This window comes from Callospermophilus lateralis, chromosome 16 (genome assembly GCF_048772815.1).
Source record: "Callospermophilus lateralis isolate mCalLat2 chromosome 16, mCalLat2.hap1, whole genome shotgun sequence".
Lineage (NCBI taxonomy): Eukaryota > Metazoa > Chordata > Mammalia > Rodentia > Sciuridae > Callospermophilus > Callospermophilus lateralis.
The window spans coordinates 33,004,949-33,077,037 of NC_135320.1; the positions used below are offsets into that span (position 1 = coordinate 33,004,949).

The 72,089-nt window shown below is 38.6% G+C and overlaps 1 protein-coding gene across 1 annotated transcript; it reads right to left on the reverse strand.

The window, feature by feature from the left end:
• Positions 1-31,581: 31,581 nt before the first annotated feature.
• Positions 31,582-34,068, reverse strand: Msc (musculin). The gene is made up of 2 exons (XM_076836119.1): positions 33,535-34,068; positions 31,582-32,618 (listed from the first exon to the last, which is right to left on the reverse strand). Exons 1-2 carry the CDS (start codon positions 34,066-34,068, stop codon positions 32,532-32,534), a joined length of 621 nt encoding a protein of 206 aa, XP_076692234.1. The 3' UTR covers positions 31,582-32,531.
• Positions 34,069-72,089: the final 38,021 nt, after the last annotated feature.

Genomic DNA, 72,089 nt, shown 5'->3' on the forward strand with positions numbered 1-72,089 from the left:
GTTTGCTGAAAGTTTCCAAGTTCTCCAAAATTAATAAATAATGAGAACAGTTTAGTTATTTCTGTGAGTTGCTTATGTTAGAAATCCTTCTCCAGCATTTAGTCTTCCAAGCATTCCTCTACATCGCAGATGGCTGTTGATACAAATCCTCATTTTCTGAATGTTCCGCTGGGATACAGAGTCATATTAAACATGGGCTTAAGAAAGCATTTGGTCTCTCATTATGACTTCAGGCCACTCTGACTTCTTTATCTGTGCTCATTTACCAGGCAGACAACTTGCTCCTGGGACTACTCTTTTAATTCTTGAAATTTTAGCAGATTGGAATCTTGTCTGCTACCTGGTGCTTTCAAAAAGGGCTACCTTAGGTCCTCTGGTGGCCACAGCAATCTTACTTGACACACCAAGTAGTTCATTTATGACCCTAGGTAAAATTGGAACTCAGAATCTGATTTATTGACCAGTTTATTTAAGAGTCAGTCTTTTTTGTTTCTCTTTGTTAATAGATTATCTTTGATTAGGCTGATATATTTTGTACTACCTACTGTTCCTTTTACCCTTATAATAAAATCTGAAAATTTCATCTCAACATTTTCTCCCATCATTGAATACTATCTCTCACGAGATCAGGAAATGTTGACAGTATTTCAGATGTCACACCTTTTTCTCTGTCACCTAAAGAAGGGAGACTGAATATTTAAGAATCGTATTTCTAATAGCTTGAATAATCATAGATGTTATAAGAAAGGAATTGAAAATGCAAATCATCTCCCAGGTCTTCTGGAAAAGCCCGAATCATGGCTGGTGTGTTGTTCCCTGACAGGTCTCACTAAGGCTAGAGCCAAGACAAGACAAACTCAAGCTGGGATGGGAGATCACAAAACAGCCACTAATAAGCCCCCAGAAGGAGACTTGATTGTGGAATAATTCTTTTTTTTTTTTTTTTTTTTTTTAGTTAGCCCCAAGACACAGTGCTAGATGGCACAAATGAAGTGATGAAAACCCCAGTCTAGGGTCATGTCTTGTGTTATTCCATGTTTAAATATCCAGTTAAGAGGCCAGAGTGTCTATAGGGAAACTCCACTCAAAGAAGAACACAGATGCCCAGCCGCACCATCTTTGAGCTCCTGTGTACTGGCAAAGCCAGGTCCTTGTGCTTAGCCTGATTTGTATGTCAGTCTCCTTTTATTTTATGGGGGGTCACAGATTCTGTTTTGTTTTCCATGCTTTTTTTCCTGAGAGCGTGCCACAGCGTTACTGTACCTTTCCCCAAAGTGAGTCAGATGTGCTGACCGTTGGAATACCAGAGTGGTGGTTCCCATAGCAGCCAGAACCACATGGAAGCAAACAATAAAATACCAACGCTGTTCTCAAACCCAGAGGAGAGCTACGGTCACTAGAGTGAATTGAGGGTGGATTCAAAACGCTGTGCCTTTCTGAAGTTGACATTTTCTTTTCCAAACTGCAAGCAACATTGTACCTCCTTCTCTGAAGGAGTCTTCGCTAAAGCGAATATTAAGCCACTCAGACTTCCCATGAAAGGACTCCTTAAATTTCCTCTCACACGTACAGCTAGGGCTAGGATGACGTTATGTGGTGGACTCACATACAAGACCCTTTTGTGGACTTTCAAAGTAAAGCCAGATGTGAGCTGCTGCTTCCACAGAGACTAAATGAGGTTTCAGGTAAATCAGATATACGCATGATTATAAAATTGCATGGTCCATTTCATTGAAATCTGCACTGGTGCAGAACATGATCGCCACGGTACAGCCTTAAAATGTTGAGCTGAGGATTTACCTGAAAATATTTTCAACTTACATAGAATCACATTTGGGTGAAATAATTACAGGGACTCACCAGTTTTAGAATATTTTCCTTTGGAATATGGCAACAGAAGAAACACATCTTTTAAGAAATATAACCAGAAAATATTTTATGGGTTCAGTGTAAATAAGACCCAAAAGACATTAACATCATACTATGAAATAAAAAGGAATGTGTCTGAACTGATACATTTGCACAAAAGAGAGACAGTATAGCTTAGGGGTTAAGAGCACTGTTTTGTGTTGCCTGTTTTGTGTTGCTATAACAAAATATCTGGTGCTATTAATTTATAAAGAAATTTATTTGGCTCACAGTTCTGGAAGCTATATTGGGTAGCTACTTCTAGCATGAGCCTCGTGCTGTGTGATAACAGGGCGGCTGGCATCACAATGGTAGAAACTGGTGTAAGGGCAGTAAGTGATATATGCAGAAGAGATATTCAGGGGACGTTCCAGGCCAACTCTATAGCAACCCATTCTTAAGGTAACCAATCTAGTCCTGGGTAATTGAGAACTTACTCCCAAGAGAAAGAGCATAAATCCCCCTTAAAAACCCTAACACCTTGACACAGGGACATTAGGAACCAAGGCTCAACATAATTTTTGTTGGACATATTTGAATCCTAGGAAGTGTACACCCTGGAGTTAGCAGGTCTGATTCTGTCTGAGCTGCCACTTCAACAAGCTTGTGACTTTAATGTCTCCAAGCTTTTCTTTTAGGAGAGACACTGCAGAAATAATAATTATTTCCAAGTTGTTGACCATTTGCTGCATGACAGGGACTATATGAAATATTTATAATCATTATCTAATTTAATCTTCAAAACTGCTTTAAGACATCAGCATTATTATTATCCAAGAATAATTTTAAGAAACTTTGCTAGGGACGGTTTAAGAAAATTGCCCACATACCTCATAGGATTGACCTGTGTATGGAGTGGTTACTAATTAAGTGTATATTTGCACTTAATTAATGATACCGGTGATAGGACTGGATATTTTGTACAATGTGTGTCATTTTAAAACTGTCTTTTATTTTTTTTATGATGGAGTTTCAAAATTTTTTCTTCTCATTTTCAAACTTGAAATGTTAAGTCCCAGGTCCTGATCTCCTCCAAACCATAAGAAATAATTTATAAATCCTAAATAAATAAATAAGTTTTCTTATGCTAATTTTCTCCACCAAGAGTTATCATTGAATGGCAAGAGGCCGTTTCATTCTTTGGAAAGTTGTTTTTATACTACTGTGAAATCGGTCCTCTAGCCTCTCAGCTTTTGATACCTTTTTTTCTATGTTTTTGAAAAGGCATTTTACCATTGGTTTATAAAATTTGCTCTTTAACTTTTGGGAAAGTATACAGCAAAATTTCTCTAGGGAGAATTTCTTCCATGAAAAGAAAAGCCTAAAAATAAATCTGAGCAATCCAAACATCCGTGAATATTTTAAAAGAAAATATTAGCATCGTTACATTTATACACACAAAGATATACATATTTTCTGAAGGTTGGACAAGAGCCTCAATTCTGACAGGTTGTGCAAAATGAGAAAACAAAACAAAAACGAGTGCACACAGAGCTATGATACAGTGAAAACTCTCCTAAGCCTTCTTGTTTCATAGCCAGATAAAATAAAGATGATTGGGAAAGAATTCCTTATAATGCAGCATCATCAAGAAGTAAGTTAAAAGATCTGGTAGTGAAATGAGGGCCAAAACAGATAATCACAGACTTAGTACATAAATAATCATCTGTCCATAGTGTGGTTGTGGCCCATGAACCTTGATGCATTCTTCTGGCAATGGGATGAAGGTGCACTGACCGCTCTCACTATCTTCCCTGGACCACCTCATGATGAGTGCCAGGAATTTGCAGATGATGTATGGGGACTGAGCACAATCCAGAACATAAATTGAGGGCACATTGTGCTGCTCCAAATTATATCTGGTGGTAGGGACACAGCTTTCTAATGAAATGAGTTGCCTCGGGAAACTAGCAGTTCCACACAGCCTTATTTCCAGAGTTCCAAAGGCTATTGCATTTCCCTTTATTGATCTCTTGGGGCTCTTGTTCAAAAGAGTTGCCATGGGACACCAGCATGTCTTCTGAAATGATGTCTGTGCCTTACAGGTTAGTAAATATTTTTAATTTTACTAAAAGTTATTGACCACTATAAAAACTTGATAGTTCAACAGAACTATCAGAATTCCAAAAGTATATTATAATTTTGAAAGGTCAATGCAAAATCAGACATGCAGAATTTACTGTCTAAAATTGTCTTTGCTCAGTTCACTTAGATATGAGATTTCATTTTTGTTTGTTTGTCTTATAGATGAATTTCCAGAGTTTCCATTGACTGTTAGTAAATGATTCTTAGATAAGGGTACAAGCTTCTGCTATCAAAAGAATTATTTAAATACACCTTCTATGACTCTGGGGTCTGCCTACTGAAACCAGTCACCAAGTCTTGGGAGAATCCGGACTTCCAAACACTTTTGAAGTACACATATAGACATCATAGTTCTGGAACAACTTCCAATATATTTGCCAAATGTGTTCTCCTCTCATAATATTTGAACATATTTAAAGGAAATCGAATCCATATGTTTCTGACTCATTTACATTTGAATCACTAATATATTATTTTCTAAGAGCCATCTAATGTCCAACAGCTTTTTGTCACTTAATATATATATATATATATTTAGAACTTTTCACCTTGAAAACAGACCAATCAACTTTAAATGAACTTATAAGGCCAGTACAATTCGAATGTTCAAAGTTCCTCATTTTGAGAGCATCCTAAATCTGGCAATGTTCCCCACTTGTTATGTTAACTGTGAAGCAAGCCAATTTTTCATTCTTTTACTATATAATTATTAACTTCTCTGTCATTGTGGTTCCTGTTAATTCATTCCACACGTTGGGTATCCTCTGGAGACTTTTATTTTTCAAGTATCTTTAAGCTTAGGTCATTTGGGGCTTAAGGAGTCAAAGAAGTATGGTGGAGGGACAATTTTGCTTTTTTTGGAATGTGAATTAATTTTCAGCAAATAATTTCTCAGCAAGTATATACACTGTGTGATCCACATCCAGCCCTGAATTCTTTGAGTTCATTTTAAAAACAAATAAATAAAATACCAGACAGCACAATCATTCTAGGAAAATCCTTCACGGACATTAACGCAGACCTTGAATTTAAGGTGATTTGAATAGAAATCCTCTCTTTCCAATGCTCATGTATAAAGAGGATTGAAAGACTGCAACCTCCAAAACTCTACATTACTGTGCAACAGCCAAAAGCTTTTATTATTTTAGCAAATATTATTTTTTCACTTTCTCCAAAAAGTTCATCTTGTTTAATGCATTTCAGCAATCGCCATAGATATGTTTCTATTCCTCACTGAAAATCGTTCTATTAATTGCTTCCATGTGTTAGAATCCATGGTGATGTAAAGTTGTCTTTGCTGTAAAGCACCCACGTATTTACTTGTGACATGACATTTTAAGTATCCTACCTTTTTCCCTACATTTACTTAATGACTTCATATACTTCATAGAGTACAATTGCTGTCAGATTTGTAGATTTATCTTGGGAAATAAAAAGGAGCTCAAGAATCTTCAGAAGAAAAATTACTTTGGGTCCCATGAGATATTTCATGTGTCTGTATATTATCTGGCAATCTCTCTTCCAGTGCATATCTAACACAGGGTATAATTAACACGTGGCAAGAATATCCTGGCTCTGCTAAGCTGTTTAACTCAACATTTTTTGAAATAATTTTTTCATTAAGAAAGAGCTTATAAGCATTCACAATATCCATGAGGGCTATTTTGATTAGGAAGTAAAGCAGAGGTTATTAGAGGGTAAAGTAAAATAGCTGAGACTATGTCTACATGATAGACTCATTATAGTTTTATAACGTGTGGGTCTGTAGCAACTCACGGTGGACAAAATGAATGGCATGATCAAAGAAATAGATGGTGTGGGTGGCCTTGCCTCTGCAGCCAAATAGTTTGTTGGTCCCACCCCAGGAGCCATTTCATCAGCCTGTGCACTTGACTGATGGCCCCTCCGGACTTTGTACCCTCCCTGAGCTTGATTCTGCCCCTCCCACTTTCTTGCACGTTAGTTCCAGAGTCATCTCTCCTCCTCCCTGAAACATTTAAGACATCTTACTCCCTTCCAGAGCTCCCACCAACATACACAAAAACACTGGCCTGAGATGTATCTTTGTTCTCATGGAAAGTCAGCCAATATTTTAAAAGAACTCACAGCAATTGAGAAGGAATTTGCTATCATTTTCCAAGACAGATCCATGTTGGAGAACATAGGAAACTTTCAGCAATCAATAAAATTCTAGGATCATAATACGTTCCTTAAGTGTATTTTGGACAATCAGCTGCTTGGTGCTATTTTGTACTATAGAATTCACCTCTATGTGCTGATTGATTCAAGCAGACACACACGAAGAGCTTTATCTGCCTTTAGTAGCTGCTCCAAGCTCAAATGTAAAGGGCAGATCAAAGGAACACATGCTACCATGAGCAGTGTCAGTAACTGCCTATTCTATAATTAAATCCATGCTTTAGATCCATACTCCTATCTTAGAAATGAAAATCGCTACTTTGATTCTTACTTCAAGCCAGAGAAATACAACATACATTTTGGCAGTACTGAACAGTGTGGAGAAAATTCCCAGTTGGAAGCCAACTAACCTCCTTTTAGTTGACATTCCCAGTGCTTCTTTACTAGGGACCCATGAACTAATGTTCAGAGGGATTTTGTTCTGGAATCCTGACTCTGCCCTTGGCTTGGTATATAATTGTGGGCATGCCACTTGTAGACCAAAGGATCTGATCCACATAGTATTAATAAAGGATAAAATTTAGACGAAGAGTCCTTTAACACACATCTGAGGAGAAATGAAAACAAAAAGAATGTGAAAGTAAATTGAATGTGTTTGCAAAAAGAGGCATTTGCACTCTTTGGTAATATTTTTCAAACGTAAGAAAAGTCTTAGAAATGACACCCCCCCGAAACAAAAACAGATGAGCTAATTAATTTCTGATCGTGGGAATCTATCTATTAATGTACACTTCTCCCACACAAAATGAATTTTGGATGAGAAATTGCTGGATACTGGCCAAGAGTCAAATCTCATGAAGTGGGAAGTTCAGTGACCACAAGTTCATCCTAGGGGAGCCCAGTTCTCTAGGATAGCTCACATCACCCCACATGGGGGGCACACACCTGCCTTACAACACAAGTACATGATTTGTTTAACATGTCTACTTAAAGTTTCTGAGATTGTTCTAATGCACTTAACAAGCCAGTCTCCCTGGTATGCTTTGAATACAGTAACAAATGGAGGTAGAGTTCTGGGAACACAGTGGACCTGAGAGTAGAGCGAAGGAATTGGAGGGAAGAGGGATCTAGAGGTGAAAACTCAAGGTTGCTCTTTATTGCACAATTTGGATTATTTATTGCAATTCACTGAGCGTTGGTTTCATTAATTTTAAAATAGGAATGATGTTATTGCCTGTGAGAGAATTTAAGTCCTCCGTATGTTAAGAAAGCTCCATACCATTGCCAAACATTATTTATTTTTTTATTTGACAAATATTGAGTGAGATTCATTATAAACGGTCCAAAGCATTATTAAAATGCTCTTAGCAATGAGTAAGATATGAAGGTTCCCACATTCAAAGAACACAAAGTCTGGTGGGAAATATAAGTGAGTAAATTCTTGATAGAATAGAACATTGAAGATGCAAAATATACTAACAGATGGGCATTGGGCTGGAACTGCCTTTATTTAGGAGAAATACCTTAAAAGTGAGGACCGAAAAGGGGTATGAGTTATCAAGAGCCTATTTATTTAGTAAGTATTTATTGAGAACCTACTATGTTTTAGGCTCTCCTGCCGCTTAATACCCAACCATGCACAAAACCCCGGATCCTTGTCCCCACAGAGATTGCAGTCTATTTGACCACAGACAACTATTTATAGGACAGGAGTATGGGCATGCACATGCATGTGTGTGTGTGTGTGTATGCTTATTATCAGTGGGCTGGGTAGGCCTTACTGAGAAGGAGCCACTGGGGAAAAGACCTGAAGGAAGTGAGGAAATTAGCTATGGGTCATTCCAGGAAGAGGCCCCAGTTAGCCCTGCAAGTGAAGATAGGAGAAAGTCAGCCCCTTCTGAGGAGAGCAAGAGGCAGAGTCAGAGGAGTGGGAGAAATGATGCAGAGAGGGGAGTGAGGGCTGAGAGGTAAGGGTACCAATTCTTACTGACCTACAAGTATTCTCCTTTCGTACTCAAGTGTCCACGTTGAGTTTTAAGGAGATGGAATCATGACTTCCATTTGTGAAGAATCACTCTGGCTGGAAATTCCTCCTTTTAAAAGACAAGAATGGAAGAAGCTGGGATTTCTGGGGGGAAGGAGGGCAATGAGGAGAGGGCAGGGTAAGGGAAAAGCAAGCAGGCCTCGTGGCAGGAGGCTGGACCTGCTGGGAGTAGAGAGAAACTTCTAGCAGCGGGTGGGGACGAAAGGACCCTGGTCCACTCATGTTCAATAGTCAGTTCTATAAGTCATTTCTGTTGATGTGATATATACAATTTTAACACTTCTCCAAACCCTCAGTAAGTTCAGATGATTCCCATGCATCCTTACATAGTGGTTTAGTGGGGAATAAAGAATCCACCCCTCCCCTAGGACCCAGGCCTGGGAGATGGGTCCAGTCATAAGGAGGAGGAGTACAGGGTCGCATGGGATGGTGAGCAGAGAAATCAGAGTAGAACAAAGACATCTATAGAGGGAGGTGGCCTGAGAATGAGGACAAGTAGGCCTCTGGCAGATATTACTATAACTACAACTGCCCAAGAGTTGCAGGATGCCAGGGAGTTTCTACTGCAGTCAAGAAAGATATCTGCTCATCGTGACCATAACTAAAGACCTGAGGATAGGTAGGCTGGAAGTTGGGCTTGAGACCATGGGCTCTGGGGTCCAGGTGGAAGGGCCAGCATGGCCCAGGACCGGGCATCATTGCAAACATGGTGATGCATGGAAACCTGTGGTCGTTCACATTTTGGCTGAAGAGTAGAGTGAGGAGGAGAAGACAGAGGTGACCTGAGACCAGACTGATGAATTCTTCAAACCATTTTCTCAAGGTCATACTTTATCCTCACATCCAAAGGATGGTGCAAAAGAGATATGAAGGCCGGACTTTCACAAAACTTTTGAAAGCTCTCTCTGGTTAAAAAAATATATATATATATTATTGAAGTTTGAAGTCTATAGAAGCTCTGTGGACCTTTGAAGGCAACTCAACATTATTCTACAGACTCCTGGGGAGGCTACCACTTTGTGAATACCTACATTTCTTCCTGATTCTTATAATTATTAAATGAAATAGAACAACATCAGTGGGATTGCATGAATTATTTTAGTGGCCCAAACTCTTGGAAAACTAATAAATACTTCCTCAATGAACTACTGACCTACCATGGCTAAAAGAATAATTTTTCACCGTTTCATTCTTCCTTAATACCACTGTTCATATTTATCATGTATGTGCTCAGTGATAATAAATATAAATTATTCCATCTCCTTTCAGGTCATCTCTAGGGGTGATACAAATTAATCCAATTCTCAATGGCAGCATTAAGGCATCTATCGTAAAGTGATAGTAATTGAATAAATCACTATTGTATATATCACTAAATGACACAATAACCTTTCAGATGAAATACTGAAATGGCCAGACTTTTGAATCAATACTAAGCCTGTTCCCTGACCACTCAGCTTCTTAAAAACCCTCTGGCCTCAAGCTGTGGCATCTGTCCAGGGCCGCTGAAGAACCATGTTATGGTGGCCGGAAAGGGAATGGACAGAAGAGAAAAACAACTTGAGATATGAACTGAGAAAAGATCAAATAGCAAAAGAGATATGCTAATCTGCAAAGGGGATTTTGCTCAGAATTAAATGTGGCCCAAGCCGGGGAGAATAGTTGTTCTGTGGTTATTGTTACGTCAGATTGTGGAGTTGCTCTTTGCAGGTTATATGTTCAGTTTCCACTGGAAAAAAAATATTTATTCCACTAACCACTCCATGGGACATGACTAATAAATAATAAATGGAAATAATAACTCCACTCTGTACAATTTATTTTGGTGGGTCAGGGCACACTTTTATTGCTTGCTGTTGAGGACATTGTGTTGGGAGTGGGTCCATGTGTCTATTTATCAGGAGACAGGTACTGATATTGGCGGAAGAGGGAGACCAACAGGAACTAATCAATTCCACCGGTGTGGCGTCTGTCAAGTTCTTCAGCTGCCAGAGTACAGTCTGCATTCAACATTCTAAGAGCCACGGAAACCACAAGCCATTAAAACCTTCTTTCCTCTTGCAGTTATGCATCCTATCGAAAGACAGATTTCCCTGGTTTGGGACACACTGTGACATTCAATGGTGGGAAGGAGGTGGGGGCCATGCTGGCTGGCACTGTTGACTGTTGGGCCAGCTGTGGGGCGTCACGTTACTTGGAAAACAACTCTCCATTTTTCCCTCCCCTGAAGGTGGAGGGCGGTAACTCTTGGGCTCATTACCCTTGTCTGTAAAATATAGGAATGTGAGAATGTGCTGGGGTAAATTTCAAAGCTGTTGGACTTTGTGGTCTTGATATCTAGTTGGGTGCCCGGCTTTGCATTTTATAAAACCATGGCCTTGTGCACTTTGTGGGCATCATGCTGCATAAGCGTTTGCTGTGCCAAACATAGGCAGATGTGGAGCGACCAGACAGTTCTACTGTCTATCATTAAAACTCTGCTTACGTAGAAATATTTCTAAGCTACTTATTATTAAATAATTTTTAAAAAAACAGGTGGCAAAAGATAAGTAAATATCTGCACAGATAAAAAGAAATGTTACATGTGATATTCATAGGAAAAGTCTGGAAATAATGGCGTATGTTACACGTAGCTATTTCTAGGTAGTGGGATTTGAGTTCGTTTTGTTTGTTCATTAACTATACTTTCTCCTACTTTAAAGAGTGAAGATTCTGGGCTTGGAGTCTACCTCTACCACTTCATGAGTAGCTGAGTGATTTTACGTGTTATTAAACTTAAACTTCAGCTTCTCCATTTTAAAATGGAAATACTAAGTATCCACTATCCACTAGTACATGAAATTAGATGAGATTAGATATAGAAAAGCTTAGTTTGGGCCATGACTCACAGTAAGGACTCAGTAACTGATCAACATTCATTATTATGTTATGTTGGTACCGTTGTCGTTATTGATGTAATGTATTTATCAGGGAAAACTAATAGAGTCTTTGCCACAGACTTGTAATGACCTGCTCACATTGTGTCCTTCCTGTGGCTGAGGGTTGTCCCAACAGCACTTCCTAAGAGGGTGGGATTCATGAGTCCCAACCCTATCCACACCACACACCAAACAGTCTTCTTCCATACTTTTAAGAAAAATCATATACTCATGGTTTTGCCTTAAGTAAAGAGAAAACAATTTTCAGAGCCTGGGCTTTTCGCCAGGATCTTCTGCATTCTTTTAAATCACTATAATCATATTGAACGCCACAGGCAACGTAAGGGAGAATCTAAGGAAAAAAATTCCACAACCAACATCTCACTCCTGTAATCAAATCCTTCATCTTTATGAAACAAGGCAAAATATCCACCGGCGCATGAATCTTGAAATCTGAAAGACTGAAAAAAAAAAAAAAAAGCAACAGGTAAAAGAATTGCACACTTAGAAAATAAATTTAGTTAGATTGCTGGAAATCCTCACACTTTCACATGCATCGAAACTGAGAGCTTTGGGGAAGGGTAGTGAAAAGTCTGGATTGGTCTCCAGATATTTTGAGTTTATCCACAATGTTATTTACCCAAAGAGTCTCTCTATAAAACCATATAGATTGAACTGTGTGCATTTATAAAAAGAATCAATGTCATGTGGGAGCATTTACCTACTGATAAAATTCTAAAAACCTAAAAAAGTCATGTCTTCCAAAAAATAGTTACCCCACCCATTTGTCAGGACATTGTCCTCCCCTCCTACAGTTGTTCTGGAATTTCCTCAGAGGACTCATTTCTCTGGATTAGTCATTATCTCTAGAAAACACATTTCTTGCTTTTTTTTTTTTTTTTTTTTGTGGTGCTGGAGATTGAACCCAGGGCCTTGTGCATGCAAGGCAAGCACTCTACCAACTGAGCTATATCCATTTAAATGAGAGAAGGTAAGGATTTTAGTTTGAAGAGCATTCTCACCTGGCCCTCTCTACCCTGGCATTCTGATATAGCTGTTTCCAAGATGAACATCTTTTATTTGTACAACATTTTGTGGTTTCCAAAGACTTCTAGCAAGTTGACTCCTGTACCTATTGGCAGATGCAGAGTGTGAGGAAATAATGGTGGCCAAGGCTCATTGGGTTTAGTGAGGGTAGTAAACTGAAGGAGAATAAACTCAGAGACTGGCCAACTTTCCATCCCTCCATCTTCTCATGAATGCTCATGCCCTCTCCTAAGCTTAGATACATGCTCATTCACCGAGTTGAGGTTTAGAAGATTCTCTATTCCAGAGAATCTTAACCTCCTCCCCTTAAGTCATCCTCTTCCCTAGTGTGGGCTCTCTCTCCTAGTGGTATTGTCTCCATGTCCCCCTTCTCCTCCGTAGCCACCCCTTCCCCACCATAAAACACATCCTCAGGATTCTAGGCAGTATCTAAATTGGCACCCCTGCCCCCTGTTCCCAGCAAGGATCTTTTGATTTCTCTGTGAAGACCCCTCATGAGGTTGGGACCTGGTCAGAGCAGGTGTTTAATAAAAGTGGAATGCATGAAGGAATCATCCTCTCACCTCTCTCAATTCCATATCCTCTGGGTCATAACTCAGGTCTATGATACCTCTGTGTAAAAACCGAAGTCACCCCCTGAGTCTCCAATTCCTGTGTTGGTTCCACCTCCAACCATTCCCCACGCTGCCCTCTACAGCCTTGTTCTCACCTCATCCTTCCTCATAAAGCTTCAAAGTCCTTAACTTGGCCTTGGAAGCCCTCTATAAATCTGCCCCAGTTTATCTCTTCAGTCCTACCTCCTGCCACATCCCATCATAAAACTCCTGCCTTCATCCGTCCTACCTCCAAACATGGCCTGGCCAATTTCTGAGCCCTTTTCTTTCTAGAATATTGCTAGGTGTACCCCATGCCCACCCCATCTATACCATCCAGTTCTACCCACCTTTGAAGTCTCCTTCGCACAGGGTCTTCATTAGTAATTTTCTCTGTCCTCTCAAAGACATAGTAAGTTTTACTTATGGCATTGATCACATCCTTTTCTATATTTTGTTTAGTTTAGTTTTGTTTTTGTTACTCTGTTTTAACTTCCTCTGGTGGGTGAGATCATGGTGGGAAAGAACTGTATCTATTCATCTAACAAGTGCCTTATAAATTTTAGGCACCCAGTAAATGATTCTAATTGAAGAAAAGTAAACACAGAAATACAATTTAGTCCTTACAGTCCTTATTCATAAAAAAAAAATTGCGGAAAAAATACAAGAAAGAACATGACAGAGTGAAGGCTCTCAGCGTGTGACTCTGGAGATAGTTTACCCAAACGGAAAATGCAAGCTCATATTCTCTGCTGTTTGCGTCTGTTTCGGTGTTTGACAGAGAACTGATTCATGCTTTCTAACCTGATGAGAGTATTTTCAAAGTTTAAGTACACATAAAATTTAGTTTTCTCAATTGATAGTGGATTTACAGAGCTCTTCAAACTTCTCAAATAGGAAGAAGCAAAGCAAAGTTCAAGGTAGTTAATCATGCTCTTGTATATTAATAATGTGCTTGATGCTGTGTTAAACACTTTATATGCGAATCACCTTGAATTCTTATTGCCCTATGCTGTAGGCATGGTTATTAATGCACATTTCATAGGTGAGAGATCTGACTTTGGAGAGGTTGAATTATTTGTTCAATTTACATAAAGCAAGGAGCAGGCAGAATTCACAAAATCCATGTTGTCTGATCCAGCAACATCCTCTATTATGTAAGTAGAACATTGCTTTCAGTGAGACTCCTGACATCGCTCTATGTCTCTCATACATTACTTTTAGTTAGATTTTGCTAGTAGGTAAAAACCTTTTCCAGTACCTAGGAAATACAAATTTAAATCGAGCACAGCTTGCTTTCATATCCCTGAGTAATATCTGTCTTAATGTTTACAGTGCTTTCTTATATTTTTGAAGCTTTCTATGATTTAAAAAGTCTATAACAAAAAATAAAATAGGATTTATTGTTCTCTAACACTACAGAATCCTCCCGGGGAAGGTTCATGACAAAAATTCCTTGGCAGGCTTTATTTTATCAAAATTTTTTCCTCCACCCGAAAAGGGTTTTTTGTTTCAAGATGATTTTCTACTGAGATTCATCTCACAACTCAATTTTCAAGTTTGGGTAATAAGTTTTCAGGGGAATTCCTCAGAAAGAAGGAGAGCAGAGATCAGCCTATTTTTGAGATCTGTGAGGGAGGAGGGCAATCTTATTTCTTTCCCGGGCATAGGCTGCCCTCTGCTGTCAAATATAAGGTTTACAACCCTGCGTCGGTTGACTTGGCTCAACTTTTCTCTCAGCTGTACTGCGTAAAACAAGACTGTGGCATATTAAGTGTCACATTTACTTATGAAACTGATGGCCTCAGATCTGAAAGGCAAAATTCAGATATTCCAGATGGTGGGTTGAAATAATGAGATAATAGCACTTTTATTTTATTGTGACTGCTTGAATGCTCCAGTCTTCTAATGGAAGGTCAGAGCCACTGGCCAGATCATCTCTTGCATTCTCCTATTAGAAGAAAGAGACAAATGATCTGAGACAAGTCCCCAATGCAGGGTGGTGGTCCAGATTAAGTGACACCCCCGAAGCACCCAAGCACTTGGGCACATAGCAATTGCTTAGCAAGTTGATGTTCCTGTCTGACCTTCATCTTACTCTTATCAAAGGGAGACTAATGAGAACACCTCCTGGAGTGACCTGGTACATACATGATTGCCTGCCTTTCCACCATTTAGACCCAGAGGTGGGGACCATAAGAATCCAGGTATGACAAAGGGACCCTGAAGCACTGTATCACTCACTTGTACTCCTGGCCTGGGATTCCCAAGGCTAGCCTTCCACATTTCAGTAAGATTATCAACAAAGAACTAAAGCAACTTGTGCTTAAAGAAAAAGCTTGGTTAAGCCCTAATGTAAGTTGAAATACCCATCAGAAAAATCCCGACTTCATAAGCATCTAATTGAAGTTTCACCATTGTTTAGTTTTCAGTGATTCCTTCTGAAATCTTTGACTCCAAATGGATTCTAGTGCTGATGAGTGGCAGGAGGGAGCAGCCTGCCCTTTTCTACTCCAACACTACAAAGTCCTGAAGTAACTCTTAGTCCTTTGTCGGAGGTCACTTCCTACAGGAAATAAACATTATATTAGGCTCATAAGATTATGTTTTGGCCTCCTAAATTGGCATTTAATTTCTCAAGTCACTTACAATATAAAGCGCTATTGACATAAGGCACCAACTATGGTAGAAACACAGCAAGTAAGATTTTTGTGGATTTGACTTTTAAAATTCTGTGAGTGATTCGGCCAACACATCAACTATTACCAGGCCCACCGCCACATCCCTTTCCAAAGAACAATTCAGGAAAGTAAAACAACATGTCAACGTCACTCCAGTTTTGCTTGCTGTGGTTTAAATTTTTCTTGTGTTTTGGGAGTTAAAAAAAAAAAAATGAACCAGAAAAGAGTACAGTTAATGCAGAGAAGAATATAGTGGGCTGATGTTTTTTTGGAACAGAGATAAATTACCCTTCTACCTCTTCCATTCCCTTACTATGGAAAATACCTCATTCTTAGGCAGATAGTCAAAGTTTGCCTCCATAGGGAGCTTTTTTTTTTTTTTCTTTTTCCGGGGGGGTGGGAAATAAGAGTCTTTGTGGTTTTGTAAATCATCTTTGTTAACCCCAAATCATTCCCATCAAATTTTTTGGAGTGTGGCAGATACTTTTGTGACTCCATTCATTCAGTGATAGCAGGGGAGTTACTAGGAAATCACTCACAGAATTTTAAGATTTCTTAGCAATGTCCACACTCTCGTGATGATCCCCCTCAGGCTTTCCTTCATCTTCTCTTGCTCCTCTCCAACTGGCCTGCTGATCCCTACATCCCCCATGATTGCTCTGTTCCATCTCCCTGTCTCTCTGCGTATGTTGGTGTTCTGCTGAGATGCCTCTCCAGCCCCATCTTGTTAGTCACACTTGTGTGGCCATTTTTGACTTGTATTAACTCTCAGTGCTTGGGAACTGCTTCATAGTCAACACAGACTTTTTTTTTTTTCAGAGAGCACACTTCCATTATAGCACTTCTTCCAATATAAGATAGCTAATTGTTTACATACTAATCCTAACAGCCAACATTTGCTGAGCACATATGATGGCGTGGGGATTCTGTGATATGTTTTACAGGCATTATGCCTATTCTTCCCTTTGAACAAGAGATATGGGAGCTGAGGTAGAGGAATTAAGTGGCTTGACTATGATTGCACTCCCTTGAGTGGAGTGCCCCTGTCACCCCATGCCATTCAGTCTATCAGCCATGCTATTGGTCGCCATTTTGCAAAGTCGTTGGATTCACCATCTCCTGGACCTTAAGCCCCTCGTGTCAAGGGCACACAAATTTGACTCCTGTTGGTAAGTCAAGTCCCTGTACCTAATTTCATGGCAAGATAAATACTGAAACACTAAATGAGATTTAATGGATCATCGCAAAACCTTTGGAAGCAAAGATCAAACAGTTTCCTCGTTTCCAAAGGTCAAGAGAGCAGATTCTTAGAGAAAGTCAACATAAACTGCTCTAGATCCAACTTCGTATTCTCACCTCCCTTTTACTTTCTTATATTCGCCTCTTCTCTGTACTTCAATCTAGCAGAGGAGTTGAACGTCTACTTCCTCAGAACAACCAGCTTAGCTGCCTACATGGCACCAGATCTTCTCACTGCTTTCTCTGTTTTTCATTGAGGCAGGTTGTGAAATCTAAACTCCCAACAACAATACTTCCCTGGGACTAATCTGACGAAGACAAAGGGTAAACAACAAAACATAAAAGCTATGACGTGCAACCCTAGAGGGGCAGCTGTGTCCTGTAACTAAAGTTGGGTAAAGGGCATGTGAGAATTTCATAGCATAAGAAAACCTTTATTAGGGATGTCTCAACCATAAATAGTGTTTATTGAGAATTAATGAAAACAAGGAGAAACAATAAATTATTGACATATATCTATAAAATTCACTAGCAAATGATAGCTTCAGCTTATGTTCTAATAGTATAGTATATAATATTTATGAATGGAAAATTCCTACAAAATGGATATTAATAACCAAAGCTTCCTCTTCCTTATTCACACACTCCACAACCTTCCCTAGTAACATAGAAGTCAACAGTAATTTATTGCAGTCCTCAACAAAGAGATCTTGTTGAGTGTTTAATAGAAAAAAAAATGATGTTAAACTTGAAAGTGACATAAATGATTCTATAAATGAAGGCATTATCCCCAAGTAGAAAATGTCGGCAGAAGGTGAAGTGGTAGGTTCCAGATTCTTTACTTTTGTACCTGCCCTTCCACTCAAAAAATTAAAAAATAATACAAAATAATCAATGCCCTTCGTATTCCTATCCTGAATCTCATCCACATATTTATCCCAAGCGATAACCACCAACTTGGTGTTTATTATTCCCAGGCACCATGTACCTCAGAAATTAAGGGTCGTGGTGACACTCTGGGGACTGAGGGTCACCATGGCACACAGAGACTCAGGGTTCACTGTGGGAGTATGAACTGAGATACAGGAAGTGAGAAGTAGAACTTTTCCAGAAGAGAAGAAATCCTTGAATTCTGCCACATTTACGTTCTATGTCTTGTCATCAGCAAATATGGCCTTAATTTTGGCCATAATTTTGGAAAATTAATTCACCTTGTTTCTGCCTTTACTCCAGAGTTTCTAAATGGGCATGCACTGCTGCTGCCAACTGGAAGTCTTCTGGTAGCCACCAGACTGGGGGGAAAATGAAGAGAAGTAGAAATAATGGAAAGGGCCGTCCTTTGTTTTGAAATAACATCTTTCCTACATTTTCTTCTGAGTGTTAAAATGCTTCTTATTTTTGAAACTGTGATAATATTAATCAGTAACTAACTTCTTAAACATCCAAAGTTGGCAAAATAAAAATAATTGACAACCCCGTTTGGGATGTTTTTTTGAAATTTCTAGAAAATAAAAATCTGGAAACCAAAACCCCAGATGACACTAAATGAAAAATAAGATCAAAAAACATTTATGAAGACAGGAACCACAATATTCTCGCCAAAGAGCTTCTTTTCCTAAGAAATCAGCAAGGAAGAAAACGTAAAATCTGGTTTGTTCAAACATTACGCATGGTTTGAAAGGTTTGTAAAATTCATGTGTGCATTTTTGCTAATACAGGATTTAAAAACTTGTATGTGTATAAACCTATGTACGTATGCATGTAACTGATAGTGGGACAATAAAATACAAATTCTGTACCAGAGTAATAACCATAGCAAAAGTCGTTTCCTAAAAATAACTATCTTTCTCATGGGTACACCTATATTCTTGTGGTAATAATATTGACCACAAGAGGGCAGTAAAATTCATGTTATTGCTTGCTGACTAAATTATCAGTTTTATCTCAGACTCAAACCAGTCTGGCCATTTGTTCAAAGTGCAAGAATACATATTAACAATTTTGTCCATGTTTCCATATTCATCAGTAATACATTGGAGGTTAAAGAGTTAAGATGGAAAAGAAGAGCAGAGCACAGTGTTGCTTTGTGTGGTTTTATATTTTAAAATAGACATGTAATCATTGCACATGAATTGCATCCTCCTATTTTCAAATGGACACAGCAATTGAATCTACTACTGTCTATTTATTCTTAAACAGAGAATAGCCTGGGTTTAACACTTGGAAAAAGATAAATAATTATAATAATCTCCCTTGTTTACTTCACAAAGAATTTTTGAAGTTCAAATGAGATGAGTATCTCTGGCTTTTATTTGAACTAGTTGCCAGCTTCAAAAAGATCTTCTCTGAACTGTATCACCTCTTGCAAATGTGACCAAGTGACAAAGCACAGGAGCTAACTCTAACTTCAGGAGTCATTAGTCAATGAGTAAATGAAATCCTAGTAGTAACTCCTGAGAGCTATTCTCTGGAAGAGCTGTGATAGCAATCTTGTTGTGGTGGAATTATGAGGGATCTGAGATTCCACAGATGGTTTACAGACAGAAGAAATGGGGACCCATGTGGGTGCCCCTGACCTGTGGAAGGAGTGCAGAAGTCAGTCTATAAGCCTCTAGCATTTCCCTCCAGCAGGGTGTGTGCTCTGAAAACAGCCCTTCCAGCACCCCAGAGCTCTGGAAGAGGGGTCCCTGGAGCCTGACCTCTTGGAACCCAGAGTGGAGCCACTGGAAATACCCCTTTCTTTCCTCAGGGCCTCATCAACATAACCACAATTTGACCCAGTAAATTCCTGGGGCCTGAAGACATCCTGAAGATCCTGAAGCTGTGGCCAATAAAGATCTGTGGCCTTTGGTGTTTGCTTGGTCTTTCCCCAATTTCAGCTCTCCTGGGACTCCAAATCCCAGTAAAGAATTAACATACTCACTTTTGCTTCAGGCTCTGTTTCCCAAGGATTCCAAGATAAAACTTTGTATATATATTGTGCTAATAATATAGGATTGAACCCAGGGGCACTTAACCACTGAGCCACAGCCCCACCACACACCCCTTATATATTCTATTTTAAGTTGTTTAGAGCCTTTGCTAAACTGCTGAGGCTGGCTTTGAACTTGAAACCTGCCTGCCTCAGCTTCCCAAGCCACTGGGATTATAGGTGTATGCCCAGTTAAAACAGTGTTTTGATATTAAAGATTGTGATGACTTCAAGAAGGTGTGCAATTTCAATCCTCGTATTCAGGACTAATGCTCTAAATCATTTCATCTTGAAGTCAGAAATGAACCTGGGAGTTAATAGGTCAGGAATTGTTGCAATGCACATATTGGCCACAAGATGGAGAGCTAGTAACATCTTCCCATAAGTGGGACCAGCTTCCCAGAGCTCAGAATCTTGTCTGCCTTCAGTTTAGATCTTTTTCTGGTTGAATCTGTGATTAGCACCGAAGCTGCATAAATTTCCCAAAAGAACAGAACCAGTTGGCCTGTAAGCAGTTGACAGAGTGTGAAAAAGTCAGTTGGCCAATGTCTTAACTGCCCTGGAAGTTGGCTTTCAAATGACTTCTTCTTGAACTTGATAACATGTATCATGGAGGTGATAGGCATATCATACAAAGCCAGTCATTTCAATGTGAGCAATTTAGTGACAAATAGTACATTCACAGTATTTCTAGTTCCAAGCCATTTCCATTATTCTAAACTATAACCCATTATCGGTCAAGAACTTTCTCCCCACTCCTTCTTTCCCACTATACCCTGGCAATTAACCAAGATGCACTGGTCATAATAGATTTATCTATTCTGGATATTTCAGCTAAAAGGAGTCATAAAATATGTAACTTTTTTGTTTCTGGATTCTTTCATTTATGCTATAGTTTAGATCTAGAATGTTTCCCAAAAGCTCATGTGATAAGGGCTTAGTCCCATCTTGGTAGCATTGGGAGGTGTTGGAAGCTTTAAGAGGCAGGGCTTAGTGGGAAGCCTTTTGGTCATTGGTTGCATCCCTCAAGGGGATTATGGGGCCCCAGTCCCTCTTCTTCCTCTCTTTCACTTCCCAGCCAGGAGGTAAAAAGTTTTGCTCATCCATGTACTTCCCACCATGATGTGATGGCTCACCACAGGCCCCAAAGCAACAAGGCCAACCACGCATGACCTGGAACCTCCAAACCGGTGAGCCAAAACAAAACTTTTACTTTATCAGCTCATCTACTGTTCCCAGTTAACACCTAAGGTAAGGTTGGTCTTGTTGGTGGGTTTTCTTTCACCCCTGAAAGACCTCCCTTAGGGAGGCAACAGGAAGTGGCTGGTCAAGGGTCACATTCTGAACTAGAGAGGACCAGGTTTAAACTCTGACTCTACCACTTATTCCCTGTATGACTTTTGGTAAGTCACTGAAGTTTTCTGAGCCTTGGCTTTCTTATCCATAAGTGAAGATAATCTCAGGTCTACTAATGGCCCTAATGAGAAGCTAAAGGACTAATGTTTGTAAAGTCTATAGCATGTCTACATTATTATTTTGTCTTTTCCAGTTTCAAAGCCTTCATCCTTTACTGGACTCATCCAGCAAGTTTCTTTTCTATCTGAGGGATCCCTGGAACGGTCACATGGAGTACAGAGCTGGTACGCTCACACGAAGCAGGAAGAGCAAAGCCAAGCACCAGAGGAAAGAAACACACTTTCCTGACGGTCCATGATGATGGTCATGATATCTTCAGTGGCTCCAGGGCACAGATTTTCCCAAACCAAATCAACATCATTTTACAAATGAGAAAAGAATCCAAAACTAAGAGTAGAAGTAACTATTTTCTATCCAGAATAATTTATCAAATACTTATTGACCACTTATTTTGTATGAGACAGATGGAGATCATAATTTCACTGTATACAAAATGTAAAACCATGATCCCTGCTCCAAATATGTTTGGGGTATAATGAAAGAAAAAAAAAAAAAAAAAAGGCAAGCTCGTGCAGAGTTGAGGCCAAGGATTTTGTTTCCAAGCTTTGTGTTTCTAAGTTTTGGGTTGTTAGTACACCCCCTTCCAATGAATCTAAACCCAAAATTCGATAGCAGTCTTTTTAGGTCAGCAAAGAGTAGAGTTCCTGAGTGAATGATATGATTTCTAAATTCTGTACTGTTTTAAACTTGCCCTTTTAAACCTGAATGACAGGCAATGACTCACGGTGGCTTTGCTGTTCACTGTCTGGCCCAAGTTAGAAACCTCAGAGTCATCGTTCGTTACTTTTTTTCCTGTCTTTCATCACCCACATCCAGTCAATAATTTCATCACAACAATTACTAATATAAAACCACACAGTTAGTTTCATTGTAGCAGTCGAATGTCTCCTGACTTCATCCCTTGGGTTCCATCCCATTGTCCCAATCTAGACCCTTTGTTTCTCTGGCTTGCAGTGTATGACCCATGCCCCACTCAATCCTTCTGCACATCACAAGTCACATCACATCTTCCTAAGAGCTCTCATCTGGAGAGAAGAAGGCGGCTGAGGGGGGACCCCAGGAATGCCAACAGTATGGTCTGGGAAATTGTTCAGAAAAGTGGAAGGTAACACAGGAAAGCAACTAGAAATGTGTTGCTTTATAAAGGGGAAAACCTCCTGGGTTGGTGAAGCAAAAGTCAACATTTCAGCATTTCACGGGCTTCCAGGAGTTTAAAGAAAGCCAGTAGTTATTTACATACCATATTTTTGGCTAGGAGTACTTTCATTTGGATCTGTTGTTTTCCTGCTACAACTTTCACTTTGGGGAAAATCAAACACGATCATAAAATGTTTATGAAAAGGTCTGAGAAATGTATGTCATGATTTTTTTTTTTTTTAACACTAATGAAGTCTGTCTTTAGGATGAGATAGCCTTCTATACCATGATTTCTGGGCTTCATGTCCTAAAGAGGCCCATTTGTACCTTTGTAAGAAATGTACCTTTGCACCAGAATCCAAGAGTTTGTGGTAAAGTTTATGATCAATAATAAAAACTGAATAGAAATGTCACAGATCTCCTGCAGGACCAGTTGAAGGGCGCGCAAGGGGTTTGAATCTCACCCAAAACATTTAAGTCAAGTCTGGCTTTGTCGGATTGTGGTTTGATTATTATTTTGTCTTTTCCAATTTCAAAGCCCAAAAAGCACATGTTGGAAAGATAACCAGCAATATAAAGATAACCAGGATTGGGAGATGGGGCCCACAAGAGAGGTGTTCAGGTTACGAGGGCTCTGTCCTAACAAACAGGTTAATGCTGATTATAAAAGGGTTGAGGCTCCATATGGGATCACTCCCATATGCCCTTTCACCATGTGATGCCTCCTTACATGGGATGATGCAGCAAGCCGGCCCTTGCCAGATGCTGGCCCCTTGACTTTGGATTTCCCAGCTTCCAGGACTATAAGAAATAAGCCTCTGTCCTTATACATTGTGCAGTCTCAGGAATTCTGTTCTATCAGCACAAAACAGACCAAAACAGTCCTTTCAGGCTTCCAGCTTCCTTGTGTTGTACAGTCAATTGCAGGAGACACAGCTGATACCCGTTCAGAAGCCCTGTAAACACAGCTGCCATTTTAGAACTGTAAGAGACTCAAAGCACCATCTAGCCCAGGCACAGGGTTTGGGGTGAGAAAGCAAAGTTGGAAAAGGAAGTGCTTGTCCAAGGCCATCCAAGTCAGGTTTTCAAAACCCTCCACCAGCCACAGGAGGCAGCCTTGGGGGCTTGGCCAGTGTGCGTGGAAGCAGCTGCAGAAAAGAGCTGTCCTGGTGCCAAATTCTTATCTGCTGGTGTCCTTGAGATTGGGTGGGCTGAGTGCCAGGGGGAAACTCAGAGTCTGTGAATTCTAATCCTGGACTTGCTAGTAAACAGTTCTGGTCATAGTGTCTTATATTTCCCTCCCTTTGTCTCAGGCTCTCTCTGTCTAGCAAACAAGGGGTAATTGCTCTAAGTGATGGAGCAGACAGAGGTTCTGGGGTGCATCCTGAAGGAGTTGAAAAGCAACAGAGCTCCTATGAGTACATCTGAATTGGTGCATCTTGTTGATGTTATTTTTAACCCTGGTTTGTTACTGTAGCCTTATAATTAAGCTGTACCTCTTTCTATACAGCTCTCCTGACCACACAGATTTATTTTAACAGTCTATTCTCTCACCCCCAGTATGAACAAGATGTGTTGCTTGCCATATAAATCAATATTTAAAGATTTTTGAAACTCATAAAAGGTCAACCTCTTCGGAGGAGAACTGAAATACAATCGCAGTTGAAAATCCTGATGTCTTAAGATTCAAGGAAAAATGAGGGATGTTCTCAGTACTTGCTCAAAGCGTGCCAAGGGATGCACAGGTAATCCCTAAGGTAGTGACGGTGATGATATGGCCATAATAATAGACTAACGTTTGCTGAGCACCTACTATGTGCAGGCACCATGGTAATGGTTTTACATTTGCTATTGCATCTAATATTCTAACAACCCCATGGTAGGTTCCATTATATCATCATCCTACAAATGAGAAAATCAAGCCTGAGTGAATTTGAGTCACCTATGAAGTCCATGCTCATAACCACCACTGGACACTTAGCCCAGTCACTGGATTGGAAATGGAAGCTGCCCATCATTTACAGTTCTTCCTGGTACACACCCCTGCTCCCTGCCCTGCCCCCACTCACATGTCAGGGTTCTGAGAAGTTTTGCAGAGTTCTCCAAAGCCTGGTTTTGTGCCTTTCCTCCCACAGTGCCACCTCCTTCCACTGCGCTCGGCACACTGTGCTTCAAGTTTTGATTCATTTTCTCCTCTTTCTCCTTTAGGACTCTTTGAGATGAGGCAACCATCTCATTCATTTTGGTCTATCCATAATGGTCCTGACTCATAGCTCAAAATGCTATCTATTTGTTTTTGGATAAATGGTTGATGTGAAAATTTACTAACAATCTGTTTGGGCTAGCTACTGACTGCTGAGTAAGAGATTTAGCCAAATTTAGTTGCTTAAATTAATAACTATATTATCATCTCTCGCAATTCTGTGGGTCAGGATTTAGGATGGCCTCGTGGGGACAGGTCGCCTCTTTATCTGTACTTGGTGGTTTCTTCAGCCTCTACTAGAAGACTCCACAGTGGGTTAGAGCGAGAACCACTAGGATCAAGTGTCTGGTCCTCAGTCCTCGCTGTCAGCTGAGCCCCTCACTTTTCTTGTGTGCAATCTCTGGGCTCCCGTCTCCTGTGAATTCTGCATGTGGTCTCCCCAGGAACATGAACAGGCTTCTAATGTGGAAGTTCAGGGTCTCAAATCAGTAAAACCAGAAGCAGTGAGTCTGCCAGGCTCAGAACTGGCAGAGTCACTCTTGCCACCAGGACCAGCCCTACGTAAAAGGACTGAAACTGGAGGCCTAGTTCATTGGCAATCATCTTTGGTAACCAAATGGCCCATAGTTTAATAGGACCACCTCCAGCCCACCCCAAGACTCCAAAAAAAAAATGTTAGCCAAAGGAAAACTATCTCGCAGAAGGTGAATAGCTTTTCTTATTCCATCACCACAATATGAGGGGAAATCTATGATTAGGGCACATAAATGTTGGGGTTACCAGAGAGTTTGGAGCAAGTAAATAACCAGTGGATTCCTAAGATGTTCTTTTAGGAGGCTATGATTTGGCCTCTGTCCAAGCCAAACACCTCTGGCTATGCCCAGATCTGGTGTGTGTTATAACTATGGTCTTTCCCTTCCCTTACAGCTCTCTGCCCTTCTCTGTAGTTTCCCAATTTTGTCCTTCTAGGCTCCCCAGGCTTTAGCTGTCACCCTTAGAGCATTGCCATTTGTGATTTAAATGTCCCTTAATTAGATTTAGCCTGAGTGGTCCCTGATATTTTTGCACATTTCTGTTTCCTAATTGTTGCATAGTTACCTTAGGGATCATCAGAATCCCTTGGACCTCATGTCCCTGAACCTGTTATCTTGTGGCATCCTTTCTTTGAATTTGAAGAGGCTTGATTCCAAGGCATGCAACAATTCTCTGGAGTTTTATAAAATTATTTTTATTTTTTTATTGCCATTTGTTTCTTTTCGTTTATTTTGTACTCCAATGTCATGTCAAGGCATTCAGTCACTTCAGTGATGGTCAACCACTTGGCAGAGCTACAGAGAAAAGGGGTTTCATTGATCCAGGCTCAGTCGCACACGCCTGTAATCCTACCCCTTAGGGGGACTGAGGCAGGAAGATGGGGAGTTCAAAGCCAGCCTCAGCAAAAGCGAGGCCCTAGGCAAATCAGTGAGACCCTGTCTGTAAATAAAATACAAAATAGGGTTGGGGATATGGCTCAGTGGTCAAGTGCCCCTGAATTCAATCCCTGCACCCCCCCAAAAAAATGGTTTCATCGAAGATCAGTGGAAATGATTTCTGTGTTTTCTTATATACATATATATTAAGACAATAGACTGTTAGGATTCTTACATAGCCTTCAGAAAATATTCATATATGGGCAAAAGGAATGGGATTTACAATTCAGAGTTTGGGGCTCACTTTCCCTTTCATTTGAAAGCCAGGTCCTGTCATGAGGCTACAAAGGCTCAAAATTCAAGAACCTAAATAGAAGGTAGGAGAGGTGGGTGTCAGGTGTAAGAAATGGTATAGAAATCCTTCTAAGTACAGCATCTGAAACCAGCACAGACTTTGGCTCTGTGGGCCTTCCTGGCCTGACCATAGAGCTATTGCATGGAAACAGTCTGTTCCTACCCCCAAGAACTCCAGAACTCTCTACCAGACTTTATGATGAAATGTTTGCTGCCATATCCAACCTAGGTGTTATCTGCGGGCTCCTATCCTCCTGAGATCACCACAAAACCAAGAAAATACAGATTCTTATCCATGAAAAGGCTTCAGGAATTATCTAAGCAAGTGATTCTCAAACTCTCTTGGTCTCTGATCTCTTTAGACTTTTAAAAACCAATAAACACTCAAAAAGCTTTTGTTTATGTAGCTGGCTTGTATATTTTGATATCCACTGAATTAAAAATTAAAACCAAGCAAAATAGTTATTTTTATCCATTTAAAAGTAGTAATAAACTAATTACATGTTAATGCAGATAATATCTGAAATGAAAAATATTTCTTCCAAAACATTTTAATAAAAAGTGGCATAGTTTTATATTCTTTGTAAATCTCTTTAACATCTGACTTAGAGAGAGCTGGATTCTTTTTTTAAAATATTTTTTTAGTTGTAAATGAACCTTTATTTTATTCATTTATATTCAGTGCTGAGCACTGAACCCTGTGCCTCACACATGCTAGGCAAGCACTCCATCACTGAGCCACAACCTCAGCCCCAAGAGCTGGATTCTTATACATGTTTTCTACTTGATTCTACTGTGATATGTTATTTTGGTTAAAAAAAAAAGCCCCACACAGATATGTAGTTTTAAAGGTCAGAAGTATTTTAATGTCCAATTCAGTTTATTGTGAATATTCTTTGATATTATACAAACTTCACAAGTATAACTTCTTGAAAGTTGGCTGCTACATGAAATCTGAAATCAATGAATGTTTTGTACTCTGTAACGCCAAAATCCATCAGTCTATCTTCACTCTAAAATGAGTCTGATTTTAATCTCATGCATAATTTCTGATGTGTATTGATATGGTCTTTATCTTTATGAGGAAATTAAATGAAAATATGTCCTTCATGGTAAAAATAAAGATCAATATAGGAAAATTAGATGTGGCATAAAAGATCCAGGTGATAAAAGTGGGTAAAGGGAATGGCAGAACAAATTTGTAGACGAGAGTCAAGGACACATGAACTATTATATCAAAGAAGAAAAGAAAATCGAGACTTGGGTTTTTAAACGTTAGCTTTGTCCAAGTGCTCAATCATAATTAATGTCCTCTCCAGTTAGGAGGCAGGAGGGGTTCTGAGCAGAGTAAGATACATGAAGATGCAGAGTCAGGAATTAGGGGACGAGACTGGAACAAGCTACCTCTGGCATGGCAACTTTTCTTAAAAATGGATTTTTAAGAAACCCAGGAATGGCACATGCCTTTAATTCCAGCGGCTTGGGAGGCTGATGCAGGAAGATGGAGAGTTTAAAGCCAGACTCAGCAATTTAGGGAGGCCCTAAGCAACTCAGTGAGACCCTGTATCTAAATTTAAAAAAAATTAAATTAAAAAAAACTTTTTAAATAAGCAAACACAAGTAAACAGTAAAAGTCTGTTGTTCCTTGTTCCTCTCTTCTCTCACCTTCGAGGGTTAACAGTTAGTTGTAGTTGATAAGAATACCAAATTTTTACCAAATGAAAACCCCTGCTCTTTTTTTTTTTTTAATTGGTTGTTCAAAATATTACAAAGCTCTTGACATCTCGTATTACATATATTAAATTCAAGTGGATTTTGAACTCCCATTTTTACCCCAAATACAGATTGCAGAATCACATCGGTTACACCTCCACATTTTTACATAATGCCCTATTAGTAACTGTTGTATTCTGCTACTTTTCCTATCCTCTACTATCCCCCCTCCCCTCCCCTCCCCTCCCATCTTCTCTCTCTACCCCATCTACTCCTGGATCCTTCTTATCACAAGCAATGAAGGAACACAAAACTGATCCATAACCATCTCGGTGACAGCAGAACCAACAGGGAGAAGGCTGAGATCCCTTGAGATAATTGCTACTTATGTTAACATTATTCCATGTACATGTCTGGCACTAGCTACTTTCTTAGAATCATGATTTCAAAGTATTTCTTTGGGTCAGTTTTTACTTTTGGGGCATAAAGAAGAAAAATAATTCAAAAAGCAAACAAAATAAAGAAAGATAAGTGGTGGAAAGATCCAACCCCCCTAGTGGCCTTCCAGTGGGTGGGGGATGTGCAGAAATTCCCACCTAAAGGAGCGGCAGCCAGGTGCTTAGTTACAAAGGGAGTCAATCTGGTGACTCCTAGTGATTTTCCCCACTAGTTAGATTCTTGATAGTGAGAAATCAGTTGTGAATTTACCCAATTTTGTCCTTCCAACTGGGACTAAAATGACTTTCTGAGCTATTGTAATTTTTAATGTTTTCCAGAAATATCAAACAAAAATTATCTGTTAAATTAGGAAGCATTCTTTTTTATGGGCAGAGAATTTTTTCTTTAAAACTTTTCAGCATTTGTTGGAGGGGGGAAGGCTGCCCATAAAAATCGCTTTGTAAACTGCAAGCCCTATTGTTGCTATCTGTTGAAGGAGCCACCAGACTAAAGTGAAATTGAACTTGAAGCCCAGTGCAGAAGAATACACCCAAAATCAAGTCAACATCCACAACCAAGAGAAACGCCTAAATGTTTCAAAATTACAGTGCCGAAAGCATTTCTTTTAAAATATTCATCTTAGGAAGAGTCTGTGGAAGGGGATTTTTTGTTCTCTTTGGTTGAGTCAGTATCACTAATAATGATGCTTTGGTCCTTCAAAAAGCCCCCTGCAGAGTATTTTTTCAATTTACTCATTTTGTTTGTTATTCACTGCTTTTTACATTTAAGGCTTTTTTTTCCCATCACATTTTCTCTTAGGGCAGTATAATTGAATTGATGAAACCTTAAGCCTGTACTTACTTCTCCTTTCTCCCCACCCCACCTCCATCCAGATCCCAGCCTCCATTCTCATTTATCCAACCTAAATCTCTAACAGAAAAAAAGTGAGGAGGACTCTGGGATGTTTTTCTGCCACTCTGAGCACAATGGTAGATGAAGAAAGGGCTACTTTAAGATGCCCAAGGCTCTCTTAGTTAACAACCTTTGCCCAGAAACTTGAATCAATTTACATTCATTACTTGCAACTTATTAGAAATTGCCCTTTTCTTTTTTTATAAAAAATGATCCTTGGCATTAGATTTTTTTATAGAAACCATGGGGCAGAAATCTTTGAGAAATTTTTTTTTATTCTCCATAAATTTTAGGATTATAAAGTCATTACAAAAATGAATTTGCTGGCACACCACCAGCCTCTGTGTACATGTGAATTGGCAAATTGCACCTCCTAAATGGGAGGGGGACAGGTGCAGAAATCTGTACATTTGTCCCTGAAGTATGCTGAGAGAATATAATGATAAAAACAAATATTTTAAATATTATTTATTTACTTATGAAAATTCACAATATTTCCTTTCTTTATTTAGATGTCCATTCTTATTTTTATTCATTATAAACATAGGTATTCTTTCTGTTTTTTTCTGTGTGCATTTCTTTTTTTGCAACTTCTGGAAACAGGACCCAGCCCTTTTGTTTTGTTTTGCTTGGTTTTTTGAAATGGGGTCCTGCTCTGTTGCCCAGGCTGACCTCAACCTCATATTCCCCTCCTGGGCTTCCCATGAAGCTTAGATTATAGGGAGCGGCCCAAAGGAAACCCAAACCCGGCTTTGGACCCAGTCTTTAAGGCTAGTCTGAAATTGGTCCCCTTTACCTGTTTCCCTCTGCTTCCTGTAATAGCCAGTTCACTGCCTATTAGAAGGTTTGCTTTTTAAATGCAGGATGGTTTGTATGCCCCAGGCAATCCTCCTAAGTAGTGTTATCACTGTAGATGAGGAAACAGGCTGGAAGGGGTTAGCTAACTTGCACTTGGTCACTAACCCAGTGAGGTGGCAGAGCTGGGTTTTCAAGCTAAGTTCTCCTTATCCAACACACTGAACTCCTCCAACCCCATAACTTGCTTAAGAAATGACCTTGACTAAGATCTGGCTTCTAGTAGACATTCCAAGCTCAAGAAGCCTGCTTCCCAGAACTCGTGGAAATGTTTTTGACCATGCTGGGATCTCCTGCCACTGGTTACTTCACATTCCCTTTGCCAGAAAGACCCTGATACCACAGAGAGTCCAAGGTGACCCCCATCACCCAGTCAGGTATCTGGCAGCTGAGGACTGAATCCCAAAGCCTGGATCCCTGAGGCCCTGAGGGATAGGGCTATGAACAAAAGCGCAAGAAAAAATGGTGTCATAAGGCAGCTCTCCAGAGTTTGAGTTTGGTTTAGTTCAAAACAGGAAGTCATGCTCCCCACCTCTCTCTCACCTCCTAACTAAAGTCCAGCTGTGTTTTCTCTCTGTTCAAGAAAACTGCCTTTTATTTTATTAAAAAAAAAAAAAAAAAAAAAAAAAAAAACAGGCAGAACCCCAAACTGGATGGTTAAGTAGTTTTATCCTTCACACTTTAAAAAATCTTCTACAAAAGAAATGTTGCTTTTGAAAATATCACCGTTTTTTAAATTGCTATTATGAATTTTCCAAGTTATTGCAGTGAAAATGAAAGAAAATAGCATGGAGAATGAGGTGGTGTGAGACCAAACATTTGAAAAAAATAAAAAAGGAGTTTTGCTGAAATACAAATTGGCTTCTTAGATTGTATTCTTATTCTAATTCCCAATTAGACTTGAGACCTGGGCGACTCAGGTAGATGGGCATTTAGGGCATTCTTAAACTACTTGCAGTTGTATATGCTGGAGTGTGATTTAGGTTATTAAAGGCATTTGGTATGTGTGTGTGTGTGTGTGAGAGAGAGAGAGTGGTGTAAGAGAGAAGTGCACCTATATTAGCTTCCAGAATGCATGCCTCTCAAGATAGCTCTGGCCTCAAAAGACTCTCAGGGGCTTTTTTAAAGTCTCCATTTCTTTCCTTCCAGGAATCATTACTTGAAAGAAAAATCAGAAATAAACAGATTAATAATATTAAAACAGACATTTTAGAAATGTGACCAAAACTTGATTACCATCAACCATGGTGACAGTGACCCAGCACCCTGTCCGGAGCTGAGACCAGCTCCTTTAAGGTTAACTTCCAGACCAAACCCTCTCGGGTAAGGTGCAACAAAGACCACATTCTGACGCGCTTAGGGACACACAATTTTCACAATGTTTTTATTATTCATAAAAAAATAAATTTATTTACATCTGTTATTTATTGTGGTAGTGCAGCCTCATGGCAGCGGTGCAGTACCGCTAATCATGGTAACCATTGTCAATGGGTCCCAAACAGGTCCAGAAGCCCTCCTCCGTGCAAGGAAGAACTTGGGTACCAGAAGTGGTGATGGGGGAAGGGCAGCCAGAGGTTGGGGGTGGGGGTGAAGCCTGTCGGGGAAAGTCCAGCCTAGTGAATGAGGCAACTTCCAGGAGCAGGGAGAAGGGAGCGGCCCAAAGGAAACCCAAACCAGGTTGGTACCACCAGGCTCCAATGGTACCATTAGACTGGGAGCCTGTGAGCAGAACATTAATTAGAAAGAGGAAGGGGCTTGGAAAGAAGACCCCAGTCTGTGGGGAGTAAGAAGCAGACCTCAGCAAGGAAGTTGAACAGCCCAGAACGTGCCTGGCAAAATCTGCCTGAGACAGTCTCCGAAATGTGTCTCCATTTCGCCCTATGCGAAGTGGCAAGTCCCACCTGTTCCGAGGGCGCTGCCTGGTGGGTTACAAAACTGGTCCAGCTATGCCACTCTCTTTTCTTTGCAATTTAAAAAACATGCCTTGACGTGGATCCCACGCCTGGACTTTTAGGCGGATCAAGAGATCTCTCTAACCATTGTCTAACCGTGAAAGGCCCAGATTGTGCAGAATTCTGCCATCACATATATGACAAATCCGGCTCAGCTCAGAAACTAGCCCCTAAGCGATTTGATGCTGGGCTCAGCGGTGGATGAGTCTTGAGAGCTAAGGGTCCAGACTGGATCTAGGTCCGTGCTCGCCACAAAGAAGGGAGGGTCTTTCTGATTACAAAACGTGGTCTCAGGACACCTGTCCTGTTCACAGTTCCAGGCAAAGGGAAAGGTCCAGGAGAATCCTATGGGACCTTGTACCCATTCTCTAGTGTCCTCTCGCTCTCTCCCTTCTTTCCGCGGCTCCCAAACACACGCGTTTAAGAAATAATCCCATCAAGTGAATTCCAGTCCTCTCTAAGCAGTGGTTCCACATAATCTGCTGGCTGCGGAAACTTCTTTCGTGTCAGAGTCAGGTCGTCCCGAGACCACGAATGGCCACGTCTGGAAAATTTTAAAAAAATATATCTTAAAATTAGAAAAAGGCATCCGATATTGAGGACTAGCGGCAGTCTTAAACCGAAACTACTCTCCTAGGAGAACTACAGTTACCCCTGGCTTTCAGTAGTTCAGTTTTTATCCGTGTTCTGGAAATTTGTGAGTCTTGTCCCTAAACTTGGATTTTCATCTTACTAGACACTGATTATGGGAAGACATACAGTATCCATTCACGCTTCTTCCGGGTCTATGCCCACCCGATAATTCGGGAAAACGTGTATGCGTTTGGGGCTTTTGAGTTTTAATTCCTCATCTTTCTCTTTTTTTCCGCCCCCACCCTCCCCTCACTCCCATCCCCATCTGCTCCAATTTAGGAACTGAGGCTTCAATAGGCTTGGATGCGATCTTTCCAAAGCTTGGAGAGCTGGCAGATCAGAGAGGGACTTTCCAGACAATGCTGTCCGGGGAAACCCTGCTATTCCGCATCAATTTTTAAAAATCCAAAAGTTCTTTTATAGAAATCGGACTTCCCTCCTTTTTAAACAAAAGTAGGGTTTGCCAATTGAAACCGGCCAGGACCTAAAGTGGAAAAAGTCGGGCGATTGAGATTTGCCACTCACTTTGCAATCAGCTAGTAAACTCCGTTGAAACTAAGATTTACCCCGGAAGTAGGATACTAGCTAATATTTGTCACTGGACGAAACACCATATAAACTGATCAGAATGATGCAAACACGGAAGACTGGATAATCCTCCAGAAAGATGACTGGCCTCTCCTCCCCTGATTCGGGAGAAACTAAACTGGCTTCCTCACCACCGATCCTGGAAACCTCCCTTTTGGGTCTGTCTAGGGGCTTAACCCAAGAGCCAATCTGGACACCTCTTGGCTGTTTGCCCCGGGACTCGCGCGCGGCGTCCCTACCAGGTTCACCGGGTGCACGTAGCCGTTTTCATAGCGATCTTCCTGCAGCAACTGCCGCAGGTGTGCGATGTAACTGGAAGCCAGTCGCAGGGTGTCCAGTTTGGAGAGCTTGGTGTCAGGGGGTACCCAGGGCAGGCTAGTCTTCAGCCTGGAGAAGGCTTTGCTCAGCACACGCATCCGAGCGCGCTCTCGGGCGTTGGCTGCGTTCCGCTGCGACTGCTTGCACTCTGCGGTCGATCCCTTGACCGGGAGTGGCTTTTTGCCACAGCCGCCTGCACTGCCACCTGTGCCGCCACTCCCAGCCACCCGGGGCCTCTTTCTCTTGCAGCCTCCGGAGTCGCTTGCTGAGCTCAGAGAGCACTGCTCCTCCTCGCAGTCGGGGTCCTCCTCCTCGGCAGACGAATTGTCACTGGGAGAGGCGTAACTGCGCTCGGCGCCACGGAGAGGCGGCCTTTTGGAGGCGGGGACCGGGTACCCCCGCTGTAGCCCCCGCAGCTCCATCTCTTCGGGGTCACTCACCGAGCCAGTGGACATAGCGTCTTTCCCCGCGCCCACGCGCGCTTGCCTTTCTCCGCCCTGGCCAGTATCACCGTCTCCGCCTGCAGCTCCCTGGCAGAGACGGGGGCCAGAGAAAGCTCGAAGAAGGACAGAAGACCTCGGCCGGAGGCGCAGAGGCGTTGTGAGTGAAGTGGGCGGTGAAAGTGAGCGCGCCCCGCCGCTGACCCCGGACGATGAAGCCCAGAAATTGACTTCGGGATCCAGGGTCCGCACGCACAACCACTAGCTGTGCCTTTTGACAGGACTATTTATCTGTACTCCTCGGAACAAACCACCCCCCCCCCACACACACACAAAGAAGAGGGGTTTGGAAAGGGGGGCAAGAGGTGGGGCAGGGGCGTGGAAAGGGTGGGGATCACTTTTCCTCGCCCAGAGGAGTGGATGGTGGGGGCGGGGAAGGCAAGGTCTCTATCAAGTCAGAATTTGGGCCCGAGGCCCCACTGACCCTCAGGATGTCTGTGCGAGATAAGTGTTTTATGGAGGAACAAAGGGCGACCCCTTATTCCTACCCAACCCGTCATCACACTCAACTGATCTATAGTGTAACGAAGATTGCCTGACACTTAGACCCCCCTTTCAGAGTCCGGATCCTGCCTGCTGTTTCTCTCTCAGTCTTTTCAGGAGAACTCAGTTTTTCACATTCATCACTCACGACCTATCCAAGTCTCCTCCAACAGAGAAGGCAAAACAAGCAAGTCACACCAACAATGTGCAACAGCCGCCTCTCATTCTCCTCCTCCTCTTTTCCTTCTGTGTAGCTTTATGATTTATACAGCACTTTTATCTATATTGTTTCGTTTCATCTTCAAACAGCATCTGTAGCTTAAATGTTATCTCCATTTTGCAGAATCACCAGGCTGGTTCAAAAAAAAAAAAAAAATCTGTTTAGGATCCCTAGCTTGTTGGCACTCCAGTAGCTACACGTCTGCCCACCACACACCAATGGATTTTTAACTGGTATTAAAGTCTTGAGAGTTCCCTGCCCTAACTCTTTTAGTTATATTTAGGGAATCCATTACTATTTTAGCTGTGATGCTGAAGAGCAAGCTACTGGATGCAGAATGCTAACTCAGCACAATCATCCTGCCAAAAAATAAGAAAAGCAACACCTAAAATTATTACGTCCCATTCCATCAAAACATAAAACACCTCTCCCTCCCCCAAAAGGAAACAAAACAAAATTCGTGTCTCCTTTTTTCCTAACTGGAAGGCTGTTGCAATGTGTGGTCAAGGGATGGTACTTCCTTTTGGAAACCATACCAGTGGTCAGCCCCTGAGGGAGTGTGGGCTATGTGCCAATGCCCTGTGAGCAGCCCACGGGAGGAATTCAACCCCTGTGAGGTTGAGATTTGGTTATTCCCTTCTACCATGAGGAAACTGAACTTTCGCCATTAACTGGTTGTTCCTTTGACCTTCCACTAAAAATCCCCAGGCTCCCAAAATGAGCGAGGTGCAAGGAGACTAATGGATCATCAGTTTGGGACAAGGAAGACAGAAGCCACTGGGTCAGCCTCGCTCCAGCGGATTCTTACAGCAGAACAAATGCGAAGGGCACTGTGCCTGAAGTGCCACGACAGGTGGCTGGCCAGGGGTGACTTCATCACTCAGGCATGGTTCCACCTTGTCTCCCAGGCCATGCCTCTCCCGTGGGAGAAGTTTCACACAATCAGTCCCGCGGGCCTCCATTGAAAGCGTTTTCTTTCTCCCTGTACATTTTGTCTGTGGTTAGGTAGTGGGGGATGGGCTCATTCTGGGACGAACTCAGTAAAAAGATCCCTTGCTCTCAGCTCTCTCTGGGCTGGGGAAACGCGGGATTATTTGACAGAGCATGGAAATTTTCTTGGAGCCTTGAACTTGAACTTGACTCTAAGCACGCTTGGCCTGGCTAAGGAGGGGAGAGAGACAAAGATGTAAGGAGGAGATCTCAGGCTAGCTTTCTGCATTGCCTATTGATGACTTGAAGCTATCAGTATAAATACATAGTCTCACACATTAGGGGCAGGCATATAGGTTTTTAAAATCTGGATTGTTTATACAGGTGCAGAACAAAGTCTTTCTTTAGAAAAGATTAATGGTGGGGAGAGCACTACATTTCTCTAAACAGTCCCAAGAACTGTACCCAGCCTCAACACTAAGGGGGTCATGGCCAGTTTCTTTTTCTTGAAGAAACTCCCTGACCCTAACAATTCAGGCTTATTTTTCATAGCTTTTGCCTTCCTTCTCTCTTCTTCCTTCTTTCTCTTTCTTCTTTTCCCTCCCTGCTTTTCTCTTTTTCTCTCCCCCTTCTCCCTCCTTCTGCTCTCTTTAAAGAAAGTCAGCTATTTTTATTTTTGTTTCTTCATTTGTCTTCCTTTCATTTTCATTTTGTCGCCATTTCTTTCTAGCTACATTCTCACCCTTTTAACTCTTTTTATTTTCCAGCTTTGGATGTGCAAGGAAGATTAGGGAATTTATCTTATATGTATTTCTTTTTAGTGTAGAATTGCAGTTTGCTTTCATGTGTCTGTAATAGCTGAGGTTTGTCACCTCTTTCCAGTATTTTTACTTTTCCTTCTCTGGATGATCTTAACACCTGGCAAGTTGAACAGTGTAAGTCTCTCTCTCTCTCTCTCTCTCTCTCTCTCTCTCTCTCTGTCTCTCTTTCTCTCTCTCTCAATCTCTCCCCCCCACCCCCCCACACTGTTTTGATGTCCCTCCTCATTGCAAGTAAATAAATAATAAAGTCTTAGTTTTTGTATTAAAGTGCACACTGAACCCAATTTCTGTTTGCTTCTGCTTTACAAACTTTTAAATTTGTAATAGATATACACTGTTGTCTATCCTGTTCATTGAGGGTCTTGAAATATTTTATTCATATTCTTTGTAAATATACAGTGTTGGGTGAGTGGGGTTAAAGTTACTTTATAAAGCAAACATTAATACATTTAATAATTTTTCCTCAACTTGGATTTCCTGCTTACTGGATATATACTTTGGGGGACAGTTTGCTTTTTTTGAGACTTAGTTCTCTGATCTATAAAACGAATTATATTTTTCTGGGAAAGAAGAATATGTATGGACTATTGTCTACATCAGAGACTGGCACACGGGAGATCACTAAATGCTGCTGCTGCTGCTTCTTCTTCTTCTTCTTCTTCTTCTTCTTCTTCTTCTTCTTCTTCTTGTTGTGAATGGTCTTGCCGGATATCACACAGCTAATAAGTGTTAGTGTCTGAGGCTGATCCAGGTTTTGTACTCCAGGGGTTGTTCTGGGGTTTGGATAACACCTGGATTTTCATTTGCTTTGAGTGCAGTCTTCAAGGGTCTGAAGTGCAAAGTCTCATTTCAAAATATTTTCCATAGCTTCCATAAGGGCACTCACTGAGGAAAAAAAAAATGGATGAATGGGATTTCATTAGAAACTTTCCTTTCTGTCCTCAAATCCTCTCATTGAAAATTAAAAACTTTTTTTTTTCCTGGCCCTACTATCCCAGCTGAAAAAAATTAATGAGGTGGGACAGGTAAAATGCCCAAATCAGAGTTTCTAATGTGCTGAAAGGATTAAAGGTTGTAGTATATGTGACAGCAGCATGCTTGGGTGTAACATGGAAAATTGCCTGATAAATAAAAATATTTTTAAATGCAGACTTTTTTTTTTAATTAAAAGGACAACAAAGTGGAATAATAATTACAAAACATAGGGAAAAAAGACCCATTCACTGACCTCCCCCAACTCTATGATAATCCTGGGTGAGGAAGCTTAGAGTTTGGCAAGTTAAATGGGCCGGGTTTTAGGGAGAGCAGAGCATTCCTCTATTCTCTGTGAAGGGTAGATGCAAATCCTGTAGTGAGTAGGTACTTAAGAAACCCTTGTGGGAATGCATATGAAGGGATAGAGCTCTCCCCATATGATTTTCCTGATGCTGTCTCTCTCATTAATCTCCTGAGCCCCACTTTATCCCATTGGCTAAAGGAATTTCCCATACTTTGAGGCAATTGTCTGTACTTTGGTCTGGAAAAACAGTATTAAAAAAATGTGGATTGGCACTGGATATTAGCTACACAAAGCTACTGAGCCCAAGAAACCAGCCCAATCATGGACTTTAATATCGAATACCTACTGGGCATTGAAGATGTAATGTTAACAAAAGAATGTAAAATAGCTCCTCAATATTTTAAAATATTAACTACATGTCAAAGTACGCTAATATTTTGGGTATGTTAAATCACATGAAATTTACTATCAAAATTAATTTCAACTTTTTAATTATTATGTAGTTATTTAAAATTTAGAATTATATATGCAGGTTCCATTGCATTGCTGTTGGACAGTTTGGTGATTAATCTCAGGGATTATGCACTGCAGTGAACTTCTATCTGCTATTAGTAAGAGTGGCTCCCACTCCCTTGAATGGAAACTGTCATGACAATATGGTGAGCCCATGTGATATCATTATTTTCCCTTGTTATCTGGCCTGCATCACCATGTGTACTTAACCTTGTGCAATCCTGTGAAACTGTCAACATGCTGAAAAGCACTTCCAGTTAGGATTTCCACAGCCCCTTATCAAACAAATCTTCACCTGGAGAAGTGTAGGATTTGATGGGACACTCTGAAGACAGGGCTCTAGTGAGGGATTTTTCAGGGTAATGTTGGGATGAAAGTACAGTGCCCAGGACAGAAAGATACAGGTTTGCATCCTGTGATATTCAGTCAAGTGGTATGCAAGTCATGTGGCATTTGGGTTGTTTGCAGGGTGCAGCATTAGGACAGGATCTCTCAAGACTTAGGCCCTTTTTTAGCTCCTCTATGTAAACACCTGAACCCTTCTCTAGGTCCAGGTCAAATTTTCTACTGGTGTCACCCACCATGTCACTGGTCTCCAGCCATCATCAGGCTGGGAGCCATGAGATCAGGGAACTGTTGGAACCCAGGGAAGGAGTCCTCTGTCATTCCTAACATTACTAGTCCTCAGCTACTAGTTTATTTTTCCAAGAGTTTGCTGCAAGATTTTTGTTCCTTCCATTGTGGCTTTTGTTGCTTCAGTTGTAGGGAGACCAGCGTATAGAGTCAATAGGATCATGGAGACTGGATGTAGGGAGAAAAGCTGGGAGTTAAGAATGAGAAATAGGACTAGGGTACAAAAAGGGAAAGTGATACGACTTAGTAGAGACCAGATTTTCCCTGCTATGTGAGATACAAGACAGATATCCTCATTGATTGTCTTTACAACTAACAATACAGGTGGCTTCAGGGAGAAAAAAATCTATCTACCATCTATCTATCTTAGACCTTAGGAAGCCTCAGATTCCATGTGGAATGTTGTATATCTCCTGTAAACAACTCTGAATACCATATTAGCCTGCTGAAGAAGACTAGCTTTCAGGAAGGAAAGGCCCTGTGGTAAAGGCCCCTATGGACGCCTGTTTGTAGAATATATGGCCCTCACTAATGATGTTGGACAGTCCTGAAGGATGAGCCAGTCAGAGTTAGGGCTGAGGCTCATGGGTTTGAGAACAATCTTATTTTTAAAAATCTCTAGAATCAGTCTTTCATTCTTAGGCAGAAGCTAAGAAAGTTCTGTCTTGGGGAATTTCCTCTTTCTAAGTACTTTTGATTTTGTTGGCAATACTTAGAAATTACTGAATCACCTCTTGAAATTCTGGTCTTCAGTGTGTGGTCTCAAATCTTCTTTGAGTTAATTATGCAGTTAGGAGAGAAGTGTCACCTTATCATGAGGCATGCTCTGGTAAAAGCCCTTTCAGCTAGGAATATTAAGAGGTCAAATGAGACTGCCTGAGACAGGCTTCCCTGGAAAATGTAGAGCACTGTCCAAGGTCAGTTAGTACATTATTGTTCCCATCTCTGTTAGGGGCTCATTCTTTTCCTGCCTCCTCTGTCCAGTCCTGGACTCCATTCATCCTCTGTAGAATTAAATACCTCCTGGCTCCAGAAAGAAGTTGTCACATAATAGATACTTGGTTGTGTCAAAGAACAGCAATTCTGTACTCTTTTTCAATCAGTCCCTTAACCAATTCCTTTATAAAAGACTGGCCTAGATTATTTACATATGAGATTTACTTTCCTAACCCAGGCCTCCTATTCCAAAGGGACTCCTTAATAGATGATCAGAGCAGGGAAGCATTTGGGTCAGTATGCTCAATTTCTTTTTCTTTCTTTTTCTTTTTTTTTTTTTGCTTGGTTATGCTGCTTTGCCATAAAAAAAAAATAGCAGAAAAAAATACACTGCTATATTCCTCTGACGGTTTCAGTCCTGAAGGAGAATATGAGGCTGTTGGAAATAGAAGGAGAGAAAGTACTCTCCCACCTTGTCTTATTACCCAGTCCCTCTCCTTCTCAGATTACTATATTTAAGCAACTCCTTTTAGGAAAGAGAGGAGCAGAATTCAAATAAAAAAGAAAATGGGAAGACTAATCTGCAAGCTCAAGGAAGGCAGCGTCTATCTTGTCCTTATCAGCATCCCCAGAGTCTAATAGCTTGTGAAAGGCAGGACCTATATAGCTGATGATTGAAGATATTCACACATCAGCACCCATGATTCCTGGGAGACACACACTCAACCCATTATATATTTGCCTTTCATTTAACCAACTCAGTCTCCTTCTCTGTGCTCTATTCCACTGCCAACTCTTAGACCTAACTACACTTCTCATGGATTGGATAGATTTCCAAAGAATATTTCCTATTTTCACATGTAGTTTATATATCCATTTATTTATCACACCTGGTATTTGCCACAAACTCTAGAATAATTTTTAGACAATTGAAGAATTACTCTTATTGTAAATGTCCCAGCAGTGCTATTTTCTGCTTATAAAAAAATCCATCCTTAAATGCCACTTGTAATTGTTTTTTCCTAGTTGAAAAATATTCTGAATTTTCATCACATTTCAGGGACTCGCAGGCGTACAATGCCTCATCTCGAAACTATTACATAGATTGACAGGAAGGCCAAGTGCAGGGCCCTTAAAAGTCCACACATTTAATGCTGAGCTGAGAAGGCAGTAATCAGAGAGTGGAGAGAAAAACCAAGAGAGCAGTGTTACTGAAAGCAAGGGAGGTTTTCAGGAAATAATGGGTGGGGACTTCCACTTGAGGTGGTCTGGTACAATTGCATTTTGAGTGAGAGCCAAATGTAAAAATATATATTTTTAAAGAGAGCTGTGTTTAAGAGGAAAAAAAATATCTCTTTGGATGAAGTGTGGAATGGAAAGTGAATGCTGAGTGGGGCTAAAGCTCTTGCCAGTTCCTCTGGGTCTGCTTCAGGCAGGAACATCCAGGAGTTGAGGTCCTTTGCAAATAAAGGAACAAAATGGTTCCCTGAATGGTGAGAGACTGATCTGGGTCAGTGCTCAAGTGAGGATGTTGGATCAGGTAAGGAAGGAAGGGGTGCAGGCCAGCCCGGCCAGCATATTGATTCTGTGATTGGGCCGGTTTCGACTCATGTTTCTCCTAATTACAGGTTATTTTTTTTTTCTTGTGTCTTTGCATGCCTGTTAATTATTGGCTGGATGCCAAATGTAGTGAATTTTGACCATCCAGTCCTGGCCATTTTTGTATTCCTGTACATTCGATTGAACTTTGTTCTGGGATGTAGTTAAATTACTTGGCAATAGTATCATCCTTTGGGGTCTTCCTTTTAAGATGTGTGGAAGGAATTGGAGCGCTCCTCATTCTGGGACTATTTATTCCCCACAACAGAGGTGAGACTTTTCTGAGTGCTCAGCCCAAGGTCCTGTGCTTCGTGAGACTTCCTAGGTGCTCCTAGATTTGTGTGAGTACCTGGGCCTGTTCCCTTCCTTTCTTAGCACTTCTTCCTTCAGCCTCTGGTAGTTTCCTCACATCCTTGTGATGATCAGGTGAATGCTCCAGGAGCCCTGCACACCTCCAGGCTAACTTCCTGCGTACCTTTCTTCTCTCTGGTACCCTCTTTTGTTTCCCCAGCCCCACCCCAGCTCTGTCTTCTCAATTCAGGCCCCTCCTAGACCTCCTCTTTCAGCTCCACAGCTGAAAACTCTGTCATGACAATAGCTGGGGCAATTATAGGGCTTACATGTTTGTTTCCCATCTTTTAGGGTCACTGTCTTTCATTGTCTCATGGCCAGATTTACCCTTTTTTATGGTTGTTTGAGGCAGAAGGGTAAGTCTCATCCCTGTTAGTCTTGACCATAAATAGAAGTTTTTAGACTGACACTTCAATAGGAGGTTGTATTATTATTTTATTTTTGTTGTTGTTGTTGTTGTTGTTGTTTTTAAGGATGAGAGTTGCTTAAGTATTCTTTTGTTTTGAGGAGAAGATGCTAGAGAAAAAGAAGAGATTAAAGATATAAAAATATGGGAGCTGGGCACAGTGGTGCATACCTGTAATCCCAGTGGCTCAGGAGGCTGAGGCAGGAGGATATTGAGTTCAAAGTCAGCCTCAGCAAAAGGGAAGCACTAAGCAACTCAGTGAAACCCTGTCTCTAAATAAAATACAAAATAGGGCTGGGGATGTGCCTCAGTGACACAGTGTCCCTGAGTTCAATCTCTGGTACCAAAAAATAAAAAAATGAAATAAAAATTATATGGGAAAGAGAAAGGGCAGACTAGATGGACCATAATCCCTTAGGAGGTGGAAAAAGAAAGGTCATTCTTTGTAGAAGCAGAAGTGCACCTCCTTGCCCGATGCAAGAAGAAAATAAATAATGCTGGTTGCAACTGTAGATCAGCAGAGGTTTGGGATGGAAAGTTAAAGAAGTTGAACCCTGATAGTTTGTTTTCCCATTGGAGTATAAATTAGATTATTTACCCAGAATGAGTAGATGTGAACTATAGGGATCAATAGAAATGGAAAATTGGGGAGTATATAAAATTTGGAGAATACAAAAAGGGTCTGACTAGGAGTAACAAAAGTGTTTTAAAGTTCAGGTCCTGGTAAGGTTGACTGAGGAGCGCATCCACTCACTAACAAATATGAAGTGAGACCTCACCGTGATTGATTTGTAGATTTCTGTTAGAAAGAATAGAATCTTGATAAGATTATCTGTTTACATCTTTGATAACATGAGCTTGCAAGAATGAATCATTAATGGGTTTGTTAGGTTTTGATGAGGTAGAGAAGCATTTAGGAATGTGGGGTTCAGGGAAGGTACTCTTCAATATTTAGATGAAGATTTTACAGTTGGGGCAGAGTGAAAGTATTCAGTAGGGAGGAAAAATGAAAATCTAGTTTATTTTTTCTTTTCTGGGGTCAGTGAAGAGGGAAGGATTTGCAACAATTAGCACCAAAGCTCATGTGCTGAAGGCTTGGTCCCAGCTAATGGCACGACAAGGTGGGTACTTTAGAGAGAGAGGCCTCCTCCTTTAAGAATTAGGTCATTGGGGGTATGCCCTTGAAATATATATTGGAACTCTGGCCCCTCCTGTCTCTCTTTGCTTCCTGGGCATCATGAGGAGAGTAGCTTTGCTCCAGCACACCCTCCCCACCATGATGTTCTGACTTGATACAAGCCCGAAGTAACTGGCCCACATGACCATAAACTGAAACCTCTGAAACTGTGAGCCCAAACAAGCCTTCCCTCATGTAAGCTGTTTTATTCAGGTATTTTGTTGCAGTGACAGAAAACAACAATGTTGTACAAATCTTAGTGATACAGAATACAATGTAAAAGAATCTATATATTTCCCATATCTTCATATTGTGCCTTATTGTTATAAAATAGACTGAAGACCAAAATATATGAACACACGCAAACACTTATACCTAAATACAAAGCATTCTTCAAATTTAGGTTTCACAGAGGTATTCACAGATTTCTATCAGGTTGTTTCCGCACCATTCAGAACATAGCAAATTTGGAGTATTTTAAATCAATAATAAACCTTGGGTTGCTCAATATTAGCTATAGGTCACTTATTGGCATGTGGTATGTAATTTAACAGGGGTAAAAAAGATAGAGGTCGGATCATTACCTACGCCCTTATTTTTTTCGTTTTGAACTTACAACATCCCCCACATTTTACATTTTATTGAGGTTAAGACAGGCAAAGTCTCTTGCTCTACAAAGTGAGTTGAAAGAGTTTAGATTCCAGAATGAGAGTCATACCTACTTGGCTAAGCCACACTAATCAGGTATTTGGTCAGATATTATTCTAGATTTTTCTGTGGAGGTATTTTTAAAAGATGAGATTAGTATATAAATCAGTAGATGTCTAATGAAGCAGATTACCCTTCATAATGTGGTTGGGTCTCATTCAATCAATTGAGGGCTTGTAATAGAAAAAAAAAAAATACCTCCCAGGAAGAAGGGGAATTCTGCCAGCTGACTATCTTCTGAGAATTGCAGTTCTGCCTGGGTCTCAGGCCTATCAGCCTACTCTGCAGTAACTTGCCAGCCTCCACAACTTTTGAGCCAATCCCTGAATACTTTTCTCTCTCCTCTTCCTCCATATAAATATAGAGATATATACACAAATCTTATTGATTGCATTTTTTTAGAAAACCCTGATTAGTGCAATGCTGTCACTAATACAACAATGTTAAATCTTAGAGAACTTAGTAAGTAGAATGATGTGCAACACCAGACTCTATTCTCAAGTGAGGGGTTTAAAGTAGACCAAGGAATAGTGAGTATCATAGTTTTTGAAATTTGGTACTCATTTTAGAGGCCATGGAAAAATGAGTCTGATCAGGGAGAAAATGCTGCAAATAACCATAAAATATCAATACATTGAATTTCTATCTTTTCTTTTAATATTACGATACTTGGTTTAAAATACTAATTTTAATTACAAATATTCCTTCACATTACTTAGATGGATGATACAACTAAATCTTTTTAATAAATAAAATATTATTCTCACACCATAAAATTTATTCTTTAAAAATGTGCAATTCAATGGTTTTTTAGTATATTCAGGAAGTTGTGTAACCATCACCACTATGTAGTTCCCAAACATGTTTATCACTCCAAAACAAAAAAATCCCACAACAATAAACAGTCATTCCCCATTTGCTCTTCTCCTGCAGATGCTTGGAAACCACTAATTTTGTTCTCTATAGATTTGTCTTTTCTAGATATACCAAATGAAATCATATAAATCCATTTAAAAGTCATCCATACCCCCCCCCCCAAAAAAAAAGCCACAGTTTTTATAAGAAGCCATAGATCTTATGTGCCTGGTTAATTTCACCAAGCATGTTTTCTTTTCTTTCTTTTTAAAAAATATTTTTATTTTATTTATATATTTTTTATGTGGTGCTGAGGATTGAACCCAGCACCTTGCACATGCTAGCCACCGCTCCAGCCCTCCAAGCATGTTTTCTAAGGTTTATCAATATTTTCGTATATTTTCCTACATTATTTTCCTATGGCTCATAAAATATCCTATTGTACATCTATACCAAATTTTATTTACCCATTCAGTAATTTATGTACATTCGGGTTATTTTTAACCTTTGGTTATTATGATTTGTTTTGGTTTTGATTTGCATTTCCCTGATGACTTATAACCTTCCACATATTCTTATGTCCTTGTACATTGTGCATCTTTTTTGGAAAAATGTCCATTTAAACTCCTTTGTCCATTTCTCAATTGGATTATTTGTCATTTTGTTCTTGAGTTGTAAATATTCTTTACTTATGCTATATAGTAGCATCTCCATAAGATAAATAATTTGCAAATATTTTCTTCCATCCTGTATTGTCCTTTCACTTTGATAGCATCCTTTGAAGTCCAACAACTTTTATTTTTATTTTGTTTAATTAATTAATTAAATTTTGTACTAGGGATTGAACCCAGGTGTGCTTTACCACTGAGCTACATTCCCAGACCTTTTTTTCTTTTTTAAAAAAATTTTACGACAGGATATCATTAATTTGCTTAGGGCCTTGAACTAGTCCTTTGATTCAGCCTCCTGAATCCCTGAGATTATAGGGTTATGCCACCATACCTGGCCCAACGATTTTTAATTTTATTGAAGTCTAATTTATCTGCATTTTTGTTGATTTTTTAGGATTTAGATATTATGTCAAAGAAAACACTGTCAAATCCATGGTTGCAAAGATTTACCCCTGTATTCTTCTGAGAGTTTTATGATTTTACATCTTGATATGTGGTTGATTTTGATTGCATTCTTCACCATGTGAATATCTACTTCTTCCAGTGTCATTTGTTGAAAAAACTATTCTTTCTCTCACTGGATTGTCTCATTGGATTGCTCATCAAAAATTAATTGGTAAAAAATGCATGTATACTTACCTCTACACCATTAATCTTTATGACTATTCTTGTGGGCCTATTTCTTCTTTAGTCTTTTTTGGGAGTATGTGTATTTATCTACATTTGTCCATTTTATTTAGATTATTGATTTTTTTTTGCTTTGTAATTGTTCAAAATATCCTTTCATGTACTATTTGTTTCTGAAGGATCAATAATAATGTCCTCTCTTTAATTTCCCATTTTAGTAATCTGAGCACTGTCGCTTTTCTTTTTGGTCAGTCTAACTAAGTGTTACATTTGCCAATCTTTACAAAGAACTGATTGATTTTTTAAAATTTTTTGGATTATCTGTTTTATTTTTATTTTTCCTTTAATCATGGTTTTATTCCAAATTCTATTTGCATTTGGTTTAGTCTGTTCTTATTTTCTAGCTTCTTAATATGTAAACTTAGGCTATTGATTTGAGCTCTTCTTTTGTTTTCTGCTCTTTGAAATAAGTTTGTACCCATTACACTATACAACATATCATTTTAAACACTGACTTTTAACTTACTAGTAAGATAAAGGAAAGACAAAAGCATTTGTCTTATTAGAAAGAAAAGACACCATCATTTATACTCTTCCATCATTATTATACCATAATTTTCACAATTTTATAATGTATCCATGAAATAATCTGTAGACAACTAATTTTAACAAACCAAAGAATACTTTTAAACTTATGTGACTATCTTAAATTATTTATAAGGTTTTAATTTTATAAAGAAGTTTGTTGTGGTAAAAAATAAAAGACAATGTTATCATATTAACCATTTTTAAATATACAGTGTGTGAATATAATGTTGTGCAATCATTATTATCCATCTCCATAAGACTTTTCATCTTCTAAAACGGAAACTATATATCCGTTAAATAACAACTCTGCATTACCCGTTCCTTTCAGCTCCTGGCAATCACCAGCCTACTTTCTTTCTCTATGATTTTGACAACTCTAAATACTTCACCTCAGTGGGATCATATGGTATTTGTCTTTTTTGTGTATGTTTTATTTCACCAGCATAATCTCCTCAAAGGTCATCCATGCTGTATTATATGCTAGAATTTTCTTCGTTTTCAAGGCTAAGTATTTCATGGTGTGTGTGTGTGTGTGTGTGTGTGTGTGTGTGTGTGTGTGTGTGAGAGAGAGAGAGAGAGAGAGAGAGAGAGAGAGAGAGAGAGAGAGAGATTTTGCTTAATCATTCATTGTCGATAGAAATTTGGTTGCTTCTATGTTTTACTTTTGTGAATAATGCTGCTTTGAATGTGGGTGTGAAAATATCTCCATGAGAACCTCTTCTCAATTCTTTTGGGTATATATTCAGATGTGGAATTGCTACATCTATTTTTAAATTTTGAGGAACTTACCATACTGGTTTCCACAGTGACTGTACCATTTTACATTCCCATGACAGTGTACAGCGCTCCCAATTTCTCCATTTTTATTTCCTATTTTTTGTTTATTTGTTTTTTTTTTTTCTGTTTTCATAGCCATCCTCATGCATGTATAGTGGTATTTCCTTGAAGCCTTGATTTGTACTTTTTTTTGGGGGGGTGCGGTACTGGGGATTGAACTCAGGTCCTTGTGTATGCAAGGCAAGCACTCTACCAACTGAGCTATATCCCCAGTCCTGATTTGTACTTCTTTAAAGATTAATGATATTGAACATTTTTCATGTGCTTACTGGCCATTTGTATATCTTCTTTGGGGAAATGTCCATTCTAGTCCTTTTTCCTCTTTCAAATTTGTTGGTTTTTTTGTTTATTTTGTTTTTGAGTTTACAGAGTTCTGCAAATATCCTGAATACCAATCCCTTATGAGATATATGCTTTGCAGTTTCCCTCTCAGTTTTTTTTTTAACTTGGTTATAGTGCCTTTTGATACTCATAATTCAAGATTTTTATTAAAGCCCAATTTGTCTGTTTATTTCTTTTGCTAACTGTGCCTTTGATGCCATATCCATAGACTCACTGTCAAATCCAATGTTGTGAAGCTTTTGCCAATGACTTCTTTAAGAGTTTTATAGTTTTAGCTCTTTGATTCACTGTGCATTTGCTTTTGTAAGTGGGGTTCAGTAAAGGTACAACCTTATCATTTGCATGTAGATATACAGTTTTTCCAGCAAAAGACTACCCTTTACCCCATTGAATGGTCTGATAGCCTTATTAAAAAAATCATTTGACCATGTATGAAAGGGTTTATTCTTGGCACTTTTATATTTTATTCTATCAGTGTATATGTCTGTCTTTTTTCCACTACTATACCATTTTGATTACTGAATCTTTGTAGTCAGGAAGTCTGACTACATCATTTTTTTTAATGATGATCATGATAGGTTTTTCCATATATGGCTTCTATCATGTTGAGATAGTAGTTTCTTTCTATTCATCATATAGCTGGCCTCAAACTTGTAATCCTTCTTGCATTTTCACAATGTATCTGATCATTTGGTATCCCTTGATATTCTGTATGAGTTTTATGATGGCTTTTCTCTTTTTTTTGCAAAAATAAAAAACTAAAAAAGCATTATTAATATTCTATTAGGGTTTGAATCTATCTATAGATCCCTTTGCGCAGTATTGACATCATACTGAGCTATTGTTTTCCAAACCACCTATTTTTCATTGTACCAGACTTTCACTTCTTTGGTTAAGTTGATTCTCAGGAGTTTCATTCTTTTGGATGTGGTTGTAAATGGAATTGTTTTTGTAATTTCCAGGTCAAATTATTCATTATTAGTATATAGAGATGCAACTGACCTTTGCATCTTAACTTTGTGTGCTGAATTCATTTATTAGTTATAGCAGGTTTTTTTTTTTTTAGTAGACTACCCAGGGTTTTATTTTTACTTCATTTTTTGTAGTATTGGGACTGAACTCAAGGGTGGTTTATCACTGAAGTACTTCCCAGCCCTTTTTACTTTTTAATTTGAAACAGAATCTCATTATGTTGCCCAGGCTGGCCTCAAACTTGTAATCCTTCTGCCTCAACCTCCTGAGTAGCTGGGATTACAGATGTGCACCACAAGGAAAGTCTCTGGTTTAGGGTTTTATACATATAAGGTGATATCATATACAAACAGAGGTAATTTTACTTCTTTTCCTCTCAAAATTTTAGTGCCATTTGAGTTCTCTGGTAAGAACTTCCAGGGGTATGCCAAACACACGGGAAAAAATAGGCATTCTTGATTTTTTGTTGTTGTTGTTTTGTTTTGGGTTTTTTTCCCCATCTTGGAGATAATAGTTTCATTCTTTTTTTTTTTAATGATGATCATGATAGGTTTTTCCATATATGGCTTCTATCATGTTGAGATAGTTTCCTTCTACTCATTATTTGTTGAGTGTTTTATATTAAAAGTTGTTGAATCATATGAGATTCTTTTTCTGCATCCATTGAAATGATCATGTGATCTTCTCCTTCATTCCATTAACGGGATGCATTCCATCAATCTATTTCATATATTAAAACATCTGCATTCCAGGAAGAAATCCCACTTAATCATGGTGTATAATCCAGTTAATATGCTGCTGGATTTGATTTGTTAGGATTTTGTTGAGGATTTTTGCATTGATGTTTATAAGGGATATTGTTCTGTTCTCTTTTAAAAAAATGTCTTTGTCAGGCTTTGGTATCAAAGGCTTATGAGTTAGGGAGTTTTTACTCTCTTTAATTTTTTAGAATAATCTGAAAGGCTTTTTAGCACTAGTTCTTTAAATATTATATTATTTACCAATGAAGCCACCAGGTTCAGAGATTTTCTTACTGGAGATTTCTGATTACTGACTCAATTTTTTTTTAACAAGTTATAGGTCTATTTTTTAAATTTCTTCATGATTTAGTCTTGGTAGTTTTTGTGTTTCTAGATATATTTGTCCATTTCATCTAGGTTATCCAGTTTTCTGGCATACAATTTTTCATTGTATTCTCATAACCTGTTTTATTTATGGAGAGTCAGTAGTGATGTGCCCACTTTCATTAGTAATTTCGGTCTTCTTTCTTTCTTTCTTTCTTTCATAGTTCATCTAGCTAAAGACTTGTCAGCTGTACTGATTGTTTTTCAAAGGCTCAACTTTTGGTTTCATGGATTTTTCTTTCCTTTCTAGTCTCTATCTCATTGATCTCTGTTCTAATACTTACTGTTTGCTTCCTTCTGGTAGCTTTTGGTTTCACTTATTGTTTTTCAAGTTCTTTAAGATGTAAAATTAGGCTGTTGATTTGAGGGGTTTTATTTGCTTTCTTTTTTCTTTTTTTCAGTGTTAGGGATTGCACTGGAGGGTCTCATAAATACTAGAATAGCACTCTACCACTGAATTGCATTCCCACCTTTTTTCTTGTTTTTTAATAGAGGTGTCATATGAAGAAGTTACCCCCTTAGCACTGCTTTTACTGTGTTCTGTAATTCTGGTATGTTGTGCTTTTATTTGCATTTGCTTCTAAATATTTTATCATTTCCATTTTAATTACCTCATACACACACACACACATATTTGTTGGGTTTTGTTTGTTTGTTTGTTTGTTTTTGGTATGGGGGATTGAACACAGGCATACTTAATCACTGAGCCACATCCCCATCCCTTTTTACATTTTTATTTTGAGAAAAAGTCTCACTAAAAATTGCTCAAGGCCTCACTAAGTTGCTGAGTTTCAATCATGTAGGAAACAAAAAATAGTTACAAATTAGGGTTATAATAATTGTTGCTCATGTATTGATCTTTATTGAGATCCTTTTCTCTTCTTTTTGCTTCTAGTTATTATGTAGTGTCCCTTCATGTCATGCAGAACATCTTTTAGCATTTCTTGCAGGACAGATCTTGTGGTAATTTATTTTCTTCCTCACTTTTGAAGAACAGGTTTTCAAGGTATGAAATTCTTGGTTGATAGCATTTTCCTTTTAGCTCTTTGACTATATCAGCCCACTGTTTTTTGCCCTCTAACATTTCCAATGAGAAATCTACAGATAATCTTATTGAGGATCACTTGTACGTGATGATTGGCTGCTCTCTTACTGCTGTCAGATTTTCTTTACATATTTGTCTTTCAAAGTTTTAATTAACATTTAAATAACACGTTGTTTTGGTGTGGGTCTTTTTGAGTCAATGGTACTTGAAGTCTATTGACCTTTTTACATGTTTATATTCATTTCTTTCATCAAATTTGGGGAGTTTTCTGCCATTGTTTCTTCAAATATTCTCTGTGTATTTTCCTTCTCTTTTCTCCTTCTGGAACTCTCACAATATATATGCTGTTTTGTTTGATGGTGTCCCACTGTACTTTAGGCTTTGTCCGTTCTCATCCTCAGACTATTTATTTTTATGGTTTTATCCTAACTTTCCCCCAATTCTTTTTTTCTGTTGGTTCAAATTAGCCTTTGAATCCCTCTAGTGAACTTTTTACTTCAATTACTATACTTTTCAACTCTAGAATTTCTCTTTTCTTTTTGGTTTTTCTGTCTCTTTATTGATATTACCATTTTGTTCATATATTGCTTTCTTGATTTTCTCCAAATCTTTTAGTTCTTTCAGAATCTTTAAGGTGTTTAGTTCAGCATATTTTTTATGTGTTTTTTGTTTTGTTTTGTTTTGTTTGTTGGTTGGTTTTTGTTAAGACATTAACATCATCTCATCATCTGCTATCAGGTCTTTTATTTGGGGGCAGAAATTGTTTCTGTGGATTTTTTTTTCCTTGAATGGCTCATACCCATCCCACTTTTTTTTTCCTTTTTTAAACTTGGCCTTTGAATCTAATAATGTAACTCTGGAACTTAGATTTCTATTCTTTCCCAGGAGAAGGATATTCTCTCTCTCTCTCTCTCTCTCTCTCTCTCTCTCTCTCTCTCTCTCTCTTCTTTTCATTTTTTTTCCTTTCTTTTTTTTTTCTCTCTCTATAAGGCATGGTTCTTGTGGCCTACAGATGTCAGCCAACATATCTTTCTGTGTTTATTTATGGATGTGGCTTAGTGATCCATTGGGTGTCAGGAATTCTTACAGTTTCATAGAATGGATTGATGTAGATAACTTCAAAGAATTTGTACATATATTCCCAGTCCAGAAAGAAGTCCCTCCTTATCAGTAAATATCTTTGATAAATAATCCTGAAGAAAATATGTCTTCTGCTGGATGAGCTCTAGGTTAAGTTAAATAAACGCTTCTTTACAAGTGAGTTCTTTAGGAAACTAACCAACAAGTCAAATAATGGCCTTTCTCTTTCAAGAAACCCCAGAGACAATTACACCTCCCCTGTGGCTGTCAGGCTGTTGGCTTTCACTGTGATGGTGAACTCTCATTTTTAAGGATACTATGGAGATGGAAAGAGGAAAGGGAATAGAAATAGGGTAAGTTGCACCCAACAAAGGTCACCATTCTTGCTGAAAGTCAGTTGTTTTTCCCAAGATCATACAGATTGCAGCAAGTCTTTGGTTAATTTTTAGCATTCTGAAAATATTAATTTTGAAAAATTTTTTGAGTTTTTTTCATCACATTTATGGAAAAGAGGATTCTTGGGGGTTCTAACTCTGCCATTTTTGCTGACATTACCCTATTTGCCACTGAACTTGATGTGTGTTTTATATTTCATGAAGTCCAATTAGAAGGGCAATGCAGTCAGTGCCAATTCTCCTGCTCATTGTGTAGGAAGGAGAAAAAAGAGTTCCAGTTTCCAACTTCTTTTGGTTCAAGAGTCAGTGTGAAGCAGAGGAACCAGGGAGGAGCTATCTACTAGAATTGAATAAGATCATACACAGAGGGCTGTCCCATCACATCTTCCTACAGGTAAACCACACTTACGTGCATTTGTATTCTTATTTCTCCATCTTTCCTTGTAACATCACCATCCTTAGACTTTCCATAGCAAAGGCTGATTCATTTCCTTGGGAGACTGGCCTAAGGGCAGCTGTATGTGTCTGCAAGTCTCCAACATCCAAGAGAGGAAATTATTTGTGGTGTGTGTGTGTGTGTGTGTGTGTGTGTGTAGGATTAACTGTTTGTATCTATAATGATGACAAGTTGATAGTCTTGCATCTTTTTATAAAAAAAACCACTTTTAGGTAAATAAAATGTATAAAGACTCTTTTTGGTTTCTTTTATTCTTATCTCTCTAGTACTTTTTTATTATGGGATGAACCCTGTTCATTTAATTCTTTCAGGAAGAATACCTACTATGTCTGTGTGGTGATTAAATGTTTGTAAATTCTCTAAGAATTTCAAAATCTTACTATTCTTTCTGACTGCTAACCATGGACTATAGAATTAGCTTTTGTACTGCCCCTTAGTTCATCTACAGAACAAAGTGAATGTTTCTCCTCCCTCTTTTTGTCTTTTTATCCCACACCCATACTGTAAATTATTTTCAAAAAAGTTTACATAAGTAAACAAGGAACGTTTGGTAAAAATTTTTAGGCTTGTACCACTGCCTAGCATGAGATAGGGCACACTAGAGAATAGCCACCAGTACTTTCTCTTTCTTCTTCGCCAGATTTGCAGATGATGCAGAGACACGTGCATGTGCTCATTTGAGATATTGAGATTTTTGAGATATTTTCCTCTTTAATGATTCCACCTCTACTTCAGATATGTTCAAGAAATCATTTTCAAAAATACCTCATAAACTTACTTTGCAGAGTTCAGAATTTCCCGGGGTCAGTGTTGAAGTTAGGGGAGAGTGCCCAAGTCTGCCTATTTATTGTCTGTTACCTTATTTCCTCTTTGTACATAAGCAAACAGATTTGACATGTAGCTTGATACTCTCGGTTATGTGGGGGAGGGTGGGAACGTAGACAGCTGCCGAGAACTGCTGCAGGGTGGACGGCTGGATGCAGGTGCATGGACTGTCTCAATTTGACAGGCTTTAAGGCTTGCATTATCTCTAGTGATATCCAATATCCTATCCAATGAGGTCCTTAACAACAACAGAAGCAACACAGTTATAGATATTCACCAGGGCACATAGTTCCATAATGTTCACTCAAATCTACATAAATTAAACATCTATAGTGTGTTATTTTTGTGGTCTTTGTGATCACAGCATCACATCAGTTTATAAATTAACGCATGTCCCTGAGATTGTGATAAACTGTTAATTGCATGAGTTTCTTTTCTGCCTATGCTTAGCCTGCATGCTATGTGAAGATTAGAAATCTTCAGCTGCCATAATTTCTTGCCCGAGGAGTTTGAGGGATAGGAAGTAACCCTGGGTGAATCACTCTTTGGATTTTATCTTAATTTTGAGATTCTATACTCAGTGTCCAATGATCTGAAATTAGTCCCACTTTACCACAAAATAGATCATGGATAAGTTACTAGTTTTGAATCTCAATTTTCTTTGCTTTAATTGAAATTAATGATCCTCCTGTGAGTTATCACAAGCTACTTTTGAGCATGAAATGGTAAGAATGCATGTGAAAGTAGTTTGGAAAACACTAAAATGACTATTAGAGGCAGGCAAGGGCTAATACGTATATTTCCTCCCTGCTACCTACATTCTAACGTACAGACAGAAGAATTATTAGTCAAATAGAGGCTCAAAGTATCATCTTTTTAGGAAATAAATAGCCAATAAAGGGCTTGGGAAGTGTAGATTGAAGAACATGACTTTTTGAAACCAAAATTGAGTCCCCTTTCTTCTAGCCTAGATAAAACTCCTTTGTATTTGTCAAGTGAACTGAGTCTTTTATGTGGCCTTCCAGCCCACCTACTGCAGGTTTAAGGACTGTTTCTGGAAAGTACACAGAACGCAGATGGTACAGCAAGCCTGCCCATTGAACGAAGCAGGCCTTCCCTGGATGGGTTAGTACTCAGACAGGAATTGCAAAAGCTTGTGCTAGGGGCAGGAGAGAGATCTTACTGGACAAGTTCAGGACAGCTCTCCGAGAGAGCTGGATGCCAAGCCACAGGTGAGCAGTGACTGTAACCCCATCGAGTAGGGAAGTAGCCTCTACTAGAAGTCAGGCCCTTCACCCCATAGATGTTACCTCCCTTTCCTATGGAGATGAACAAATAAAGAGAGAAAGAGGCTGGGAGTCTTGACTTGATTACTCTCCAGAGTGAGGAGGAAATTAGAAGTTTCCCCTTCTATACATGGATTTGTGAAGAAGAGCATGAGTCCTTCCCCTCACCCAACACTGAGGTATACAAACAAGTGAGAGTTTGCTTGTGGAAATTCAAGGCAATTGGCTATATAAGGTGTGTTAAATAGTCCCCTTATTTTATAGGAAGAAGAGGACTAGTGCAGCTAGTTGACTAGTTCTCAGAAAAAGGATGAAGTTCAGAAATGGACAATCACCAAGAAGATAGATTTCAATGGGAGACCTGGCTGCCAGAGAATAATAGCCTCATAGGGGAGCAGAAGAGGGTGCTGATACATCAGAGAGGAGTGCAAAAATCGATGTGGAGGGATAGCCATGATTTTGTTCACAATCATTGTTTTAAATATTAAAATATAGGGATGATTTAGATAATCAAGATAAAATCAATAAACATTTTTTTTGAGATGTAAAAGAAGGAATAAGTATTTTTTTCTCAGTGCCCTTCATCTTCTCTGTTGTATCAACCCTCCAGTTCTTATGATAGAAAGAGCACTTAGGGTTCCTCCAGGGGACCATCATTCTTTTAATCCACATGTTGAAGAGGAGGCTGACACCCTCCCAGGGCTAATGGGTGACCTCTGACTCAGACCTGACTAGTCAGAGCATTTCATTTTCTTGGCCACAGGAACTGGTTCAGGGAAGAGCCTGTGATTCAACCCAAGCAAATAACACCTTTTCCTAAACTTCTCAAAAATGAAAATTCCGTCTCCTGGAGAGTTTGAAGTCCAGATGATAATGATAGAAACCTAGAGCTGCAGCTGGTTATCTTGTAACCATGAGGAGGAAGTTGGTGTGAGAATAAAGCTGAAAGAAGAAGAGAAACATGATGTTTTAGCACCTTCATCAGGCACGTTCAAGGTCAGCATTGCACTACAATTTTCAGTGACATGGACCAATTAATTTCATATGTTCCTTTATTTTTGTTGAAAGCAGATTAAATAGTTTTTTTTATAAGTTGAAGTCAGAAGAATCTAAATACACTTTCTTTTTATTCTTTGATATCTCTTAGATATGTTACCTGTGAATAACAGTTCTCTTTCTTCCTGCCTCCTTTCTCATTTTTATTTGTAACCTGATAATAAATTCTGGTTAATATATACCTAGCTGAACAATAAAACAGAAACTCACATCTTGTTTATCAAAGGTCAGGAGATTTTTTTTTCATACCACATGTATACATTTGTATATATATATATATATATATATATATATATATATATACACACACACACACATATACACACAGGTATGGATATATATATATATATATATATATATATATATATATATATATATATAACATATCTTTGCCTGTGACTCTATGATTATACAGTGCTTATAACATAATAGAAATCTCTTTTTTTATAATTAATTGTTGCATAATCAACTACCCTCAAATGTGTGGCTTACAAGAACAGAAATTTGGGCAAAAATTGGCTTTATAGTTTTTCTTCTCCACATGGCATCAGCTGGAGTCACTGACAGACATTCACCTGATTGCTGGCCTGGTCTTGACAGTTCAAGATAGCTTACGCATGGTGTCCTAATCTATTTTGTGTTGCAACAACAGATTTCCCTGGACAGGGTAATGTATAGCAGACATTTATTTCTCATAGTTCTGGAGGCTAGGAAGTCCAGTAATAAGGTTCTGACACATGGCAAGGGCCCTCCTGGTGGAATGTGAGTCAGTGAGAGAGAACAAAAGAGAGCAAGAGGCCAAACCCTTTTATAACTAACCTTAATCCATTCAAGGGGGTGGAACCCTCAGGGCCTAATCATTTCTGAAAGGTCTCATCTCTAAGCACTGGGGATTGAGTTTCCACCACATGAACTTTTGGGGACCACTCACAGATGACATAGCACCTGGTTGATTCTCCTGGAACCCCTTCCCAATTAGCCTCATCACACCTTCGCCACAGATTCTTTCTTGTTGCTAGAACTCCCTGAGTGATTGCTCCAAGCGATCGTATGTGTAACTGCAAGCCTTCTTTCACCTAAACTCAGAAGTCCCAGGATGCCATTTCCACTTCATTCTATCAGTCAAGCGAGTTAGGAAAGCCAACCAGAGTATATCTAAAGCCAGATGATTCAAGGCAGAAGGGGTTAGACAACTGACTCTGTCTTTGAATGAGAGGAGTAGCAATCTGTACTCTGCCATACCATGGGATAGTGCAGTTGAAAGAGATTGAGCTTTGGAGTTACTCAGACCTGCCTAAGAAAGGGCTTGGTCACTCCTTGAATGCAATTATTTCATAATTACATTCGTCATACAGTTTTGAAAATCAAGTAAAACAACGTCTGTGAATTGTCCTAGGATAGCACTCGCTACCTAGTAGTCAATTAGTAAGTAGCTCTCTTTAGATCATCATCCTTTGATGATGTGGGTTGTCTTTCTGCCAAGAGTAGGGATCCTCTCAACTGTTACAATTCATTAAGTGTGCTGAGATTTTTATCTCCTCCTATTAACGATCACCTTTTGGAGGCATTTTGGGTGGTCAAAAACTATTTCATGAACTCCAGCCACTTCATCTTTGCTCCAGAGCTAACACTGCTGCTGTAAATAATGGTTAGATTATTGCAGATAATATCAGAGTGCCTGGGACCAGTTCTGTAGAAGAATAGTGTCTTCTAAAGGTAATAAATTCAAGTCCCGTATGGTGGCACCTGCCTATACTTCCAGCATCTTGGGAAGCTGAGGCAGAAGGATCACAAGTTCAAAGCCAGCCTCAGCAACTTAGCAGGGCCCTGAGCAACTTAACATGACCCTGTCTCAAAATTTAAAAAAATGAAGGGCTGGGGATGTGGCTCAAGCGTTAATGCGCTTGCCTGGCATGCACGGTGCCTTGGGTTCATCCTCAGCACCACATAAAAATAAAATAAAGATGTTGTGTCCACCAAAAACTGAAAAATTAATATTAAAAAATTCTCTCTCTCTCTCTCTCAAAAAAAATAAAAATGAAAAAATGAAAAGGGCTGGGGATGTGGCTCAGTGGTAGAGTGTCCTTGGGTTCAATCCTTGGTACGAAAAAAAAAAAAAGATAATAACTCAGCATCTTTCTCAGGACTATAGTTCTCTTTCTTAGAGCACGGGAATTTCTCAGTGTGCCACAGCTCTTGTTGCCACCTAGACACAGTTCAGGCGTGGGCTGTCATTGAAGGGCACTTGAAAATCCAGTTGAGAGCTGAACAGTCTTTGTGTGTTGAAAATCTCATCAATGACTGCTGAGATCCCCAGCCTCAGGATTCCCTTGGTATCGACATCTGTGCAAACAGGTTGTTCTACATTAGTGAAGTCCCTCCCTCTTGAGTCACATACCCACTTCTTTTATGTCACTCTAATCATAATAAATTGGAAGTACATGCTGGCTGCCTGTGATGGAAATAAATTTTATGGTTATAGCATAATGGGAAAAAAGAAGAGACATGCATAATACTCATACTTGGAATTACTAGACCCTGGAAACCATTTTTGTTATAGCCACAGCCAAGTCTGTGGGTTTACACTTGGCATATGAATTTCTATATGTTATTGCTGAAAGTTATGTGCAGGGGGTGTTGTTAATAAATTATGAGCCTTCGGTAGTCTAAGCTTAGTTTTTTGTTCAGTGTAATATATGGGAATTGCCTTCATTTTTCAGTTGCTTGAGAAAAATACTGACTTTAAAATGCTCCCCTATTTAAAATAGTTGTCTTTTCTTTGATTTTTCTGCTAAGATATTTATGGTTTTATTCCTTTAAGTCATATTGTGTTGCAATATTGAGGCAATCTGGAATGTGGGTTTGCACATTCTGCCCAGAGCAGCTGGCCAGCTGGGAGCCTCACACAGATATCATGCTCCATGCCTGTGGGAAAATAAAAACCCCTTGCACCAATAATGACCTCTATAGACTCAATATATTCCGAGAAAAACATTTTAAAATTATTGCTAGTGAAAGTCCATTCTAGTTCTTGAAAATTTTTTTCCACTCAAGTATTGGAAAAAATAAAAGAGATATTATTAGTTTAAAGTGAATGATAATGCCAATTTGATCTACAATCGATTTTTAAAGAGGGTAATACATGACTGTCCCCCTCATTTCAAATTTTAGGATTAATTTAGAGAAGGATATATCTTTAAGAAAATATATATTAGGTTGAAAGTTGCAGTTACTACCAGCTGATATATTACCAGGTTATTTTCTGATAATTTAGGCATTAAATTAATTTTCTAGAAAGCAAAAATCCAGATTTTTATTCTACCCCATCAAATGCTTCATAGTCACTCTCAAGCCATTTGAACTGTGCTTACTCCAGTGACCTCTAGACATAGGAAGACCTCTTCTTATTCTCTCATATGGAAAATCCCTTGAGTCATTTTTGTATATGCCTCAAATTCTTCCAAATCATACACATTACTCCCCAAATTCAAATATATGTCTTAAAGAAGTCTCATAGCATGCACATAGTTAAATAATTGTCCTTTGTAATTACTTTACAATAACACAATATATCATGAGTCCAGTTAATGAAAAGTTCTCCTCCCCTTCCACTTTATCAACATTTCCATTTTCCACTTATTTTACACTAATGGAAAAACAGTCATACTGAACCAATTAAAGCAAGCAAAGAAAAGAATTGACTGAGAAAATCCGTGGTGTTTTACGGGTGAGATGGCATATACAGTATCATACCCATATTATCATGACTTACTGACTTTTTACTTTCTTAATGAGTGACAATAGCAAATCTGGAAAACATCTGCCCTGAAAAAGAACACTAATGCTCTCAACTTAAAAAATGTTGCTCGGTTATTACTATCAAGTAGCTACGCATATCATATGATGGTATGAGATGTCTTCGTTGCAAGAAATTAATATTCTCATGTTTGATTTCAAATTGCCTAGAACAGGATCCCAGCATAATTCACATCATCATAAAACCACAGTTGGAATAAAGAACATGATTTACTCAGCAAACTTTCAACACTGCTACCCAATTCCCTGCAATCATTATGTCTTGGGTGAAGGAAACATAGGTAACTGTTCTGTGTTTTAGTGGCATTTGAAAAAGAAAATCTGCAACATAAAAAAGCAAATCTGAAATATCATCCATTTGTTCAGCTGATCTTTTCGATTGAAAAGCATTTTTTGGCTACACAATTAAAAAGTATTCTTTAAATCACATCACCACTACAAGAACAGGTACAGTTGGAATAAATTTATCAATATTCTCACCTATGTTTCTCTCATGGATAAACACATTCATCCTTTTTTTGTTAACAATTAATAGGTGTTTGGAAGTTGAAAAACTGCAATTTTTAGAAGAATCAAGAATAATTCTTATGTATTGCACTGTTCAATTTTTTCAAGTTATTTTTAAGCAGGTCTGAAAGAAAAGCAGCTGTTAATGCACTTATTTTTTCTTAAAGTAGGAGATCAGATCACAGTAATAAAAGAAAGCAGTGAACTGATTTTTCACTTGGAATTCATGTTCTCATTGTAGTAGTACTGTATTTTAAATTTTTAAATGATTGCAAAAGCGTGGAGTTTGGCAGGATGTTAATAATTTCTTTCCTGGCTTGGAAGATAAATTTGGTCATGGAAAAGAATTCATTTCCAGACCATCTCAGATATTTGTTATCATTTTTTTATTTAATTAATTTTTTCATTTCAGTAGTGATGCATTATTATTACAAAGTGTGAAAATTTTCATTCAGGAGTGACTTTATCCAAGACATTATCTCATTGAACAGCTGGTACCCTTGTTCAGATTGTCCCTGAACCATAGAAAAGTTTGCAATCCTCACAGATCCTTGAATTCCCATTGTTATAAACAGAGCATAGTCTAAATTATTTATTTTAACCATTTAAATCATCATCTATTGCTACATTTGATGAACTGTTTCACATAAGTTGAAGATAGAGTTTTCCATATACCAAATGAGTTTAAAATTACACATTTAGTTAAACCTCAAACATTTTTAACTATCCAAAAGGCTTTGAAATTAGACACTTCATAATTATATTTATATATCTCTGTTGTAAACAATTCTGTCTAACCCAAAGCATGAACATATTTGAATTTTTAATCTTGTTAGTTCCAGATGGCAAACCTAGCAGTGTGTAAAAAGGTCGGAGCCCAAGATCAATGGTAGTCTGTGAATATTCCTGACTCTGAATGGAATCATATTCTGTTTACAGTTGTCTTCTGCCTGCAGGTGCATTGTGGGAAAGTAACCCACCACTGAAGTCACACGAGTCCCCTGCTCCAAGTTTTCAGTCACATAGTAAGACAACAATGCTGTATTTGTTTTCTTTTTAATATTTCTCATATTTCTTATTCTCATTCTGTAGGAATGCATTCTAATCCAAAGACACATTCTCATACATTCATTAATCCTTGTGCTCCAAAATGATTCACATGAAAACTCAAAATCAGATGGTTTCATGTGTTCCAACTTAACTCTCGCTAAAACAGGCGTCATCCTTGAACTTGTCATCTGCTGAGGTATTGAATTCCCTATTTCACTCAATTACATGATCTTAAGAATGTGGCCATTTGCCATTTCTGTCTCAACTTTGAACACATGTTTTTGCACCGAACAGTACGAGTTTAGGGTCCCCTCAATAATAAATGACCTACTAGAGGAAAGAGTAAGTCATTTAAGGAGCTACTTAAATAATACATAAAATGTTGTTTATATTTAAAAATAAAGTATTATTAGTGCAATCTTTCTGGAAGTGACAAGTTTTAACTCTGGAAAGCATGCAATTTCAATATCTGAGATATAAATTAATTGCTTAAAGAGTAAAATATTATTTTAGCTATAAGAAGAATTTTTATTTATTTACTGAAGTTGTGTAACGGTGACATTTTGATAGAAGAAACAATTGATTTGTTTTTCTTCTAATTTAAAATGGATCCTGATGTAGAAATATTATAATTGTCCAAAATTTGTTTTTACATGTATATATTGTTACTCAGCTTTCTTCTAGAAGTGCAGTTAATTGATATTAGTTTCAAAGACTTATAATTAAATGATTAAACCAAATTAAACATATTTGCCTCTTCTGATAGATTAAAGACTCATTAAGGGCACAAATTTTATCCTATTTATTCCTCAGATGCAGAAATGGGAAGGTTTGGGCTATGGTAGGTTTTCATTAAATATTGCCAAAATGATCAAATCTTTATTTTGACCAGTGTAAAATGCCTATTCTATTTTTGACCCATAAAACTTTTGACTAAAGGATAAATGTAATGTCATACCTGAATTTATCCCATGATTCTCAGTTTTCAGATGATTGTCACATGGCTCAATCATTTGATCCTTCTGGGGTGATGAGTACACTATGCCTTATCAGACCAATTCCTTTGCTTCAAGCCACACTACCGGTTAATTCCTATAGTGGGAACTGGAAACCCTTTTTGTCTCTAACTCACAGGGTCTTTGAGCTATACTTATTTGGTTTTATGAGAAATGCTATGTGCAATAGGTCAAATTGCCTCTGTAAAAATGGCTTCTGATTTCAATTTTGCTCTGCTTTGAATGTGTCCTCCAAAGTTCACCTGTTGGAAACTTACTTCCCAATGCCACAGTGTTAAAAGGTGGGAACATTAAGTGGTGAGTAGTTTAGTCCTGAGGGCATGAAATTATCTCAATATTGTAGGAGGAGAGGGTTTGTTATAAAAATGAATTTGGTCCCCTCTTGCCTTCTGCTGTCGGATGATGCAACAAGAAGGTCTTTGTCAGAGGTAAGCTCCTTTTCCAGATTTCAGAACTGTTAAGAATTATACCTGTGTTTTATAAATTATCCAGTCTCAGGCATTCTGTTACAGCATCACCAAAGGGACTAAGACAAGCTTGAAGAACTGAAAAGACCATCATTCCCACTCTAACAACAAGAAAAAAGGATGACAAATCAGAAATTAATGACTTTTCTTGAACCCATGAGACTACTGAGACTATAGGACAAACAACAATCTGAGGAGAGACAAGTCCTGCAAAGATGTTGCCAAACTCTCTAACCCAGAAAGAAGGTGCTAGAAATCCATCAATTGCTAAAGATTGAGGTGACTTTGAAGTCCCTGGGGATTGTGTGTGTGTGTGTGTGTTTGTGTGTTTGTGTGTGTGTGTGTGTGTTACATCCTCTTGCAGGATATTCCTACAGGATCTCAGTCAAGTACTCACAGGGAAAACTGAGGCCTACGAAGTCTCTCCCTACAGCACTGACTTGAGCAGGGGAACAGGAGCCGCTTCCCTGACCCTGCTAGTCTCATTTTCTGTATCATCTTCAAGAAACAAAGACCTTAATATGAAGGGAGAAGGGAGCCAGCCTGCAGAGTGAGTCTCCTGGGAGGGGATATGCTAGGCCCAACGTTACCTTTGGAGGAGGAGCAGGCATGCTCCTGAATATAACAGGCCCAAGACAGGGTTCACAATGTCTGCCTAAATCTGAGACTTAACAATAACATCAGAGAACACAGCCTTCCTCTGCTCTTCCACCTCCATCACTCTACCAAGTATCAAATAAAACCAAGAGTGGAAGATTCTGGGGTACAAAGCAAAAATCCCAGTTAAGCGGAGAGGAAACGTCTAAAGCAGAAAGGAAACTCCAAACCCAATCCTACTCCAGACTAGATTCTCACAAACCCCAATAGCAGAAGGACATAGCAGAAGGAAATGTTTCCTCATCTCTAAGAACAAAATATTTTTGTTCTAGGTCAAGTTGCTATAACAAAAATATTACATTTGCAGGTAAATGGATGGCATTGGAGAAGATAATGCTAAGTGAAGTTAGCCAATCCCCCCAAAACAAATGCCAAATGTTTTCTCTGATATAAGGAGGCTGACTCATAGTGGGGTAGGGAGGGAGAGCAGGGGAGGAATAGATGAATTCTAGATAGGGAAGAGGGATGGGAGGGAAAGGGAAGGGGTAGGGGGTGAACAATGATGGTGGAATGTGACAGACATCATTATCCAAAGTACATGTATAAAGACATGAATTGGTGTGAACATACTTTGTATACAGAGGTATGAAAAATTGTTCTATATGTGTAATAAGAATTGTGAAGCATTCTGCTGTCATTTATTTAAAAAATAAAACCAATAGAAATAAATAAATAAAATACTACAGACTTGACGACTTATGCAATAGACATTACTTTCTCACAGTTCTGGAGTCTGAAAGTCCAAGATCAGGGTTCTGGCACTGCTGAGCTCTTAGAGAGGACCCTCTTAGTGGGTGGTAGACAACTTCCTTCTTCCTGTGCCCTTACATGAAAGGGAGGAAGGGAGGAAAGGAGAGAAGGAGAAAGAAAAAGAAGAAAGAATACAAACTCTCTCTTCTCTTCTTATGAGGGTGCTAATCCCATTGTGAGGATTCCACCTCCATGGAATCCAATTGCCTACCAATGCCCCATCTCCTAAAACCCTCACATTGGGTTCAGCATTTTCAACAAATGAGTTTTGGGGAATACATTCAGTCCCATGATAATTTCACCTCAAAATTTATTGTATTGCACATTCAACTTTCAAAAAAAATTTTTATAAGACATGCAAAAAAGGCAAGAAAAACCAGTCTAAAGCAACCAAGGAGTCATCAGAGCAAGAGCTAGATACTGGGACTATCAGGTGAGAGTTAAAAATAACTGGTTGATGAGTTAAAGGCTTAAACAGAAAAGGTGGACACCATGCATGATTAGGTGCATTATGATCCTTCCTGAAAACCTGAAGTATCAAGACTCTAGTAGCAACAAGTCCACCTATTGCTCAGTTCTTGGTTCCTAATAGTTTGCAATAAAAGGAAAGAGGACTTCTTAGAGAAATGGCTGATTCTAGGACTGAGGCAGAAAATCTGCAAGATGAGACTGGAACACCTAGTGCTATAATCTAAAAAATGTAAAACCAACAATGATGGGATACATCTAAGAGCCAATTAAAAGAACCTTCAAAAAGCTGGAAGAATTTTAGCAAGAAAATAAATAAAATGACTTTATATTACTACTTAAAGTATAAAATAAATATGCATGAATCAACATGGACTTAAGTGATTTAATAAATAAATTAACAGGGGAAGAAAAGACAGATGCCTCGTGCAGAAGAATTTCATTTTGTGACCTCTACCCACTCAATTCAATCAGAATCTATCAGGAGTAGGGGAGGAGGGACATGGATGGGGATTCCCAGATATACGGACTTATTTTAAAACGTGCCAGGTGATTCTAATTCAGTCAGGGTTGGGAAACACTGTTTTCAGCAAAGAAAGGAAATAATACACAATTGTGTAAAGTGATGGTGTATATTCCCTGCTTTTCTGTAATACCCAGGCCTTTCTTACATTATCTAGTAGATCTCAAGGAAAATTGTTTTGTGTGTGTAATTTTAAACATGTAAATGCCAAATAGTACTTTTAGGAAAAAGAGATAGTTTACCATCCTTTTGACTACTATAACATACGAAAGAAGTTATATTTTACCAGTTTAGACAGTATATACATATATTTGCAAGTAGATCTATATGGATATATGTCTAATAACTAAATCTAGGAGAACTTATACCCTGAACATATCTCTGCAATTTCAGAAAGAGTAAGATAGTCTAAGTCACAAACTCCATGGGACAATTTTGTTTGCTGTGGTAGAAACCAGCTAGAGGATCATTGCTAGACAGCTTTTGGATTCTATATAGTACATAGAGATTGATTAGATTCATCAAGTGCCTTATGGTGAATTAACATATAAAAAGAAAGTGTTGAACCCAGCCAGGGCAAAAGCCAGGGAGGTAATCACCACTCTTCTCTCACTTCCTGGGGATTTTACTCCTTCAAATTCCTGGAGTTTTGTGCTCTCATTTGGTGTGTAGATTGGGGTATACCTTTAACCTGGTAGGGGATGTTAACTGGGGAAAGAATGAGCTAAGGAGTGGCAGGACAACCCAGGGACTGTATAAGTTGCTGTTAACCATTCAGCTTCAGCATGGAGAGCCGTTTCTCATTTCTGCATCTAAAACACCTAAAATGCCAGGCAGAATCATAATCAATAACATGTTTCTTTCCTCTTGACTTTTCCAGTCTTAGTGAGTTTTTGTTGTTGTTGTTGTTGTTGTTTGTTTGTTTGTTCTAACAAAGTGAAACTTATTCTTGGGGAGATAGTCAGAAAAGAACAAAAAAAAATGTGTTAATTACAGAGAATTGGAAATAATTTGCCTGGTGTGGTGGGAAGAACATGGACATTGTGGTGATAATAGTTGTAAATTTCATTTCTACCACTTACTCACTGCATACTCTTTGGTAGATTTATCTCCTGGAGTCTCTGCTTTCTAGTCTACATGAAGGGGATGGTAACATCTGCTTTTTGAAAGCTATTGCAAAGATTAAATGAGGTTACATGTGTACATATTCCGCTCATTCCGGTTTCTCTTCCTTTATGACATCCAGTGCTTCCTTGTACGAGGCCATTCCCCTGGTGCCTCAGGGCCCTGCCTATTGTCCACACTAAGTTTATTCCAAAACCTTTCTTTCACTTCAGGTCACAAGATACTGGCCATTTACTTCTCCTTCTCCACTGCATTTTTCCTTTCACTCCACTTGAATATTTATTGAGCACAATTTTGAACTCCTTAGATGTATGTTCACTTCTTCATTATTTGATAATTAATAACATAATTATGTTCTCTTAATCTTCAGCACAATTTTATTCCTGTGTTACAGATGAAGCACCTGAGACCTCAAGAGAGAGATTCCCCTATGTCATGACCAAGGCACTTTGATGGTTGGCTCCAGGTTGCCCACAGTGGCCCCATCTCCAGTAGAGCAGAACACTAGACTGTTCACAGTTGGGCCCCAACCTCATGTTACTCTTCACTTGAAGATCCAGACACTTGCAAAGCCATTCTCTGACCACGCCATCACCTTCCTTGCTTAGTGCCTTTCTTCCCCTGTGTTCTTCCTTTAGTCTGAAATGCTGTCTTCTTTCTTCTCCATCCGCCTGGCAAGCTTCTGTTTCTGCTCTGTCATCTGGCAAAGATGTCAAACCCTCTGTGCATCCTTCTCTCCTTTATCCAGGCCTTTCAGCTGCCATAGCTGGTTACACGTATCTATAACAGTGGCACTTACTCTGTAGAAATTAGTGATTTATTTGTCTGTTTCACTATACTGTTACTGTCCTAAAAATGTTAGTGAGGAGTAGAATTTCTGCTACTTAGTCAATATTTAATAATGTGTTTAGATGAAATTTCTATTAAGACAATGGTAGATTAGATTCATATGAAGGTATAAGAAATAATAGATCCCTTATACATTTTGCCCCTTTTCTCCACAATGGTAACATTTATAAAACTAGAGTAAAGGGTAAAGATTTGCTCCCAAGATGTAGGCTCTCTATTCACCTTATAGATTGTTTCTTTTGCTGAGAAGAAATTTTTTTAGTTTGGATCCATCCCATTTATTGATTCTTGATTTTAATTCTTGCACCAAAGGAGTCTTATTAAGGAAGCTGGGACCTAATCCCACATGATGGAGATTAGGGCCTACTTTTTCTTCTATTAGACGCAGGGTCTCTGGTTTTATTCCTAGGTCCTTGATCTGTTTTAAGTTGAGTTTTGTGCATGGTGAGAGATAGGGATTTAATTTCATTTTGTTGCATATGGATTTCCAGTTTTCCCTGCACCATTTGTTGAAAAGGCTATTTTTTCTCCAATGCATGTTTTTGGCACCTTTGTCTAATATCACTAATCTCCGTGGCATATAAAGAACTCAAAAAGTAAGCACCAATAAAACAAACAACCCAATCAATAAATGGGCCAAGGATATGAACAGACAGTTCTCAGAAGATGATATACAATCAATCAACAAATATATGAAAAATGTTCACCACAACTAGCAATTAAAGAAATGCAAATCAAAACTACTCTGATATTTTATCTCACTCCAGTCAGAATGGCAGCTATTATGAAAACAAACAACAATAAGTGTTGTCGAGGATGTGGGGAAAAAGGTACACTCATACATTGCTGGTGGGATTGCAAATTGGTGCAGCCAATATGGAAAGCAGTATGGAGATTTCTTGGAAAACTGGGAATAGAACCACCATTTGACCCAGCTCTACCTCTCCTCGGTCTATACTCAAAGGACTTAAAAAGAGCATAGTACAGGGGCACAGCCATATCAATGTTTATACAGCACAATTCGCAATAGCTAAACTACGGAATCAACCTAGATGCCCTTCAATAAATGAATGGATAAAAAAAATGTAGCATATATGCACAATGGAATATTACTCAGCAATAAAAGAGAATAAAATCATGGCATTTGCAGGTAAATGGATGGAGTTAGAGAAGTGAAGTGAAGTTAGCCAATCCCAAAGAAACAAATGCCAAATGTTTTCTCTGATATAAGGAGACTAATTCATAGTAGGGTAGGGAGGGGGAGCATGGGGGGATTAGATGAACTCTAGATAGGGTAAAGGGGTGAGAGGGGAAGGGAGGGGACATAGGATTAGAAATGATGGAATGTGATGGGCATCATTATCCAAAGTACATGTATGCAGACACAAGTTCATTCATTTCCTTTTTAATTACTATGGCATGTATAGATAGCTTGTATTTTATTTCTGATCTTGGTGTCATATTTAAAAAATTTTGAGTATTAATAGAATTTTATCAATTTCATTAATTTTCCCCAAAGAATATGTTTTTTAAAAATTTCATTGATGTTCTCTTTTATTTTCCTCTTTTTAATTTTATAGATTTTCATATCTACAACCAGAGATATGAAAAATTGTGTTCTATATATGTAATAAGAATTGTGTTCATTCTGCTGTCATATATAAATAAAAAATTCCAAAAAATAAAACTCAAGTAAGATGTCAAAACCACAGTATTGATATAGAAAATAATAAATCAATTTGGATTTGATTTGATATAATCTGTATTTGATTTTATATGGATTTTCCAGTTTTATTTGGACTCATTTGTATATGTGATTTATAAATTTTTATCCTTTGTTTAGGTCTATGTATCTACCACCATAGCCAAGATACCTACAGTTCCAGTAACACAGGACTGTGCCCTTTTATAACCACATCCATGACCTTCCACCCAGATGATCACTTCTCTATCTTCCATTTCCAAAATTTCTCATTTCATAAGTATTCTACACATGGAACCATACAGTTTGTAATCTTTGGGAGTTGGTCATTTTCACAGAGGAACTCTGAAGATTCATCTAAGTTATTGGTAAACTCTTCCAGTCCTCAGATAAATAACAGTAGCAAGAGCAGAGATGCCTGCCTTGTTCCTAATCCTAGGGGAAAAGCACTTAAGTATGAGGTTTGCTGTAGATTTTTTTGTGGATGCTCTTTATTGGATTTAAGAAGTTCCTTCTGTTCCTATTGTTCTCAGAGTTCTTAACATAAATGGGTATTGAATTTCATCAAATACTTTCTGCTTCGATTGACAGGAGCATACAATCATCCTAATTTAGCTTGTGATATAATGGATTACATTCTTTGACTTTTGAATGTTGAACCAGCCTTGCATACTTGGAGTTAACCCCACATAGTCACGATATATAATTCTTTTTATACATTGTTAGATTTCATTTGCTATTTTTTTTAAAAATATATTTGACATCTAAGTTTATGAGAGATTGTTGTCTGTAGTTTTCTATTTTGTATTGTGTCTGGTTTTGCTATCAGGATAATGTAGCCCTTAAAAATAAATTTGGAAGTGTTCCCTCCTTTTCTATTTCTCTGAAGGAGAGCATGTAAAATTATTGTTAATAATTTAAACGTTTGGTGGAATTTGCTAGTGAAACTATCCAGGCCTACAGGTAATTTAGGGAAGATTTAATTACAAACCAGTTTATTTTATGGCCATAGTTGATTCAGATTGTGTATTTCATCTTGGTCGAGTTTTGGTAGTTTGTGGTTTCTGATGACTTACTCCACTTTACCTAAGTTGTAAAAATTGTGAGGGTAAAGTTTATTCATTTCCTTTTTAATTACTATAGCATGTGTAGATAGCTTGTATTTTATTTCTGATCTTGGTGTCATATTTAAAAATTTTTGAGTATTAATAGAATTTTATCAATTTCATTAATTTTCCCCAAAGGATATGTTTTTTAAAAATTTTATTGATGTTCTCTTTTATTTTCCTCTTTTTAATTTTATAGTTTTCTGTTCTTTATCATTCCCTTCATTCTGCTTGCTTTGGGTTTATTTTGCTCTAAGTTCTTAAGTAGGAATTTGAAACCTTTTCTCATTTTGAATACACCTACTTAGGGGAGTTACAAAATCCCTCTCAGATTTGCTATATCTATGCATATTTTATATATTATCTGTTGTCATTGTTTTCATTCAGCTCTATGTACTTTAAATTTCCTTTGGTGATGTATAGAATTTATAAAGATAAACATACTTTATCAAATGTACCCAATTTCTGATCTTTATTATTCTTTATATCCTAATGATGCAAGATTTCTTTTCTCCTTCTCCTCTTCCTCTTTCTTCTTCTTCTCCTTCTTCTTTGTATTATTATTACTATTAATTTATTAAGTAAATTTCTTTAGTCAATCTTTAAGGGTAGGTTTGCTAGCAACAAAATCTTTTAGATTTCTTTGCCTAGATTATTTTTATTTCTGCATCATTCCTGAAGGATAGTTTAATTGGATATAGATTTTTTTTAATTAAAAATTCTTTAAGCACTTGAAAAATATTTCTTCTAACCTACATGATGTCAGGTCAAAAATTCACTGTCATAAACCGTTTTTTTCCTATAGGTAATGTTTCACATCTCTGTGTCCTCTTTCAAGAATTTTTTGTTTTCTTTTGTTTTTAAAAATTTAATTTTTATGTCTCAGTGTAGATTTCTATACATTGTGTCAGGTTCATTGGAGGGAAGAATCATGTATAAAAGTCAGCTATTAATTGAAGAGAACCTATAAATATAGGTAACCTAAATACCAGATGATCAAATATTAATTCTTTTTGAGTTCAGGAAGACATTCATAATTACTTTTGAATATAAGTGTGACTGATGTTCTGGGGACTCACTTCAAGTAAAATGATGTAACTATTCTTGGAGAAGAGGCTCAGATAAAAATGGGGGTGTCAGGTAGCAACTCTGACCATCGATCGATCCCTCCATCCTGCCTCCTCTTTACAGGAAAAGATGATCTCCTGTCTGTTCAAAAACATCAAATTCATAATTTGTTTTAGTATTCACAGTATTCATATAAATAAAGCAAAATCAGCACTTGAGTTCAAGAGTTATAATCACCATATCTTCTGAATTATTTGAATAATATTTCTGATTTTATGTAACAGTATTCTTTTCTATGCTGGAATTTATTAATGTTGCATTGAAATTATTTAAAAAATTGACGGGATTTTTTAATACCACCTTAATATATCTGGGGAAGAGATTCTCACTAGATCTGAGTCCTGCTTTTTAACATGGAAACTATGGAAACTCTAATCTTAGAATATGTATTGGCAATGAAATTGTTGTAGACAAAGAGACAGTATTGCCAAGAATAAGGAAGCATTGCACTATTTGTCTAGGATGGTGGCTTTGATTTATGGCTACCTAGTATTACTCCTTTGCGTCATTGTAGAAAAACTTTTGTTCTTCCCTCCCTCCCACTTTGTTCTTCCTTCTAAGAATTACCCACCTTTATTTTGTGCAGTCTTTTACAG

What these genes read in the sequence shown, in the direction of transcription:
- Msc (XM_076836119.1), bottom strand. Translation starts at nt 34,068, where the DNA reads ATGTCCACTGGCTCGGTGAGTGACCCCGAAGAGATGGAGCTGCGGGGG. An exon ending in ACGTGCACCCGGTGAACCTG is followed by an intron (nt 32,619 to 33,534) that starts GTAGGGACGCCG and finishes AAAATTTTCCAG; the next exon opens with ACGTGGCCATTCGTGGTCTC.